Source organism: Perognathus longimembris, chromosome 14, assembly GCF_023159225.1.
Source record: "Perognathus longimembris pacificus isolate PPM17 chromosome 14, ASM2315922v1, whole genome shotgun sequence".
NCBI classification, from domain to species: Eukaryota; Metazoa; Chordata; class Mammalia; order Rodentia; family Heteromyidae; genus Perognathus; species Perognathus longimembris.
Window position 1 is genome coordinate 1,293,857 of NC_063174.1, and position 68,148 is coordinate 1,362,004.

Below are 68,148 nucleotides of genomic sequence, written 5' to 3' on the forward strand. Positions count from 1 at the left end.
CCCAGGACCGCGGGGGGGGGGGGGGATCGCCCGCCGCCATCTTGGCGCACACGCGGTCTGAGGCGGGAGGCGGGGGCTGGTTAGAGCCGTCTTCGCCGCCTTTCGGGTTCGGGACCCGGAGAAGGCCGGCGGGGCGAGCCGCCCCGCGGCCCCAGGGCTGGAGAAGGGGCGGGCCGCCCGGCTAGGACGCCTCTCCAAGCCGCGAGCCAGTGCCCCACCGAAGCCGCCTTGCACCGAAGCGTCTGTGAGGCTCTGACCTCCAGTTAATGACCGAGCGGCCTGAAGCGGAGCTGTGGCTCAAGTGGAGCGCGAGCCCCAGGATCGGCCCGAGAGAACAAGAGTGAGGGACAGTCGGTAAGATGCGGAGAACCGACTCATGGGGCGGGCCTGCCTGTGAGCGCGGGGCCGGGGCCTCGGCCTGCGCGCTGCCTGCAGACTCGCGTGGTGGGCGGAGGGGATGGTGCCGCGCCTCGCCGGCAGGGCAGACGGCCTTCGCGCGCGCTCGTCTCGTCTAGGGGTGATGTGGCAGCAACTCTGACTTCAGAACAAGCTCCAAATTCCAGTCACAGTTGCCTTACCTAGGGCCGAACTCGTTAACCACTGCATCGAGTATCTCCCACACGCGGTGAGCTGGCGGGAAAATCGGCTATCAGAACTTCCCTCCTGACGGCATGCCCTTTGCCTTCATCGTTTAGGGCAAGACCTAACAGTGGTCAAAAAGGAGGGAGGGTTAGCAATTTAGTAATTGCTAGTAAAAACAACTTCATGGTAGGAACTGGGATGCCTGTAATTATGTCTTTATTTTTCTTTTAATGGGTTCTTAATAGTACTTGCACGGCACTAGATATTGGCAAAGCCTTTGGTAAATATTAGTTGGTTAAGGTTTGTCAATAAAAGGTAGGCCTGTTTGTTTATTTGTCATTCTACCTCTGAGCCAGGCCTCTAGCCCTTTCTTGCTCTGGTTTCCTTTGAGATCGTCCTGCGTTCTGCCGAAGCATAAGTGTGGCTCATAGTATTTTGGGCTCCTGTTGTAGCTGGGATGACACGCACGCACCACTCTGTCCAATTTCTTCTGTGCCTGTTGACCTCGAACTGTTTTCTTTTTTTTTTTTTTTTTTTTGGCCAGTCCTGGGCCTTGGACTCAGGGCCTGAGCACTGTCCCTGGCTTCTTCCCGCTCAAGGCTAGCACTCCGCCACTTGAGCCACAGCGCCACTTCTGGCCGTTTTCTGTATATGTGGTGCTGGGGAATCGAACCTAGGGCCTCGTGTATCCGAGGCAGGCACTCTTGCCACTAGGCTATATCCCCAGCCCTTGAACTGTTTTCTTGATCTCGGCTTTCCAAATGGCTGACATTACAGCAGTAGGCCCTCGGTGCTTGGCAAAAGGTAAGCCATTTCTACAGGCCATGGTAAAATAATGTTACATCACTTGAGGAAACAAAGTTTCTTCCACCTGTAAAAATGACAGAGAGAGCTTTAAGATCCTTGGGGGGAAATGTTGAGCCCTGGGAAGCACGTCTTCCGGTTAGGAGACTGAGCCGCCACGGCTTCCGTGCAGGATAGATGCAGAGAGAGCAGCGCTCAGACCCCACAACGGCGAACTGACTTCACTCACAGCTGCTCATCGACCGGTAGATCAGAGTCGGCCTGTGTGCCGGAAGAGCCTCACCTGAAACACGGAGACAGTAGCCACCTTCCAAGCATATATGAAACTGGAGAGGGTATTTCCAAAGCGAAACTTCAGTTCTAACCTGCTCTTCTCCAAAAACACCATCTTCCTCAGGTGAGTGCCACCGGCTCCACCTGTAACAATAGCTCAGGGGGCTGAGATCTGAAGATCACAACTGTAACGCTAGCTGCTCAGGGGCCTGAGATCTGAGGATCACACCTGTAACGCTAGCTGCTCAGGGGGCTGAGATCTGAGGATCACACCTGTAACGCTAGCTGCTCAGGGGGCTGAGATCTGAGGATCACACCTGTAACACTAGCTGGTTAGGAGACTGAGGTCTGAGGATCACACCTGTAACACTAGCTTAGGGGGCTGAGGTCTGAGGATCACAACTGTAACACTAGCTGCTCAGGGGCCTGAGATCTGAGGATCACACCTGTAACACTAGCTTAGGGGACTGAGGTCTGAGGATCACACCTGTAACACTAGCTGGTTAGGAGACTGAGGTCTGAGGATCACACCTGTAACACTAGCTTAGGGGGATGATATCTGAGGATCACACCTGTAACACTAGCTTAGGGGGCTGAGGTCTGAATCACACCTGTTACACTAGCTAAGGGGATGAGATCTGAGGATCACACCTGTAACACTAACTGCTTAGGGGACTGAGGTCTGAGGATCAAACCTGTAATGCTAGCTTAGGGGACTGAGGTCTGAGGATCACACCTGTAACACTAGCTGCTTAGAAGACTGAGGTCTGAGGATCACACCTGTAACACTATCTGCTCAGGGGCTGAGGTCTGAGGATCACACCTGTAACACTAGCTTAGGGGGCTGAGGTCTGAGGATCACACCTGTAACACTAGCTTAGGGGGCTGAGGTCTGAGGATCACACCTGTAACACTAGCTGCTTAGGGGACTGAGGTCTGAGGATCACACCTGTAACACTAGCTTAGGGGGCTGAGGTCTGAGGATCACACCTGTAATACTAGCTGCTAAGGGGACTGAGGTCTGAGGATCACACCTGTAACACTAGCTTAGGGGGCTGAGGTCTGAGGATCACACCTGTAACACTAGCTGCTCAGGGGACTGAGGTCTGAGGATCACACCTGTAACACTAGCTTAGGGGGCTGAGGTCTGAGGATCACACCTGTAACACTAGCTTAGGGGGATGAGATCTGAGGATCACACCTGTAACACTAGCTGCTTAGAAGACTGTGGTCTGAGGATCACACCTGTAACACTAGCTGCTTAGGGGACTGAGGTCTGAGGATCACACCTGTAACACTAGCTTAAGGGGCTGAGGTCTGAGGATCACAACTGTAACACTAGCTGCTCAGGGGCCTGAGATCTGAGGATCACACCTGTAACACTAGCTGCTTAGAAGACTGAGGTCTGAGGATCACACCTGTAACACTAGCTGCTCAGGGGCCTGAGATCTGAGGATCACACCTGTAACACTAGCTTAGGGGGCTGAGGTCTGAGGATCACACCTGTAACCCTAGCTGCTTAGAAGACTGAGGTCTGAGGATCACACCTGTAACACTAGCTGCTCAGGGGACTGAGGTCTAAGGATCACACCTGTAACACTAGCTTAGGGGGCTGAGGTCTGAGGATCACACCTGTAACACTAGCTTAGGGGGCTGAGGTCTGAGGATCACAACTGTAACACTAGCAGCTCAGGGCCCAGAGATCTGAGGATCACACCTGTAACACTAGCTGCTCAGGGTCCTGAGATCTGAGGATCAAAACTGTAACACTAGGTGCTTAGAAGACTGAGGTCTGAGGATCACACCTGTAACACTAGCTTAGGGGGCTGAGGTCTGAGGATCACACCTGTAACACTAGCTTAGGGGGCTGAGGTCTGAGGATCACACCTGTAACACTAGCTTAGGGGGCTGAGGTCTGAGGATCACACCGGTAACACTAGCTTAGGGGGATGAGATCTGAGGATCACACCTGTAACACTAGCTGCTTAGAAGACTGAGATCTGAGGATCACACCTGTAACACTAGCTGCTCAGGGGGCTGAGGTCTGAGGATCACACCTGTAACACTAGCTGCTCAGGGGTCTGGGGTCTGAGGTTCACACCTGTAACACTAGCTGCTCAGGGGACTGAGGTCTGAGGATCACACCTGTAACACCAGCTGCTTAGGGGACTGAGGTCTGAGGATCACACCTGTAACAGTAGCTTCTTAGAAGACTGAGGTCTGAGGATCACACCTGTAACACTGTCTGTTCAGGGGGCTGAGGTCTGAGGATCACACCTGTAACACTAGCTTAGGGGGCTGAGGTCTGAGGATCACACCTGTAACACTAGCTTAGGGGGATGAGATCTGAGGATCACACCTGTAACACTAGCTTAGGGGGATGAGATCTGAGGATCACACCTGTAACACTAGCTGCTCAGGGGGCTGAGGTCTGAGGATCACACCTGTAACACTAGCTGCTCAGGGGCCTGAGATCTGAGGATCACACCTGTAACACTAGCTGCTTAGAAGACTGAGGTCTGAGGATCACACCTGTAACACTAGCTGCTTAGGGGACTGAGGTCTGAGGATCACACCTGTAACACTAGCTTAGGGGGCTGAGATCTGAGGATCACACCTGTAACACTAGCTTAGGGGGCTGAGGTCTGAGGATCACACCTGTAACACTAGCTGCTCAGGGGACTGAGGTCTGAGGATCACACCTGTAACACTAGCTGCTCAGGGGACTGAGGTCTGAGGATCACACCTGTAACACTAGCTTAGGGGGCTGAGGTCTGAGGATCACACCTGTAACACTAGCTTAGGGGGCTGAGGTCTGAGGATCACACCTGTAACACTAGCTTAGGGGGCTGAGGTCTGAGGATCACACCTGTAACACTAGCAGCTCAGGGCCCAGAGATCTGAGGATCACACCTGTAACACTAGCTGCTCAGGGGCCTGAGATCTGAGGATCAAAACTGTAACACTAGGTGCTTAGAAGACTGAGGTCTGAGGATCACACCTGTAACACTAGCTTAGGGGGCTGAGGTCTGAGGATCACACCTGTAACACTAGCTTAGGGGGCTGAGGTCTGAGGATCACACCTGTAACACTAGCTTAGGGGGCTGAGGTCTGAGGATCACACCGGTAACACTAGCTTAGGGGGATGAGATCTGAGGATCACACCTGTAACAGTAGCTTCTTAGAAGACTGAGGTCTGAGGATCACACCTGTAACACTGTCTGTTCAGGGGGCTGAGGTCTGAGGATCACACCTGTAACACTAGCTTAGGGGGCTGAGGTCTGAAGATCACACCTGTAACACTAGCTTAGGGGGCTGAGGTCTGAGGATCACACCTGTAACACTAGCTGCTCAGGGGGCTGAGGTCTGAGGATCACACCTGTAACACTAGCTTAGGGGGCTGAGGTCTGAGGATCACACCTGTAACACTAGCTGCTCAGGGGCCTGAGATCTGAGGATCACACCTGTAACACTAGTTGCTTAGAAGACTGAGGTCTGAGGATCACACCTGTAACACTAGCTGCTCAGGGGCCTGAGATCTGAGGATCACACCTGTAACACTAGCTGCTTAGAAGACTGAGGTCTGAGGATCACACCTGTAACACTAGCTGCTTAGGGGACTGAGGTCTGAGGATCACACCTGTAACACTAGCTTAGGGGGCTGAGATCTGAGGATCACACCTGTAACACTAGCTGCTCAGGGGCCTGAGATCTGAGGATCACAACTGTAACACTAGCTGCTCAGGGGCCTGAGATCTGAGGATCACACCTGTAACACTAGCTGCTCAGGGGGCTGAGGTCTGAGGATCACACCTGTAACACTAGCTGCTTAGGGGACTGAGGTCTGAGGATCACAACTGTAACACTAGCTTAGGGGGCTGAGGTCTGAGGATCACACCTGTAACACTAGCTGCTCAGGGGACTGAGGTCTGAGGATCACACCTGTAACACTAGCTGCTCAGGGGTCTGGGGTCTGAGGTTCACACCTGTAACACTAGCTGCTTAGGGGACTGAGGTCTGAGGATCACACTTGTAACACTAGCTTAGGGGGCTGAGGTCTGAGGATCACAACTAACACTAGCTGCTCAGGGGCCTGAGATCTGAGGATCACACCTGTAACACTAGCTGCTTAGAAGACTGAGGTCTGAGGATCACACCTGTAACACTAGCTGCTTAGGGGACTGAGGTCTGTGGATCACACCTGTAACACTAGCTTAGGGGGATGAGATCTGAGGATCACACCTGTAACACTAGCTTAGGGGGCTGAGGTCTGAGGATCACACCTGTAACACTAGCTTAGGGGGCTGAGGTCTGAGGATCACACCTGTAACACTAGCAGCTCAGGGGCCATAGATCTGAGGATCACACCTGTAACACTAGCTGCTCAGGGGGCTGAGATGTGAGGATCACACCTGTAACACTAGCTTAGGGGGATGAGATCTGAGGATCACACCTGTAACACTAGCTGCTTAGAAGACTGAGGTCTGAGGATCACACCTGTAACACTAGCTGCTTAGGGGACTGAGGTCTGAGGATCACACCTGTAACACTAGCTGCTCAGGGGGCTGAGGTCTGAGGATCACACCTGTAACACTAGCTTAGGGGGCTGAGGTCTGAGGATCACACCTGTAACACTAGCAGCTCAGGGGCCAGAGATCTGAGGATCACACCTGTAACACTAGGTGCTTAGAAGACTGAGGTCTGAGGATCACACCTGTAACACTAGCTGCTTAGGGGACTGAGGTCTGAGGATCACACCTGTAACACTAGCTGCTCGGGGCTAACGTGTGAGGAGCACAACTGTAACACTAGCTGCTCAGGGGCCTGAGATCTGAGGATCACACCTGTAACACTAGCTGCTTAGAAGACTGAGGTCTGAGGATCACACCTGTAACACTAGCTGCTCAGGGAGCTGATGTCTGAGGATCACACCTGTAACACTAGCTTAGGGGGCTGAGGTCTGAGGATCACAACTGTAACACTAGCTGCTCAGGGGCCTGAGATCTGAGGATCACACCTGTAATACTAGCTGCTCAGGGGGCTGAGGTCTGAGGATCACACCTGTAACACTAGCTGCTCAGGGGGCTGAGGTCTGAGGATCACACCTGTAACACTAGCTGCTCAGGGGGCTGAGGTCTGAGGATCACACCTGTAACACTAGCTGCTCAGGGGGCTGAGGTCTGAGGATCACACCTGTAACACTAGCTGCTCAGGGGGCTGAGGTCTGAGGATCACACCTGTAACACTAGCTGCTTAGGGGACTGAGGTCTGAGGATCACTCCTGTAACACTAGCTTAGGGGGCTGAGGTCTGAGGTTCACACCTGTAACACTAGCTGCTCAGGGGACTGAGGTTTGAGGATCACACCTGTAACACTAGCTGCTCAGGGGTATGGGGTCTGAGGTTCACACCTGTAACACTAGCTGCTCAGGGTGAGTTCTGAGGATCACAGTTTGAAACCATCTCAGGCAGCAAAGCTTATGAGACTCTGATCTCCAGTTCACCAGGAAATAAAAGCTGGAAGCGGAGCCTTGCGTGAAAAACTAAGGAAGGGCATGAAGCTGAGTTCAGATACCAGTCCAGCATAAAAAAAAAAAAATAAAAATAGAATACTGCCTTCAGGTAGGGTTTAGAGCTTTTCTACATTGCAGACTGAGAAACTAACGTCTACAGGGCTAAATGACTCATAATTTATATATATAATTTTTTTTTGTCGGTCATGAGGCTTGAACTCTGGGCCTAGGCACTGCCCCTGGGCTCTTCAGCTCAAGGCTAGTGCTCTAGCACTTGAGCCACAGCGCCACTTCTGGTTCTCTGGTGATTAACTGGAGATTAGCGTCTCACGGACTTCCTTGCCCAGGCTGGCTTTGAACCGTGATCCTCAGATCTCAGCCTCCTCAGTAGCTGGGATTACAGGCATGAGCCACCAGTGCCCGCTCTTAAATTATATTCTGAGCTGATTTTGGCTTTATTTCCAAGAAGGATGTCTTTACTTCTGTATGACCAACCAGCGTAAACACTGCCGTCTCCCCACCTGGACACACCCCTGTTTGTGTCTGCTTTCTTTTTCTCTGTAGCATTATACCTCTGGCCTACTGACCATGACCTTAGGGTATCTTCTTGGCTGGCATCTCAGGAGCAGAACAGCAGCACAGTGACTAGAGCAAGCCTTGGGCATGGTACACCTTGCCTTTTCCGGGGGCTAAGAAGAGATTTGGTCGAGGAAGGCTCTAGAAGTCTGCTCAGCTGGCTTCAGGTTTGGGTCAGGAAGAAGCCTGTAGTAAACAGCACTTACAGTGGAGCTCTGGGAAATGAGACTCCTGGGGAGACCAAGAAGGTTCTGGAGATTTAGATTCCCTACAGTGGATTTTTTTTTATCGTCAGTCCACTTCCTAATAAGGTTTATGCCAAATATAACTGGCTACTGGAAGAGGGGTTTTATTTGTTTATTTATTTATTTAGTTAGTTAGTTATGTATTTTGCCAGTCCTGGGCCTTGGACTCAGGGCCTGAGCACCATCCCTGGCTTCTTCCCGCTCAAGGCTAGCACTCTGCCACCTGAGCCACAGCGCCCCTTCTGGCCATTTTCCATATATGTGGTGCTGGGGAATTGAACCGAGAGCTTCAAGTGTAGGAGGCAAGCACTCTTGCCACTAGGCCATATTCCCAGCCCCTATTTGTTTATTTTTGGCTAACTGGGATTAGAACTCAGGACCTTTAAGGTGGGCCTGCCTGGCATGTGTAAGGTCCTGGGTCTAGTTCCTAGCACTGCAGAAAACAATAATTAAAAAGTCTTTACAGCTTATCAAGAAGGAAGGGATGGATTCACGCTCACTGGCGTCAGCAGCCTTTGCTCATTCCCTCTGGGGCAGCTGCTTCGCGGGGGAAGGCACTGGGGCTTGGAGGAGCTTGGCCCTCGCTGGCCAGTTGTCTTCTAGGCCCTGGGACGCAGACCCCTCCTCGCCTGCTGGTGTTGCCTGCAGGAGACCCGCCGCCCCTCTGCGCTCTTGGAGCATGGCCGCTTGTCCGGGCCACATGCCCGACCAAGCTTCTGCACGCAGGCAGTCAGTCGCTGTCCTCAGTCCCGGCATTCCTGTGCGGTGCTTCGTGTTGGGACCAGCTTGACCCAGTGGTCCCCGCATGCGGTGGACCTCATCGTTTGCCAACGTGACCTGGAAGCGCTTCTCCCTAGGATTCTGTTATGTGGACTCTCCCCTTTGTCCTCGCATCTTTGTTCCTTCTTGGGCTCTTGGCTCGGGTGCCTTCTGCCCACCCTGTGGAGCTGGGCAACTGTTCTACTTCATGAGCCACGAAGCCTGGCCAAGTCTGTGGTCTTCCTTCTTTCTCACTGAGTGATACCATGCATTCCTATAGTTTCAGCACATCAATTTCCTGTCTCTGTCATTAGTCCAGCATTCTTGTTTAAGCTTCTCTTATGTTCATGTGCTTGATGGGTACTTCCACGTGAATAATTCAAACACAGTTTAGCTGAACATTTATAAAGCCAACTCCATCATTCTCCTGTCGGAACTGCTTTTACTCACTTTTCCCAGCAAGTAGCTCCATTGTCTCTCCCATCCCCAGACATGAGCCTGAGCAGCACTCTGGCTTTCTGTTTGGTTTTTTGTTTTGTTTTTTCCCATAGGGTAAGGAAGCTGATAATGTATTATGTAGCGTACTACCACTGTTTGTGTTTACTAACTAATCACTAAGCCACATTCCCAGCCCCTACTTCTAGCTTTTTGGTGGTTAATTGGAGAAGAGAGCTTCACAAACTTTTCTGTCTGGGCCGGCTTCCAACCATGATCCTCAGATCTCGGCCAGGATTACAGGTGTGAACTGTCAGCACCCAGATCTTTTCTGCTCTTGATTCAGTTGTAGGAGACTCAAGTCCCAGTACTGTCCTGGACTTAGGGAGACTTGGAGCTGGTCTTGGATTTGTCTCGCTAGATTCAGAGTCAGTGAGTAAGCAGTGGAGTTGGAGAGTGGACTCTAAAGCCAGGCACCATGGTCTATGCCTATAACCCAGCACTCGGGCAGCTGAGGCTGAGACTCCCTGGCTTGTCTGGATTAGGTAGTAGGACCTGGGCTCAGAAGAAGTGAGCTCTGGACCCTATTTAGAACCCCAGCCGTTTCTTCCACTCTGAGCTAGTCCTTGTCTCCATTTCCCCATCGGTACAATGAGTGCGGTAACAGCCCATTTCACAGAACTGTAAAGCATGATGAGTTAGCTGGCCATGTGATCTGAAGGGAGTGCTGAGTGAAGCTGGGCTTGCTACTGATGGCTGTTGGTGAAGGAAAGTGAAGCGGGCCTTTGGGGACTTTCAGGCGGCAGACAGGCCCTTAGCCTAATGGGAACTTGGAACTCCTTTTCAAGCCCTGTGTCTGAGGTCTGCCCTAGCTCCTTTATATCGGAGGGGTTCATTAATCCCTGGGAGGGAATTACGCTTTCTTCTGCCATGTATGTGGAGAGTGTAGAAACCAAAGAAAAAAGACTCAGCAGGGCGCACCCACCCCTGTTGGCACAGCGCCCCCTAAGTGCCTCTGCGCCTCTGGCTTGTTTCCTCCCAGGCCTTTATCCTAGGCAGCCCCTGAGCCCCTCCATGGAGGCCGGAGGTCCTGGGCGACAGCTTTGGCTCCTTTTCATTCTGGGGTTAGGAGCCGCTGCGAAGGCCTCCACTAGCCCGGTGCCGGGCATCTCCGGGAGGCTTAGAGGTCAGGAAGTGGTGGTCACACCGCACATGCGCAGGTCTGTAGAGTTCCAAGGGACTTCCTCTTCTAGAAATTCTTATGTAGATCTCCTTGGCAAATCAGAATTGAGGGGAGGGGGCTGGGAATGTGGCCTAGTGGCAAGAGTGCTTGCCTCATGTACATGAGGCCCTGGGTTCGATTCCCCAGCACCACATATATAGAAAAGGCCAGAAGTGGCGCTGTGGCTCAAGTGGCAGAGTGCTAGCCTTGAGCAAAAAGAAGCCAGGGACAGTGCTCAGGCCCTGAGTCCAAGGCCCAGGACTGGCAAAAAAAAAAAAAAAAATCAGAATTGGGGTTCAAAGCTACTCACTCTTTAAAATAGCGAGTTATGTTACAAAGAGACATACCCCTCAATAAGTTGTGGTGGGAATGTAGGTGTGAAGTAGGCCAGGCTCATAGTGTAGGATCCAGAAAACAAAAATAATGTTTTCCAGCCTTTAAAACGAGCCTACGCGCTGGGCGTTGATGGCTCACGGCGGTGGCTGGCTCTTCAGGAGGCTGAGATATGAGGCTTGTGGGCAGGAAAGTCTGCGAGACTCTTATCTCCAGTTAACTACCAACAAGCCAGAGCGGAGCTGTGGCTCACGTGGTAGAGCCCAGACTTAAGTGAAAAGGCCGAGGGCCAGTGACCAGGTCCTGAGTTCAAGCCCTGGTACCAGCACAAAAAAATAAATAAAATATGTGCCCGCATCTTGGCATCACCGTTTTCAGCTCCGAAGGGCTGACGCTGGGGCAGGAGGTGAGTCATATGAGGGGTGTTCAGAAGCTGGGGGAGACGGCTTGAGGACCTCCAGCAACGCTAGTGAGCCGTGTGTCCTCGTCTGTTCACCACGGGAGCACGTCCTGCGAGGTGCCACCTCCCAGGCTCTGCTAGAGAGGACTCCAGATGCCCAAATCAGGAAGACATTTCAGCTCCAGAACCTGCGGGCTGCCAGCAGCACAGGTACCAGGAGCCTCCTGGAAGGGCAGAGCTGCCTTAGAGGTGAAGCTCTGAGCCAGGGCAACAGAAACACAAACACAGGGGCTGTTGTGTAAAAACAAACACTCGTGTCTACTGCTACCCCCAGTCCCACCGGGACACAGAAAGAAGCTTCGGGAGCAGCTCCACGTGGCAAGCGCCTGGGGCGGGGGGGGGGGGGGGGAAGCAAGGGCAAAGGATGGAAGAGGGGGACTGCGTGGGTCGCCTTAAGAACCATGTGTAACTGACAAACGCCATGCTGGCTTTCACAACAGAAAACGGAGAAGTGGCACTAGACTAGGGTCAGGAGAGCTCCCTCCCAGTGGCAGGCCTGTCACTCGGCGACTGTGACTCTCAATACATTGCCCTTCACTTATCTTCCTTCTTGTTCTCTTCCTCCCTCCCTTCTCTTCTCTTCCCCTTTCCTCCTGCCTTCCCTCCCTCCTCTCTCCCTCCCTTCCTCCCTCCCTCTCCCCCCTCCTTTCTTTTCTTGTATGTGTGTTTGTTTTTGAGGGAAGTCTCACTGTGTATTCCACACTAGCCTTGAACTCGTGTGTAGGCTAGCTATCACCCCTAGCCGCCAGATGACCACCAGCTCCCAGTTGCCTCTGTCTTACAAAGCCGGGGCGTCTCTCCGGCTCTGAAAGTGTGCAGGTGTGTGGTCTGGAGAGTGGTGTGTCCCCCCTTCCCGCAGCGCAGGTGGAGGTGGGCGCGTCTCCGTCGCCGCGTTGTGTCTAGCTGGGCTGTTCGAGTCCTGGCCTCAGTGGCGGCTCAGCTCTTCCCCTAGCACCACTCCTTTCCAAGGTAGCCACTCCATCTGTGGGAAGAGAATGAAATCATACGGGCTTGGGGTGGAGCTCCGTGGTGGAGTGCTGACTCAGCACACACAAAACCCTAGATTTGATCCCTAGAATGGAACCCCAAATGACACTTCCTTGAAAGAAAAGAAAGAAAAGATTCTGACTGAATCAGATAGTTTGAGAATCAGTGGGTTAACGCTGCCAATAGTTTCTTTTTCTTACAGAATGTCCAGAGGTGTGTGTTTGTTTCTTCTTTCTTTTTTTTGTCGGTTGTAGGGCTTGAACTCTGGGCCTGGGTGCTGTCCCTGGGCTGTCCACGTCAAGGCTGGTGCTCTACCACTTGAGCCACAGCACCACTTCCAGTTTCCTGGCGGTTAATTGGAGATGAGAGTCTCATGGACTTTTCCTGCCTGGGCTGGCTTTGAACCTTGAACCTCAGATCTCAGCCTCTGAGTAGCTAGGATTACAGGCGTGAGGTTCTTTCTTGGGCTGATACTGAACTTAGGGCTTCTTGTTCTCACTTTGCTTTATCATTCAAGGCTGGTGCTGTACCACTTGAGTCACACGTCTCCTTTTAGCTTTTTGTCCATTCTTTGGAGGTAAGAATCTCATGGAATGGGCTGGGAATATGGCCTAGGGGCACGAGTGCTTGCCTCGTATACATGAAGCCCTGGGTACCACATATACCCCAGTACCACATATATAGAAAATGGCCAGCAGTGGCGCTGTGGCTCAAGTGGTAGCCTTGAGCAAAGTGCTAGCCTTGAGCAAAAAGAAGCCAGGGACAGTGCTCAGGCCCTGAGTCCAAAGCCTAGGACTGGCAAAAAAAAAAGAATCTCATGGAATTTTCTACCTGTGCTTCACACTGTGATCTTCAGATCTGCGTCTCCTGAGTAGTTAGGGTTATAGATGTGAGCCTCCAACTCAGAACCCCCTCCCCATTGCTCTGCTTTCCAAGCTGGTTAAGGCGATCCTTTTCTTTTTTGGGTTTGTTTTTGTTTTGCCAGTCCTGGGGCTTGAAAAGTCAGGGCCCGAGCACTGTCCCTGGCTTCTTTTTGCTCAAGGCTAGCACTCTGCCAACTTGAGCCACAGCACCACCACTTCTGGCTTTGTCTATATATACGTGGTGCTGAGGACTTGAACCCAGGGCTTCCTGTATACGATGCAAGTACTCTTGCCACTAGGCCATGTTCCCAGCCCGATCCTCTTCTTTTTTGAGATCCTCTCATCAGATTGATTCTATACTGCACCCCAGAGAAGTTTCATTGACTGGCATCTCTTCCTTTGGAAGCAACAATCACAACTCAAAGTCGGATAGCCCTTTCTTGTCTCCAAATTCTTGACCTTCTGGGTGGGTAGGAGTGTTTCCCTTTCCTGCTCTGAAGCCCCAAAGGCTGGCAAGTTTTGTGACAGCCTTGGTGAGATAGCCTGGTAGCGTGCTCCGCTAATAGCTGCTGAATTCCCTGGTACTTGACACTCCCCTTGAGGGGGAGAGGGGGAGAGAAAGTCAAGTAAGCTTAGCTGTTGTGGGCTGGCTCCTCTTTGATGACCTGGGCTGAAGGTCAATGAAGACAGTTGACACATAGGTGCTGTTGACTCTGGTTTGAGATTGTTTTTCTGTAAGAGAAAAAAAACCCACCAAAGCTGTCCAGTCCCCTAGCCTGGGCGCTGCAAGCCAGGCTGGTCTGGGGCACGGTGAGCTTTCCTATGAGAAATGAGCTCTGTGTTCTTGGGCGGGAAAGGCGAGGTTGTACTTGCATGGACCGTTTTCCTCGCCACCCCGGCCACGGGCCTGTCCGCCCCGCCGCTCTGCCGCTCCACCGTAACCCAGCCTCTCTCTGTTCTTTCCCGCTTCCCATCGCCTCTGCCCCCAGCCTGGCAGCCTGCCCTGTAGGAATGTTAATTAGGATTCAGAATTTAATTAATTCAGTGGCTAATTACTGATTGGGGACTGGGGGGGGGGGGCCGGGGTTCGGGGAATTGGGGGCTGGCGGTGGCAGGGAGAGGTAGCCGGGCTGCGGAAGGCATCGCAGATGTCTGTGCAGAGCCTGGCACGGCGCCCACCGCCATGGATGCAAACACACCCGCACGCACGCACGCACGCACACGCACACACACAGAACCGGAAAGGGGGATGGAGGAAGAGAATCAAAAGCAGGGAGAAGGGCACAGGGGCCCCGGGAACCAGGACTGGGGCTGGGGGTGGGGAAGGCTCTAGATCTATTTGAATCTGCTCCGGAAGTGGAAGAGCAGGGGGGGAAGCAACCACCATAGGCGCTGAGAGGAGAGAGCTCTCCTGATACCCCAGCCCACCCGGCCCACCCGGCCCCCCTCCTCCCTGGCATGGAGTCCCGGGCACAGCTGGGCACAGGTCCCCTTCCTCTGCCTGCCAGGGATGCTGGCACCAGGGACTTGGGGTCGCAGGACCGGGACTCGCAGAGGGAACACTTTGGAAGTTGCTTTTGAGGTGTGTGCGTGTGCGTGCGTGTGTGTGTGTGCGTGCGCGCGCGTGTGTGGCTTGCGCCCGCCTTGGCATGGGGCGAAGGCGGGGAGAGGAGGTGGCCGAGCCCGGAGGAGCGCCGAGGGCTTGGTGATGGTATGGTGTGGTGAGTTGTGGGAAGGGAGAGGGGGCTGGCAGAGGCAGGGGTGGGGGGGCGCCCTGTGTTCTTCTTTTCACTTTGCTGTGGATGGAGGAGGGGGGGAGAGGAAGGGGGAAGAGACGCGAGGCAGATGGCAGAGTGGAGAGGCGGCAGCCAGCGCGGCGCTGCCCAGCCTCCCCCGCCTGCCAGCCTTCCCAATGCCACCCTTCCCCCACCCGCCTCCCCCTCCCCCCAGCTTGGCACTGATCTCGGGGAGGGGGAGGAGGGAGGCTGGGCAAAGAGCATCTGTTCCCTCCATTCTCCCAGCTCCATCGGCTGCCAACCTAGGGCCGCCGTCTGCCTCCATCGCCCCTTCGCCCGCCCGCCCGCCCAGCCCGTTCCAAATGGGCGCCGGACCAGGTGCCGAGTCCGGCTGCCTCCCGGGTACCCGTCGCTGTGCATCGCTGCGTGTGTGTACGTGTGTGTGTGTGTGTGTGCCTCCGCCTGGCATTCACGGGGCCCTGTGTGTGCATGGGCACGCATGTACATGGTGCCTACGCGTGTGCTGCGCGTGCCTCTCGGGCACGGGCGGGGGGCTGGCGTGAGGGCTGCCCGTCGCGGGAGGGGGAGGCGTGGGGCCTGGGAGGTGGCGGGGGGGGGCACGAGTGGCTTCCTGCTGCCTGACGGCGGGCATTGGCACCACAGCTGCCACCAATGCCCACGGGGCCAGGAGCCGCGCGTGGAGGCAGCGCTGGCATGAGCCGAGTGTGTGTGGGGAGGGGCCATGGGGACCCCGGGGGGAGGGGGAGAGGCCCTCCAGCCCAGCGTCCGGCCTGCGGGGTCAGGCGGCGCGTGGATGGGCACGTGCCAGGAGGGAGGACGGGGGACGGGCTGGCGCGGCCCTTGCTCAGGGGGACGCGGGGTGGAGGGGTGCGGCCTGCCCGGAGCCCGGGGCCGGCTCTGCATCGTGCAGGGCGGGAGAGGCTGGCTGCGCCGCTGCCCGTGCGACGGACGGAGAGGGACGGGAGGAGGTGGGTGAGCCGACTCGGTTGGGGAAGAGCAGGCTTCTTTGCTGCCGTCCTCGCCGCGGAGGGCGGGCAGCAGATGGAGGCCGTGGGGGACACAAAGGAAGCCGCGGCCACGGCGAGGACGCCGGGAGCCCGGCTGCGGGGCTGGGCCCCGCCTGGCCGGCAGCCAGTTCCGCTCGGAAGATGGCCGCGGCCGTGCTCGGGCGTGTGCGCCCGCCGTTGCCATCGGGGAGGGGGGGTCCCTGCCGAGTCACGGCCTCCTCTCCACTCTAACAAGTGCGGCTGGGATTCTCCCCCGCCCCGGGCCTCCCCTCTCGTCTTCCCTCACCACCTGGGTCCTCTCTCTTGGCACCCACCCGCGGGAGCCCCACGCCTGGCACGCGCGTGTGCGGCAGCCCTGGTCCTGGCGGGCAGCAGAGCCCGCAATGCCACCCGGCGGCGGCGGGGGGAGAGAGGGAGCGTCCTCAACCGCCGGCCAGTCCCCCCCCCCCACCAAGGTAGACAAAGGGAAGCCTGAGCATCAGGGACCCCCCGTGGCCCGCCCAAGGTCATGGCCACCAGCAGCTGGGCAGCACGGGCAGAGAGCCATTCCGGGAGGCTGGCGAGAGTCCAGCGAGGGCCATGGCCACTGCCACACGCTGAGGCTGAGGTGGTGCCCAGGAGACTGGAAAGGGCGCAGCGGAAAGGGAGGCCCGGCCTTGCCTGGCCGGCGCAGGGCCGAGCTTCTGGGTTTCCTGCGGTTGGCTGAAATGTGACGCTTTCCCCTTAGGTGACCAAGGTCAGGAGCCGCCCTGGAAGGACAGAGAAGCATTTCACTCCAGTGGGGTCAGACGCTGTGTTAGGGACTTTTCGCGGGCACTCCGAAGGGAGCTGGGCACGTTTTTCCCTGTCTGAAATCTGGACGGGAGATGGGGTCGGCAGCACTGCTTGGGGGGAAGGCCGGGTGGAGGAGCTCAACCCCTCAGGAGATACGGCCTTCCCCGTTCCTAGGAAGCCGGAGGTTGTAAGTCCACCACCTGGAAGAGCACGTGAAAGGTTCCGCTCTGGGTGGTAGCGAAGGGGAGGCCGGACGCCTAGAAGAAAGGAACCCACACTGGGAAGCTGCGACTTCAACATCTCTGGAAGTGGATGGCAGCCTCAGAAGAAAACAAAAGAGGAAGCCGGAGGCATAAGGCCAGAGGGTGAGTCCACAGCGCTCCTAAACCTTTTCTCCTGCTGAAATCTTCACCGAAGCAGAAGATATCAGCAGGTTTCTAGTAGGCTGGAGACGAGGAGGGACGGGCTAGGGGTGGTGAGGGGAAGATGTCAGAGTAATGAAGAAGAGAGATCTGAAGTGAAGGAAAAGAGTAAAGTTGGCATTGCTCAGTGGTTCGCCTGCCTGGCATGTGTGGGCCCGTTTCCAGTCTCCAGTACTGAAGACAAAAGGATCAGGTGAAATCTGAGGTGCCACTGGGCCTCTGTGTGGAGCCCTGGGGATAGCAGGGTTGATCTTGGTGCTGAGGAGCTGTAGGAGGTCACAAATGTTTGGAACTGAGCTCATTAGGCCAGTCTTTTTTGTTTGTTTTTCTGCTGGTCCTGGAGCTTAAACAGCCCGGGCTCTGGGCCTGAGCTCTTCAGCTCGAGGCTGGCGCTCTACCACTTCGAGCCATAGCACCACTTCCAGTTTTCTGGTGGCTAATTGGAGATAAGAATCTCATGGACTTTGCTGCCCAGACCAGCTTCGAACATCACCTTCAGGTCTCAACCTCCTGAGTAGCTAGGATTACGGGCGTGAGCCACCCAGTGCCTGGCTAGGCTAGTATTTCTTAACCTCTACAGAACTTAGATCTCTTCTGTAGGAGTATCTGATTCAGTTAATGTTCGTACAATCTAAGATTGTGCTTTTTGTGTGTGCCAGTACTGTGTCTTGAACTCAGGGCCTGAGCATTGCTCCTTAGCGGGCAGTCTACCACTTGAGCCACACTCCAGCTTTTTGGTGGTTAATTGAAGATAAGTCTCACAGACTTTCATGTTCAGGCTGGCTTAGAGCCATGATTCTTAGATCTCAGCCTCCTGTGTAGCTATGATTACAAGCATGAGCCACCTGTGTCTGGCTAAGATTGTACAACTTACTTTATTTTATTAATTGGGGCTTGAAATCAGGGCTCAGGCCCTGTCCTTGAGCTTTTGTGCACAAGGCTAGTGCTCTAGCACTTTGAGCCACAGTACCACTTCTGGTTTTCTGGTAGTTAACTGTAGATAAGTCTCACAGACTTTCCTGTCCAGGTGGGCTGGCTTTGAACTGTGCTCCTCAGATCTCAGCCTCCTGAGTAGCTGGGATTACAGGTATGAGCCATCGGTGCTCCACTAGATTGTGTTTCATTGTTTTGGGGTGGGTTTTATGTGTGTGTGTGTGTGTGTGTGTGTGTGTGTGTGTGTGTGTGTGTGTGTGTGTGTCAGTCCTGGGGCTTGAACTCAGGGCCTGAGCACTGTCCCTGAGCTTCTTTTGCTCAAGGCTAGCACTCTATCACTTGAGCCACAGCGCCACCTGTTTTTTTTCTGTTTATGTGGTGCTGACTAGAATGGAACACAAGGCTTCATGCTTCTAGGTGAGCACTGTACCACTAAGCCACATTCCCAGCCCCGTTTGTGCACATAAAGTGCTCAACTATCACTCAGGCCTCCATGATGGAGTTAGACGAATTTTGAGAAACGCTGCTTAAGAGATGGTATCTTTCCTGTAGGACAATTGATATAGTCTAGAATTCCCTTTGATTTGTATCTTTCTTCTTCCTTAACCATAGTTATGTCTTTGTGCTGTTGTATTCTATGTATATATATGTTATGGGGTGTATTTATACTGAGAGTGGGAGTAGTGGGCAGGAAGGGAAGTGATGTGAGATGCAGATAGACATGTGTAACTTGTTAGAATGCTTTGAAAGCACTTTCTATATCTTTTTCTTCGTCCCTAGATTCTGATAGATATATATCCATTTGTTTCTGACAGCTTACTATTGAGAACCAGGCGGCTAGGCGCATTGCCAGGAGATTATTCTCTGGTTCCGCGAGATCTGAAGGGCTTTTGTAACGCAGTAGAGAATAAGTCCTAGTCATGAGTCTTCCTGGAGGGCTCCATCCTAGGCTATGACGCAGACAGGGATGAGCAGAGTGCAGGGCCGAGCCTGTGGCCAACACTGAGGAAAGGGCAGATGTTGCTTCTGCTTGAGGGTTTGGAGGGGATATTCAAGATGAGCCCATTGTAGGTGTGGACGCGGCTGGGTCTGTTTTGGGTAAGGGCAGTAGAGGAGGAGCTGTGCTGAGTGCTAGCCGATGACTTGTGTCTGAGTGGCAGGGTAAGAGGAAGGTTCTATCACCTTTCCCAGCTCCTTGGATAGGCTCAACTTCTTTCTGCTTCATTCTGCTTCACATTAAGCTCCCAGTCAGATATCTCTGTGTGGCTGAGGAATTGTAGGAAATGCCAGGCTCAGACTGCCGGTATGGGGCTAGGGGATAATGGCCACATTTCTGATCACTTTGTATGGAAGATTGGCCAGGCTCTCTGCGTGGTCACACAATTGAGTCAGCCAGCTCTGTCACTCAGCATTATGTTCTTATAGGATGTAGTCTCTTCCAACAGGAGCCTTCCCTTAGGATTATTATTATTTTGCCAGTCCTGGGCCTTGGACTCAGGGCCTGAGCACTGTCCCTGCCTTCTTTGTGCTCAAGGCTAGCACTCTGCCACTTGAGCCACAGCGCCACTTCTGGCTTTTTCTGTGTATGTGGTGCTGAGGGCTTCATGCATGTTAGGCAAGCACTCGACCACTAAGCCACATTCCCAGCCTGCCCTTCTTTTTATAACAAACATTTCCTAGTATTGGAGGATTTCTTCCTAATCTAGTCTTCTAGAAATCACACCCTTCTGCTCACAAGCTTCTGAGTAGTTTCTAAGAGAAAAATACCCCAGCACCAAGCTTTTCCTGTCACATTTGGACCCAGCCCCATTTACCCAGTTTCAGAGGGATGTGTGAGTTTTGCCCAAAGTTTCTTCCTGATTTATTCTCTCCTTGGAGTCCTTGGTGAAGGCCCCTTCCCATGAGTAGCAACGGATGCTTGTGACATTTTCTCTTTATCAGTCTACAAGCCTCCCCTACCTACTTACATGTGAGGAAAATCAGTAGGTATTTTCCAGGAGTTGCTACTTCCATGGCCCTTGGGGGTGTGGCCTCGTTCCTATGTGCACGTCCAGGGCCACTCTCCTTGCTGACTGAAGGTGGTTATGCTGTTAGTGCAGTTATATACACAGAGCCTTGGGGTTCAGGGTTGCTATCTTTTACCGTGGTAAATGACTGGATAGGTAAATGTCTTAGAGAGATAAAGGTGGCGATTTGGGGAATCAGTGACCTGGTCTATAAGCCCCCAAAGCGTGTAAGGAACAAATACAGGAGTTATGCAGGTAGGTGTTATTCTATCTAGAACAATTGGCCTTTTCTGGTTCTTCGGCACGGGCTGGAAGCACACTGCAGGACTGGAGGGTGAGGAACGAGCAGGTTTCTTTCTGTGGTCCGGTCGCCAACACTGCATTTCCTTCCTGCAGGGTGTGAAGTTGCTCCTCATCGAGGACTAGGCACCTTCCGTCACCATCACGGAGTCTGGTTAGCAGCTGATGGTGAAATCCTTTGCGCCTCCTGCCCCCGGGCCTGCCCGCAGTCAAGGCGGGGCCCTCTTTTGTGTGCTTCCCTTTGAAAGCTTAGGACTGTGCCCTGTACTGTGGAAGCCTCACTCGAGAGCCGGTTGCTCAGGCTTTGCAGCTGGGGGGTGTGGCGGGCTTGCCGCCATGCTGTGCCACGTGCGTGACTTCAGTGTGTTACTCCGCAGGCTTCTGGTGAGCTGCAGGTCACCCTCGCGCTCGGCACGGGGCTGTGCTGACTTGCCCGCTGGCCTGCTCTCCGAAGCGGGAGGGCGGGGCTGGAAGGGCGGCTTGCAGGCTGGCGCCTTCTCGCAGGAGCCCTCGGATTTGGTCCCTACGTTTCAGGCTCCAAGTAAGTGCAGGTGTCCATCGTTAACGGCTGTCTACGGTGTATACACACACACACACACACACACGCACACGCACACGCATGCATGGTGCCGCCCAGGGCCAGGTGTTTGAGTGTGAGAGGTGCTAGCGAGCTAGAGGAGGAATGTTTTCTGGTGACAGCATTCCTAGTTCAGGCCTACGCCGCCTGTGCTGGCCTGCACATCCATAAATACGTAGCGCGTGTCCTCCAGTCGCCCCACATCCAATGCTTGTCAACACTCCATTAGAGTGCGTCTTCCTTCTTATTTTTGTTTGCTTTGTTTTCAGTCTTATACACAAGTTACAATCTCAGAAAGCACAGAGTGAAAAAGCTTCTTTCCTCATACACATGCTAAGAAAATAGTTTTATACATAGAATTCCAACGAGAGAGGACAGGGAAAGAGGGACGTGAGAGACGCCGAGAGGCAGGAATTACGGGGTGGCAGCAGGTGCCGGCGACTGGGTCCGTTCCTCTCCTTTCGCCTACATTGGTGGTTGGCATTTTTTGGTATTGACAGAATCAAAATAAATGGACAGACAGTGAGGTTCAGGAGCAGGGGGCGGGGCTGGGGTGAGTTCTCCCCGCCCCTTTCTGCACACGGTATTGGTGTCAACATGTTCAGGGCAGAGCGCTGGAAGCCTGCGACCCGCGGCCTTGTGTGTGGGTGCTGAGTGCGAGGGGGAGTGGAGGCCGGCGGAGGGGAGAAGCGTCTGGGGCAGGGGAGGGGCTGCGGGGAATCTGCACAGGCTTTTCTTGGCTAAATAAAACACCTACTACTCTGTGCGACTTTCGCTGGATGCTGGGGTTGCTGAGATCACCCCTGGGCGGCTCTGAGGGCTTGCCCCTGCTCCTGGCCCCTCCGGGGCAGAACTGACTCTTGGCGCCACCTCCAGCGGCTGCTGCTGGAGGGGGAAGGCTGGGCTCGGCCCCTGGGAGAGCAGGGAGGGGAACAAGGGATCAACCCCACCATGGCAGAGAAGGTTCAGGAAGCGTCTAGAGAGAGGGGAATATGTGTGGAAAAAGGGAGGGGAGATGGTGGTAGGCAAAAGGGACAGAGACCCTGATGTCAGACCCCTGCTCTGTTCACCCATCTTTTCCTGGGGCTGCTCAGGTGCTTCAGGCATGGCCTTCCGACAGCTGGCAAGAACGGTGTGTGTGTGTGTGACCCATGTGGACACTCGGTGGGTGGACAGGCACGTGTCCGTGTCTCTCCCTACAGTGCAGGCAGAGGGGAAGGTGGGCGGCTTCTGGTCCTGAGCTTCTCCAGCAGGAAAGTCACGGTCTCCCCGAGCTGAGGTCTAAGCGGCCCTTCAAGGCGGGCGCGGGCGCGGGCGACACCCAACAAGACCCTTGTTCCGCGGGGTTGCATGTCTCCCCCTCGGGTTCCAAGCTTGTGGTTCATTCCTCCGGTCTCCGCGCTTTTGTGCATGCGTTTTTGGTTGTGTTTCGGTTGGGGGCTTTGGATTTGCCATCGGTGGGCAGGGCCGGGCTGAGAGGATCTGTGGTTAAAGCCTTGGCGAGGGAGGGAGTGACTGCAGGTCCCGGAGGGGGGAGGCGGGCGGTGGGAGGGGGGGAATGGGGGGCCCTTGGCGGCCGCTTTGGCGGAGTCCAGGCCGTGGGGTGGGGGGGGCACTTCTTCCTCTGCCAACCTCCGGTTTGGTTCGAGTTCTATGGGCCCTGACGTTAGGGACCACGTGGGTTTTTGGAAAGGGTTTGCGAGCGAGGGCGCCCTAGGAAAGTGGGGGGAGGCGTCGGGCCCCGCGCCCCTCCCCGCTCTGGTCTCGTCCTCCTTCGCCCTGCGTGCTCCGCGGTTCTTTCTTTTTGGCGTGTTCTCCGTCAGCGGGGCAGCACCGGACAGTTGCGTGGACGGTCGTGGGGGGGGGGGGGTAGGTGTGTATGCACGCGCCAGGTAAGGAGCACACCCACGCGCGCGAGGACTGGAGGGCAGGTGGTGTTGGGCTCGGGGAGGCCGGGCTCTGCTGGAGGGCGCGCCCCGTCCGGTCTCGTCCCCCCCTCCCCCCCGCGGCCCGCCCCGTCTGTTTATAAAGCTAGGAGTGTAGAGGTAGTCGTCGTCGTCTGGGGGCTGGGGTCCGTGTGAGGTAATCTTGCTTCCTCTTTGGCAATGGCGGCGCCGGGGCCGGAGCCCGAGGGGCCCCCCGCGCCCAGGCCCGCCTTGCGCCGGTGCGCCGAGGAGCGCAGGTGGGCGGCCAGGGCCTCACGCCCGCTCAGCAGCACCTCGCACGCCAGGCAGTGGTAGGTGCGGACGGGCACCCGCAGCGGGGCGGGCGGGGCAGGCGCCGCGCCCCCGGGGCCCCGCGCCGCGAAGCAGAAGGCGCGCTGGTGGGCGACGGCCGGGGACTCGCCGTCGAACGCCATCTTGCACTGGCGGCACAGGTAGCGGTGGGCCACGTCCACGGTGGAGATGCCGGCGCTGCCCGCCAGCAGCTCCTCGGCCTCCCCGGCCTCGGCCTCCCCCGGGGCGGGCGCGTCAGGCGGCTCTGGGGGCGCCGCGGCGGGGGGCTCCGGCGGCTGCGGTGTGGGCGGCAGCAGGGCGTTGGGGAGCAGCCCGATCAGGGTCTGCGGGATCACGGGGTTCATGGGGAAGAGCCCCTTCTTCATGCCGTAGAGCTGCTGGAAGTAGGCGCCCTGTAGCGGGGGCCCGAAGAGGGCGGGGGGCGCCGTGCCGCCCGCGGGGGGCAGCGGGAAGGGCAGGAACGGGCCCCCCAGCAGGGCCGGCACGGTGGCCTTCAGCGCCTTGAGGGTCTGCAGGGCGTCACCGGGGGGCGCGGCGCCCGGCTTCCCCGCGGGCTCAGTGGCCGGGCCCGGCTCGGGGGCGCCCGTGGCGGGGCTGTCGGCTGGGTCGGGCGCGGGTCTCTGGGTTTGCAGCGGGAGCCCGGGGCCTGCAGCCTGGACCACGGTGGCGGCGGGCAGCACGGAGGTGGTGAGGCCCAGGAGGCCCGGGGAGGCCGCGGGGCCTGCGGGAGGAGCGGGACGTGAGGGGCAGGCCGGGCCACCGTCACCCCCCTATTCCTCCCCCCCCCCCCCCCCGCGCCCTCGCGTGCCCCGCTCACCTGAGCCGAAGGACGCCAGGCCCCCGAGCTGCTGCGGCTGGGCCAGGGCGGGTCCTGACAGGAGGACCGGGGCCAAGCGCGGCCGGGCGGGAGCGGCGGCGGGGGGCGCGGGCGGCGGGGGGCGCGTCGGGGCCCGGGGCCGGGCCGAAGCCCTTGCCCTCGCTCCGGAGCTGGGCGCGCACCGCCGCCTTGAGCTTGGCCAGGTGCTGGCGGGAGAAGAGGTGGCCGCGGCAGGAGACGTAGAAGTCGAACTTGACGTCGCAGTAGGGGCAGTCGGCGCGCGGGGCGGCCGCGGGGCCCTCGCCGCCCCCCGCCCCGGGCCCGGCCGCCGCCCCCTGCAGCCGGGCCTTCTTCTCCTTGGCGCGCGCGTTCTGGAACCACACCTGGATGACCCTCTTGGGCAGCCCGATCTCGTCGCCCAGCACCTCGCACTCCTGCATGGTGGGCGTGCGGTAGGCCTCGTAGCAGGCCTTCATGATCTTCAGCTGCAGGCTGCTCATCTGCGTGCGGTAGCGGCGCTGCCCCAGGGCCTCGGCCGCCGCCCCCGGGCCCCCGCCGCCCCCGGGCCCCGGCGACTCGGGCTCCGCCAGGCTGGAGGCCGACGAGTCGCTCAGGTCCCCGGCCGCGGGGCTGCCCGCCTCGCTCTCGGGGGCGGCTCTGGGGGGCTCCTCGGGGCCCTCGTCCTCCGCGGGCGGCTCCGGGGCCGGCGGGCCGGGCTCCTTCCCCGGTGGCAGGAAAGGAAGGGGCCCGGCGGCTGGGGGGCAGGGGAAGGTGGGCGGCTCCCGTCGGGGGGCCTCCCTCCCGGTCCCGGTCCCGTCGTCTATTTTGGCGAGGATGAGGCTGAACTTGGGCAGGGGCGCGGGCGCGGGCGCGGGCGCCGGCTGGGCGGCCTTGGTGGGCGGGCCGGCCCCGGCCCCGGGCCCCGGGGCGCCGCGGAACTGGCCCTTCCTCTCGCGCGCCCTGGTGTTCTGGAACCAGACCTGCACCACGCGCTTCTTGAGCCCCACCTCCTCGGAGATGCAGTCGAGCATGCGGCGCGTGGGGTTCGAGTCCCGCAGGTACCAGCGATACAGCACCTCCAGCTGCTCGGGCAGGATGGTGGTGCGCAGCCGCTTGTCGCGGGGCGCCTCGCCCTCGCTGCCCGCGGGCGACAGGCTGCCGTCCTCGTGCTTCCGCTTGAGCGCGGGCCCCGGCGCGGGCGGGCTCCGCTCCCCCCCGGCCGGCAGCGGCAGCTCGAGGGGCGCCGGGGGGACCTGGCCCGGGCCGGCCGGGGGCGAGGGCGGCGCCTGGCCTGCGGGCCCGAGGCCTCCAGGCCGGGCCGCCCCCGCCGGGCTCCGCTGCTCCGCGTCCGGGGGCTCCGGGCCCGGCTCCTCGGCCGCCGCCTCCTCTTCGGCCTCGGCCTCGTCGTCGTCGTCGCCGTCCTCGGCCCTCTCGGCCTCGTCGTCCTCGTCGTCGTCAGGGTCGTCGTCAGGGTCGTCGTCGGGCGGCCGGTCCTCGTCCTCGTAGCACTTCCGCAGGTGCCGCACCAGCTCGAAGGCGCAGGGGAAGCGCAGGCGGCAGCGCCGGCAGCCCGCGCCCCCGCCCGCCCCGGGCCCCGGCGCGCCCTCGCCCGCGCTCTTGCGCGCCTTCTGGCGGGCGTTCTGGAACCACACCACCACCACGCGGCTGGCCAGGCCCAGCAGGCCCGCGAGCCGCTCCACCTCGCCGTCCTTGGGGTAGGCGCTGGTCTCGAAGAAGGACTGCAGCGCCTGCGTCTGGAACGCGCTGAACTTGGTTCTGGAGAAGCGGCGGCCGGCGGGCGGGGGCGCGGGCGGGACTCCCCGGGGGCCGTCGCCCTCCTCGGCGCCGGCGCGGCCCGGCTCGGCGGGCTCCGGGGGCGGGGGCGGCGGGGGCGGGCCGGGCGCGGGCGCCGCGGGCTCGGCGGGCGGGAAGAGGCTGTCGTAGCTCTTGCGGAACTGCGCGGCGTAGCGGCTGAGCGCCTCGAAGGGCAGGAAGCGGCGGTGCACGTGCTCCTCGTGCGTCTTGAGGATGAGCATGTTGGAGAAGAGCTTCCCGCAGGCGGCGCAGGCCAGCCGCTCGCGGGCCGCGGCGGCCTCGGGGGGCGGGGGCGCGGGCGCCGGGCGCGCCGCCTGCTTGCCCTCGTTGTACTGGATCACGAGCTCGAAGCCGAAGTTCTCGAGCAGCGCCTTGGCGGCCGTGCGCGCCGCCTCGTGCGGCGACCACTCGGGGGGCGGCGAGGCGGCGCGCGCCCCGCTCCCCTCCTCGGGCCCGGGCTCGGCGCGGGGCCCGGGCGCGGCGGCCGGGAGGGGCGCGGGCGCGGGCGCGGCCAGGGCCAGCTTGGGCCCCACCTTGAGGTCGTGGAGGTAGAAGGGCAGGAGCAGCTGCTGCTGCTGGAGCTTCAGCAGGGGCTCGGGCACCACGGGGAAGGGCGGCAGCACGGGCGGCGCGAAGAGCGGGGCGGGCGGCGCGGGCGGGGGCAGGAACGACAGGCCCGGCAGGAAGCCCGCGGGGCCCGCCTCGCCCTCGGCCTCGCCGTCCTTGGGGGGCTCCTCGGCCCGGGCGTCGCCCTTGGCGCCGCGGGAGCGGGTCTGGTGCAGCACGGAGCGCATGTGGATCTCCAGCGTGGAGCTCTGGTTGTAGGACACCCGGCACACGGCGCACTTGAAGGGCTTGTCGGCGGCCGCGGCGGCGGCGGCGGGCCCGGGCTCGCCCCGGGAGGGGCCCGCGGGGTCCACGGCCGCCTTCTTCATCTTGTGCAGGTGGGAGACGGAGTTGTAGTGGACCAGGAGGATGTTCTTCTGGGTGAAGGACTCCTTGCACACGGTGCACTTATAGGGCCGGGCGGGGTCCAGGAACTTGTCCAGGGCGAAGTTGGTGGTCTTCCGATAGGCCGGAGGCTGGCGAGGGTCGGCCGGGGCCGGCTCCGCGGCGCGGGGCTCCCCTCCCTCTCCCTCCTCCGCGGGGGCCGGCGGGGGAGCCACTTCTTCCGCGGGGGCCCCGGGCAGCGGGCCTGGAGACGGGGCTGGCGAAGCCGGCTGGTCAGGGCCGTCACAGGGTGCCGGCGGCGGGGGCTCGGGAATGGGGTCCGGGCTGGCTTCTGGGGTGAGGCTGGGGCCTTCTACAGGAGAGTGGGGGGGGGGGGGAGAGCGGTGAGCCGGGGCGCATGGAGAGCCACAGCCAGCCGCCGGCCCCTCTCCCGGCACCCTGGGGGCGGGCTGGGCTGCCTTCCCTACCTGCTGCCGCCTGGTCTGTGCTGGGCGTGGACTCGGGCGCGGGCGCGGGAGCCTCGGCCACCCCCTCCAGAGGGCCTAGCGTGGGCCCGGGCAGCACTTTGGTGGTCAAGGTCATCTCGACAGTGGTGGCCTGGAATTGAGAGGTCCTCCTGGCTCTCCGCCACCCTTCTGCGGCTCCTCACCTAGCTGTTCTGTCCCTGCACCTGTGCCGAGCTCCCTTCTGGCAAACGGCTGCTTTTCCATCCCATGGGGGTCCTCCTTCCCAGGATGCAAAGCAATCGTACCCCAAGGCCCCGGGTCCTGGCAGGCCCAGGCCTGCTGCTAAAACCGCTTTTCTCAAGGTTACAGGACGTCGGCGTCACCCATGTGCAGAGGCAGCCAAGCTGGCTCTCCCGACTCCGTAAATTCCCGCTTGGAGTCTCTTCCCTGGCCGGTGCGTTGTTGCTTGACCCCCTTCCTCCCCCCCCTCCCCCCCCACCCCCCCACCGCGGGCCCGGCAAGCCGGACTCACCACCAGGAGCAGCTTGTCCACACACTCGGGCACCACGTTGTGCAGGTGGCTGAGGTGGAAGTGCAGGGCCGGCCGGCCCACCAGCTGCTCCTGGCACAGCGGGCACCTGAGCCTGGGCCGCACGGCATGCTGGGAGAGCGCGTGGGCCCGCACCTGCTCGGGCTCTGGGCTCAGGAAGCTGCAGTGAGGACAGCAGTACACCTGGGAAGCACGGGTGGGTGGAGGAGGCGGTGTCAGGGCTGGAGGGACCCTGCCCCCCAGCCCCAGATGGAGGGGGGGCAGGCACATCCTCCACCCCGCCAGCCCTCAGAGAGCACCCTGCTCGGGGACAGGGCCCTGCCCCAGGCTGCTGCCACGCGGGCCTCTGCCTCTCCCTCCATCCTGGCCTCTACCGTTCTTGTTTTGTCAAGTGTGGTGCTGTGTCTTCCTCTCTTCCGCCCTGTGCCACGCCAGCTTTTGTTTTTGTATCCATGCCCATCCTGCCTGTCTCCGGTGAGGTGTCTCCATCCTCAGGGTGCCTTGGGGACCCAGAGGTCCCTCTCCAGTGTCCCGGATCCTGTCTCTGTGTGCAGGGCGCGGAAGGTGGCCGAGCTGCTTCCATCTTCCCTTGTTCCTCACTTCCTAACTCAGATAAGCCCCAGGGCCCTGGCAGGGGCCCTCACAGCACCCCTGGGGGGCGGGCACCAGGCCGCTGTCACCTGACTGCCTGGACGTCAGGCTGCCTTCTGCTCCTCTGGCGTATTTCCCCTCTGTCACCTGGGGAGGAATAGTGACTCTGAGGGCAGGCCGGGATCGTCACGGAGGAGGGAGAGCCGCGAGCTCACCTAGCTCTTACAATAGACATCTGTTATGGCCAGGCTGGAGGGAGCAGGAGTTAGGGAAAGAAGGGCGCGCGGGGCCTTGCTGCACCCCACTGGGTAGTTTGCAGAGCTGTCAGGCCCAGGATGGCCTCTCAGGACTGGAGACGGCTCCTCACAGGCAGGGCTCACAGGCCACAGAGCTGAACGCCCGGGAACGCCCGGGCCTCCCAGGCTTGTGGGGCTCCCTGTCAGCTTAGTCGTTTGCTTGGTGCCTCTACTGTCAAGGAGCTGCCAGGACAGCTCTGCCCAGACTTAGGGCTTCCTGACATCTGTCTCACGTCTACTTGTCTTTCTCCCCGCTCCCCTTTCCATTTCTTCCTTCTTTCCTCCTTTCCTAATTCCATCTACCTCCAGTCTTCCTACTCTCAGTACAGATTCTCTCTTCACCTTTCCTCCTATCCCTTCCTATCATCTTTTTTTTTTGGCCAGTCCTGGGCCTTGGACTCAGGGCCTGAGCACTGTCCCTGGCTTCTTTTTGCTCAAGGCCAGCACTCTACCACCTGAGCCACAGCGCCCCTTCTGGCCATTTTCCATATATGTGGTGCTGGGGATTCGAACCCAGAGCTTCATGTGTAGGAGGCAAGCGCTCTTGCCACTAGGCCACATTCCCAGCCCCCTATCATCTTCTTCTCCTGGGAAGCTCGACTCTGTATGAACATACAGCTGGTTCCGAGCAGGATTTCTCAGGTGTGGTATTCTGCGTGAAATAAGCCCCAAGCAAGAGCCCTCCCCCCCCCCCACCAAAAAAAAAAAAAAAAAGAAATCTCGGGAAAGCCGGGCCCTTGCCTTTCTCCATCCCCTTTACCCCAGTTCTGACCGTGGTCTGGTTGGCACAGTCTCTGGAAGGGCCAGACTTGTTCTCTGCCTCTTCGGATGCTGAGGATAGGAGCAGAAGAGATTAATAGACCCAGACAGCCCTCTCTTTCTCTTCCAAAGACACCCCCACGGTATGGCAAGCCTTACGAGGGTTGGTAGCAGAGTGCTTGCTTGGGGTGGGAGGTGGGCTCCAGGGAGCAGAATAGGTGAGAAACTGTGACCAAGGGGGGCCCGGCGGGCCGTTCCCGGGAGCTGCACGGCCAGGTCTGGGGCCTCAGGCCAGGCACACGCGCCCCGACCTCCACTGCCGGCTTCCCTTCCTCTCAGTGGGCCTTCGCTTTGATCCCTTTTGCTCCTTTGGAGCAGGAGGAGACTCTGCCGTGGGCTTGGGTCTCTGCAGAGCCCTGTGAACGTCCCAGAGTACGCGAGGACTGTGAGCAGGTCCGAGGAGCAACTCACCCGGCGGTTCCGTCTTGTTCTGCACATCCTTCTCAGGGGCGGGCAGCTCAGCCGAGGGGTGCACAGGAGCCTTTCCTGTGTAGGACAGGGAGAGAAAGTCTTAGGTGCCGTGTCAGGTAAGGGGGGACGAAAGGCAGGCAGGCAGTGAGGAAGAAAATGGTGAATGAATAGGCAGACAAGGATAAAAGCCACAGCAGAGAACATACAGAGGAGGAGGAGAAACAGTTACAGTGTAAGAACACAGGAAGGAGGAGGAGAAACAGCTACAGTGTAAGAACACAGGAAGGAGGAGGAGAAACAGCTACAGTGTAAGAACACAGGAAGGAGGAGGAGAAACAGTTACAGTGGAAGAACCAGGAGAAGCTAAGAGGTCATCCATCACCCGCCCCGCCCTTTGTGGGGACCCATTCAGCGGGATGAAATGGACACTGAGCCACCCTTTCCCTGGCGTGACCCACCCTGCCCAGGAGCAGGAGGGCACTGCGGAGAGAAGCTGAGACGGAACGGGGGTGGCGCTGGGGTGGGCAGGGGGTGGCAGTTCTAGCTGGGAGAGGAGATTACCACTCAAGGAAGAATTGACAGACGTGTAGGAATTTATTTTCGGTGGCAGCCTAATTAAAGTGTTAAAGTTCCTTAACTCCATTCAGCCCTGCGCCAGGATCGTTAGCTATTGATCTGGGCCCCTCCGGCACTTAACTCCAGCCAGCATATTGGCAATTCAATTAGCACCAGTCAATGCCGCCTGCTCCTGGTTGTTGCTGCCTGTGCCCTTACCCTCGCCCACACTGGCCTCTCGAAGGCCCGGACACCCATGCCCCCCTCTGATAGCCCTTCCGGGCTCTTCTTCCGCACCCCCAGGATCAATGGCCTCTGCTAGTGCAAGCTCAGACGCCTGAGGGCGGACGAGCTGGGGAGCCCAGCCGCGCCTCTCTCCCTGCCGCTTGTCTTTGGACCGTTCCCACGGCTTCCATCTTCTTCCAAGAAGTGTGGCCCAGCATGAATCAGATTATACCCTTTCCTTTTCGCCTTCTCCTTTCTTCCTGACCAGTTCCAGAATGCCACCCCCTAGACTCAGGGGAATCTAGGGCGTGAGTCACTACGATGATTCCTCCTTGCCTGCCTTCCTGTTTTCTGTTCCTTGCCCGGGGAAGTCCTTTCCCTCCTCCTCTGCTCTCTTCCAGCGGCTTCTTTTCCTTCGTGATGGGCAGCCCTCCTATTCCTGAAGCCTCCATGGCTCCTTTCTACTTGCTGTTGCTGGCTCACAGACCCATCTCCCTCCCCTATCCCTGCGCTGCCCTCCTGCCCAGCCCTTCTCCTCACCGGGGGTCCGGAGCTGCCCGGGGCTGAAGCTCAGGATGCTCTGGAGAGCCGAGAGTCCCTCCTCGGCGCCGGGGCCGCTGTGCAGCAGCTGTAGACGCCTCTGGGCCTGGGCGTCACGGTGGGCAGGCGCGCGCAGGTGCTGCAGCACGGCCCAGCGGGAGGGCGTCTCCCAGGCACACAGCCGGCAGCGGAAGAGCCCCAGCTCGGCCCCGGCTTCCGGTCCCTCCATCTCCAGCAGAAACTAGAACCACAGGAAGACGCAGCTCCAGATCCCGGGGACTGCTGTCCTCCACCAGGGAGCCTGCCTGGTGCTCGCTCCCTTCCTTCCCACTACAGCCACTGCTCCTTCTCCCAGTTCCTCCTCCTCCCCCCCCCCCATCCTGGACGTGCCCCTCGTGGGGCATGGAATCTGCTCCTGTCTGCTTCAACTCCTGGGTGCAGCGAGGAATGGAGCGGAGGGGGACGCCGGAAGCGTGAGTGCCGTCTGCCTTTTCTTATCACAGTCCTTTCCGCTTTCATCTCTCGCTCCCGGTTTCCCCTTTCCTTTAGGTCTGTCAGCCTGGGTTTTCCGTCCCTGCCCTGCGTTCCCTGCCGCCGCCTCCATTGCCGCCTCCATTCCCCTCGCCCCGCGCCTGGGCCTCACCTTGTAGACCTGGCTGTTCTCCTCGTGGGCCGCCCCCCGGGCGTGCAGCTGCATCTTCTCCTTGCTGTTGGACTCAAAGTCGCAGATGTTGCAGCGCAGGTGCAAGGGGGAGACAGAGCCATACGGGGCCCCGTCCCCGGGGGGCAGCGGGGCGGCGCCCACGGCCGCGCCCCCCTCCCGCAGGTGGGCGGCCAGCTGGTACTTCTGGGCGTGCTTGTCGGTCTTGAGGTGGAGCTGGAAGTTGGCCTTGAGCTGGGTGCCGTAGCAGCACAGCTTGCAGCGGTGCGTGTCGCCCGCCACCTCCTTCCACTCGGCCTCGGGGAGGCTGCGGCCCAGGCTGCAGTGGTAGAGCAGCAGCTCCAGGCTGTCGGTGCTGAAGGCCTGGCACACCAGGCAGCGGAACACCTTCAGGGCCGGGCTGTCGTCTGGGGGGGGCGTGGCGGCCAGGCCGTCGGGCGAGGGGCCCAGGAGCTGCCCGGGGGGCAGGGGGCCCTCGGGGGAGAGGCCGCCCGCGGCTGGGGGGCAGAGGGAACAGTGAGGAGGGCGGAGGTTTGGGGGTGGGGGTGGGCAGTGCCCCGAGGGCGAGCCGCGTTCAGGACGCTTACCGGGTGTGGGGAACTTCCGGGCAGGTGCTCCAAGATGGTGGAAGCCGTTGAGCAGCAGCTGGGCCTCCAGGGGCTGGTCGGGCCTCAGCCCGGGGCCAGGCAGGGGAGTCTGGGGCTGCCCTAGCGTCTGGGGGCCAAAGTACTGGAAGAGTTCGGGAGGGTTGGCGGGGGCGGCCGCCGGCGGGGGGGCAGGGCCCGGCCCCACCAGCCCCGGCGGCAGCCCGAGCGGCAGGCCCTGGTGCAGCAGCAGGACGTTCTGCATGTGCTTCTCAGAGGTCATGTGGATGCGCAGGTTGCGGGAGATGTTGGTCTCGTAGCTGCACACCTTGCACTGCCACGAGGATTTGGTCTTGGGCTCCTTGTCCCCGGCGGGGGGCGGGAGGGGCGCCTCGGGGGGCTCCCCTGCCCACCCGGCCCCGCCTGGAGGCCCTGCAGGTTGGCCAGGTGCTTGTCGGACTGCATGTGGATGCTGAGGTTCCCTTTGGTGGTGGTGGAGTAGTTGCAGACCTCGCAGCGGTAGGGCTTGTAGCCGCAGTTGTAGCTCTCCCCGCGGGCGAGGCGGGGGTGGGCCCCCCCCGTGCTGCAGTAGCTGCAGTGGCTGTTGCTCTCGGGGTGCTTCTCCCGCATGTGCACGTCCAGGGTCTGCTGGTACTTGTAGTGCCAGTTGCACTTGGGACACTTGAGGGTCTTGCAGGAGTTGCGCGAGTGGAGCAGGGACATGTGGCTGGACAGGCTGAGGCTCTGGAAGGCGGCGGGGGCCGGGCCGTAGTCGTCGGGGAGGCGGTAGGGCTGGGGTGGGTCGTGGGGGTCTTCCAGGGAGCCCACTGGAGCAGGGAGAATGCCCCCCTTCTTGGAGGTGGGTGAGCTTTGGTTGAGTGGGGGGTAGAGCCCTCGATCCTCCTCTTGCCCCTCGGGGAACCAGTCTGGCCCTGCCTCGCCTGCTGCTGGGGGTGATTCTTTGGCTTGGGTTGGGCTGGGGTCCCAGGTGGCCGGGGTTGTGGGTGGGGAGGGCGGGCTGGCCATGCCGTCCTCGGGGGGCAGGGCGAGCGCCTGGGCTTCCGCCTCAGGAGGACCGTCGTCAGTCCGGGGTATGTGCGCCTCCGTGTTCTCCGGGCTGCTCTCGTCGAGGGCTTTGGGTTCCAGAAAGCTGAGGAGGGCCGCGCAGCCCTCGGGCAGCTCCTGGAGCACGGCCGGGCTGCCCGGCAGGCCCTGGCGCTGGGCAGGGGTCAGCTTCACCCCATGCGACTGTGTGTGACCCGCGAAGGCCTCGGGCCCGCTGAAGCCCAGGCGGCACAGAAGGCAGAGCCAGAAGAGCGCCCTGTGCTCCCCGCCTCTGCCCCCCGCGGGGCCATCTTTGGGATCTCCGGGGGGGTTGGGAGCCAGCCAGTAGCTCCAGAAGGCTCCGTCCCTTCCCTCACAGGCAGCCGGAGATGGCGCTGAGGTATCAGGGGTCAGAATTTGGTCAGAAGAGCTAAAGCCTTGGATGGGGTCAAAGCCATGTTGGACGTGAAGGGCCGTGAGGTGGGGGGGTGGGGAGCGGGCGAGGAGAGGCGGGCCGGGCTCGTCCCGGATGCCCGCCTCACCCCCGGGGAAGCCCTTTGGTACCAGGAGCTCCGTGGCGCCCGGCGGGCACGGCGCGGCCACTAGGTAGGCTCCACCACTGGCGGTGTAGAGCAGGTGGTTGCTCAGGTCCACGGGAGGGCGCCCTTCCTCCCGCCCCCGCCCCCCCTCCTCCGGCTCCTCATCCTTTTCTGCCCCCAGGCCCTTTGGTGCGAAGTGACCACAGCCAGGCTCTTCTTGGGGCTCCCCAATCTCCTTTGGTGGGCTGAGACCACGGCCTGGCTCCAGGGGCTCCCCCCCTGGCTCCAAGGGCCTCATGCTCTCAGAGGTGGAGGGGGCGGCCGGGGGCTCTTTGGTGACAGGATCAGGGGGGGCGGAGGAGCAGCCGTCCGCAGGCAGGGGCGGGGCATCGCGCCCAGGGGAGGAGGTGGTGCCCGCAGCAGAACCGGAGTTAAGGGTGGCCATGACGGGCGGAGGCGCGCCGGGAGCTCATGTCAGCGTGACAGCCAGCACCCTGCGGAACACGAGGGGAGATGGGGCCGTGAGCTCGCAGGTGCCGGCGGGCCGAGCGTCTGCCTCCCCCGCCCCACACCCGTGTGTAACGGACTCCACAACTGACACGGCGACTGCAAGCTGCAGTCCTCAGACTTCAGCCTCCCAAGCAGCTAGGAGCCAGTAGATATGGACCACACACATTCAGCTCCATCGTGCACATCTCAACTAGGTCCCCTTTACCCAACTGCTCAGGCTAAAGGCCGGAAACTTTTGCCATACCTCATTTCCACCTACGTAGAAACCTCCAGAACGCATCCAACCCCGCACAGACCATCTTACCCGCTACTTCAACTTGGCCCAAGCCCTTCTCTCTTCCTCGCACTAAGGCAGTTTGAGTTGAGTTCACCCAGCAGCCAGAATGACCTCTAATTCTCCACGAAGAAAAACACCCAATGCTCTAAAAAGTGCACCAGATAACAGAAGGAAACTTTTTGCCACCACCCAGCCTTAGCAATCACGAATTCGTGACCAATTGTGTTTCATTTGTATCCTCCTTTTCCCCCACCTCCCATGAACTGCAGTTCCTAGTTATTCTTCCCTCCTCCTAGAAGCTTAACTTCTGAGGACAGAAACTTGGCTGCTTTATCTGTTTCTCCATGACTGGTATGGAGAATGACGCCTGCCACAGTCAATAAAGATCTTTTGAATGAACTCAGGGGAAGACCCTCAGAGATTTTAAGACCTAAAGAGATAAATTCCCCAAGTCCAGGTCTTCTTGCCAACATGAGATCCCAAGTGCTTCCCTGCATACGGGCACTGCGCTGCTCTGACGCCTAGCAGAGCCACTTCTCGTCAAGTCACGTGGAATAGCTGCAGTTTCCTGGGCCAGGGAGAAAACACTGGCTCCTGAGTTGCCTCTTCCACTCCACATTAAAAAAAAGAAAAAAGTCCTATTAATAGTGTGACTAATCTTGCTCATGCCTGTCATCCTAGCTACTCAGGAAGCTGTGATCTGAGGGTTGTGGTTTGAAGCCAGCCTGGACTAGAAGATTTGTGAGACTCTTATATCCAATTAACCAGCAAAGAGCGGGAGGTGGAAGTGTGGCTCAAGACGTAGAGCACCAGGCTTGAACAAAAATGTTAAGGCACAGCACCCATGCCCTGAGTTCAACTCCAGTACTGGTACATCCATTTTTTTCTAATATCTCTTAGGGTGTGAATTCCAGAGTCCTTGTACTAGGCTAAATACTTGTCACTTATCTCTTTTACTATCACAGCAACCTTATTTTATAGACAGGCAACTATGAAACAGGTTAAGTGAGCGACTGATGATTACCAGGCTCCAAATATGAAACATGACCAAGGACAGGCCCTACGCAATACAAGCAGAATGAATTTCCAGACAACGCACCATCAGAAACCCTGGGTTCTGCCGGGCTCTGGTGGCTCACCCCTGTCATCCTAGCTGCTCAGGAGGCTAAGATCTGAGGATCACAGTTCAAAGCCAGCCCAGGCAGAAAGTCCCTGAGACTCTTACCTCCAATGAACTACCAAGAAACTGGAAGTGGAAGTGCTGTGGCTGAAAGTGGTGGAGCCCTCGTATTGAACGAGAGCTAAGGGACAGCACCCAGGCCGTGGGTTCAAGGCCCACATGACTGACCAAAATTTCTCCCCCAAGAAATCCTGGGTTGTTGCATCTTGGAGCTGAGGCGACCAAGGCTCTCGTACGGTCCCCAACCTTTTTGCCGAGAGCTTGCTCTCAGACCCCCCAAGTTCCCAGGCCTCCACTCCCTAGCAGCCATCTCCACCCTCTTCCACCGTCTATCAGCAGCTCTCTAAGAACTAGACTAGCAGAACTCGGTCCCCCCATGCTTCAGAGGGAGACCGCCTGTTTCCTGGGCCACCTTCCCACATTCAGAATGTGGGCTGCAGCCTTAGTCTGGCCCTTGTTCCCATTTCCCTCCTCTGGGGGTCTGGCCAGGCACCAAGAGCTCTGAGAGGGGCAGGAGTAGCACGTCACTGAATGCAAATCAGTACCTAGGAAAGGGGCGGAGGGAGGCGGGAGGTGGTGTTGGGAGAACCAGAGGGAAAGTGAAGGAACTGCGTGGAGGGGCCAGTGGTTGTCTCTGGGTAAGTGGAAAGGGCGAGTCTGCAGTTGGAGAGAGGTAGTCCTCTTTCAGATCCTTGATTGGACAGAGAGGAACATGTGCATGTCCTCCTCCATTGTGACTTAGTAACTTCCATCTTGGGTCCTCGGCTCTTTTCTGGAAAGCAGGAGACCAGGCCAGGCCTGGCCACACTTGTTAACCCCATCCCATTCCCTCTAGCCTCTGGCTGCCTCCGCAGATGCTGCCTCCCTACCCAGGCCTGGTGGGAACGGCAGCAGTCAGCCCCCTCGCCCCGCTACCTACCCTCCTCAACTGTGCTGGCTGGGACTGGCTGTCTGTGGCTTTCAACAAGTGTGCTCCGGTTTCTCTGCCACTTGTTTCCCTCTGACTACTCCACTGGGTGGGCAGAACTAAGAGCTGAGCATGGGAGGTGCTCTTTCCTACCTGGCCAGAGCCATGGCGTCAGGAACAGCCCTGAACCCTGTGACAGCTCCTTTCCTTTCTAGCTCTTGACTTCCAACTACTCTACCTCACAGTTTACGGAGAGCCGGGGAAGATGTAAACCCCAAGCCCCAAAGCAAATCCCAGATTCCCCCTCTAGCGTCTTAACGCCCAAGACTGGAAAAGAACAGATGATTCTTAACTCAAAAGCCAAAGGAGCGAATTTTCTTGGGCTTGGCCACGTGGCTACTGTCTATGTTCTTAGTACATTGTCTATTGTCTGTATGTCTACCTGACCTAGGGAAGGGAAAGAAAAACAGGGTGTAAGCTATCACAAGAAATGTACACACTGCCCTACTATGTAACTGTACCCTTTTTGCACAACACCTTGTCAAAAAATTTTTGTTTAATAAATTTTTTTTAAAGCCAAAGGAGGGCTGGGAGCGTGGCTTAGGGGTGGAGAGCCCGCCTAGCACGCAGGAAGCCCTGGGCTCCACTCCTCAGCACCACAGACAAGGACTCTGGGGCTCACGTGGCAGAGTGCCGGCCTTGAGCGAAAGGAAGCCAGGGGCAGTGCTCAGGCCCTGAGCTCAAGCCCCAGGACTGGCCAGAAGGCCCAAGGAGACACCCTTTGGGCTAGCGTGTGGGGGAGACCAGACAGGCCTAGGGTGGGCTGGCAGCTGTTTAAAATTGCAAATCTCTTCCTCACCTCCTAACCAACCCCTCCTCCTCTGCTAGAAACAAATTTCAATTGCAAATTTATCTCTGCCTCAGTGCACTGCGCCCCCCCCTCCCCGCCCCCCAACACACACTGGTTCCCCGCCCCCACCTCAGTGCTTCTCCCTCCCATTTATTACCAACCTTTAGCGGCAGGAACATATATTTTTTCTCTCCTTCCATTACCCTCCTCCATCTTTTCTTCCTTCCCTCTGCATTTCCATGTCCCTTTCTTTACCCTTCCTACCATGAATTGGAGATAACACTGTCAGAGACCTCAAAGTTCTCTCCCACCACAAGCCACCCCCAGGCCAAGTCTCTGGTTCACCCTCAGATCCTCCACCCTTCTTCCCGGCAGCTCCTGGCTTTCCTTAGGGCATCTTCTCTCCCTTGGTTCGAGTCTCGTGTGTGTGTGTGTGTGTGTGTGTGTGTGTGTGTGTGTGTCCTGTCACGAGCCCTGACACGCCAGGACGCGTGCATCTGTGTGACACACCAGTGCCAGCAGTGTGTGTGTGTGTGTGTGTGTATCCTGTCACGAGCCCTGACACACCAGTGCCAGCAGTGCACGGAGGACGTGCGCATCGTGTGTGTGTGTGTGTGTGTGTGTGTGTGTGTCCTGTCACGGGCCCTGACACGCAGTGCCAGCAGTGCACGAGGACACGCACCGGCGGCCGGGTGGGGTTGGGGCAGGCTGGGCCTCGGTGGAGGGGAAGGCCCGGCCGCGGAGCAGGGGAAGGCCCGGCAGTGGAGCAGGCGGCCGGGTGGGTTTGGGGCAGGCTGGGCCTCGGTGGAGGGGAAGGCCGGGCCGCGGAGCAGGCGGCGGTGGCGGCGTGATTAGAGGGGAGATTGATGTGAAGGGGCGCCACAGCCGGCAGAGAGAGTCAATAAAACCAGAGGATCACATTAGAGGCGACAGAGAGAGCTTTAAATTACAAGGCTGCTGCCACTGAGGGGGAGGGGAGGAGGGAGCCCAGGCGCTGGGGGTGGGGGGGGGGAGCTGAAGGTGTAGCCCTCCCCAAGATGGATAGGCCAGTTCCAAAATGGCCCTGGCTCTGAGAAAAAGCAGTGGTTTGGGAGTTGCCTTCCTTCCACATTTGGATCTCTTGGTTGTTCCCCAGGATAAATTAGGAGAGAAGTACTGGCCCACCAAAGAAAAAACACAAAAACAGTTGTCATGACTGAATTTCAACAGGGAAGCAGATCTACGACTTAGACATGGGGGACATCAGAAAGCCAGGAGGCAGCAGGACTTGCACTGGGACCCAGGCAGACCTGAACGGAGAGAAACGGCAGAACCAGGTGGAAAGCCTAAAGATGGGGAAGGGAGTGGCATTTAATTGGAGAATTGCAGAGCCAAGGAGGTAGGACAGAAGGAGGACCAAGATGAAGTATGAGGCCAGGCACCGGGGCGCCCCCTACAATCCCGCCTGCTCGGGAAGCTGAGATCCTAGGACTGAGCCTCCTGCCTCCCCTCGGCTCCCCCCCCTCCCCCCTCAGTGGCAGCAGCCTTCAAGTTTAAAACTCTTGCAGAACTGGGGCTGGGCACCCTGGACGCCCCTCCCCCCCTCCCCCCCCCCCCCAGCAGCCCCAGGCTGAGCAGGAGAGGAGGAGAAACGCCAGTGCCCCCCAGCGGCCATGGAGGGAATGCCACCACGGACAGGACAGCCCAGCCCAGAGGGAGGACGTACTTGGCTTTGTGCTGCCCTGGTGCCCTCCAGAAAAGTCAAAGCACAGCCTGCTGACTGCAGGGAGAAGGCTGCGGACAGCTTATCAGAAGGCAGCTTCACGTTCACCTACAAACTGCATGCAAGGATTTCCAAATGTTTACCTTTTGCTTTTCTAAGTTTCCAATCAGCTTTCCCTTCCTCAGAGCCAATTCAGGATCTTTTCTTTCTTGTTTCCATTCTTTTCTTGTGCTGGTACTGGGGCTTTGAACTCGGGGCTTTAAGCTCTTCACTTAGATTTGTTTACTCAAGGCTGGCATTCTACACTTGAGCCACACCTCCAGTTCCAGCTTTCTACTGGCTAACTGGAGATGAATCTCTCAGATTTGTCTGCCTAGGTTAACTTCAAGCTACAACCCTCAGGTCTCAGCCTCCAAGCAGCCAAGATTACAGGCTTGAGTCAGGAGCTGGCTCTTCCTTTTGCCTTAACACTCTGAAATTCTTGCCTAAGGTATTGCTCTCTCTATACTTCTTTTGCTCTTTTTCTCTGTGTCTCAACCTGTTGCTTTCAGGAGATCTCCATGGAGAGAAAGGAAAGAGAACCAGATGAAGTCTGTGTGCCCCTACTTAAAGGTTATTAATGAATGGTACAAAGAACAACCAAACTCTTTCTTTAGTGGAGCTTTTTTTCCCCTCTTTGTAGTACTGAAAATCAAACGGAGGGCCTTCTGCACACTTAGCATGTCTACTTCGCTGACTCCAGCCCCAGTCTGGAGCTTTATTACTCCAGGCAGTGGAGGGCCTTGGATCCATGCCGACCCTGGTTTCCTCCTGACTTCATCACTCACTATAGACCAACCTTTAAGCTGCATACGGCCTCAGTCTCATCATCTGTGAAAATAGGAACAAGGACACCATTTCCCAGTTGTAAAGATCAAAATAGGGAACATCAAAAATGCTGGCATCAGGGGGCTGGGAAGGTGGCTTAGTGGTAGATGCTCACCTCGCATGCATGAAGCCCTGGGTTCCACTCCTCAGCACCACAGACACAGACTCGGGGGCTCAAGTGGTGGAGCGCTAGCCTTGAGCAAAAAGAAGCCAGAGACAGTGCCCAGGCCCTGAGTTCAAGTCCCAGGACTGGCAAAAAAGAAAAAGAAAAATCCTGGCATCCGGTTGAGTTCTTTCTCTGCCCTGGCTCTCCTGGAACAGCCAGGTGTCTGCACAGAGGCCAGCTCTCCCTGCTTGGCCCTTTGTTGTCAGACTTTTTCTAAGCATTGCCCTTCCCAACTGAGGTAGATGGGATTTAAATCTAGTTTTTCCAGCAGCAGAGCTCACTTTATACTTGGTCTTCTTGACTACTTGGCCCAAGGATACCCATTATCCCAGCGTACCGTGGAAGCTTTGCCCCTAGGCCCATATTTGTATTGGGTGTCACAGCAGCTAATGCCTGAATTAAAATCATTATGGAAGCTGGCCAAAGAGGCCTCACCTGTAATACTAGCTACTCAGGGATCTACGACCTCAGGGCCTTGGGTTCAAACCCAGCCCAAACACCCAGGTCCAAGAGACTCTGATCTCCAATTAACTAGTAAAAAGCCAGAAGTGGAGGGGTGGTTCAAATGGTAGAGTGCTGAGTCCCATCGTTTAAACCCTAGTATACACACAGACACACAAAAGCCAAGGGCTGGGAATGTGGCCTAGTGGTAGAGTGCTTGCCTCGCATACATGAAGCCCTGGGTTCAATTCTTCGGCACCACATAAATAGAAAAGCTTGAGCTTAGCCCAAGTTCAAGCCCCAGGACTGGCAAAAGTAAAAATAAAAAAGCCAGGTGCAGGTGGCTTACACCTGTAATCCTAGTTACTTAGGAGGCTAAGATCTAAGGATCACCATTTGAAGCCAGCCTAGGCCAGACTTTATCACCAATTAATACCAAAGAAGCCAGAAGTGAAGCTGTGGCTCACGTAGTAGACTGGTAGCTTTAGACAAAAAAGTTCAGGGACAGCACCGAGGCTCTGAGTTCAAGCACCAGGACTGGCACAAAAAGCAACAACAAAAAACCATTATGGCCTCTTCTTCCACTTAAAATGATCATTTTGTTCTTTCTCTGTCTCCTTTTTCCATCCTTCCTTCCTTCCTTCCTTCCTTCCGAATCAGGGTCTTGCTATACAGCCCAGGCTAATCTCAAACTCATGACTCTTTTGCCTTAGCCTTCCTGCTCAGATTCGTGCACCACCACACATGGCTTCCAAATCTCACATTTTATGTTTAAAAAGGAGGAAAAATACTCTATCTCCATTTTAATTGTACCTAACTGTCCTCTATCATTTCCTTCCCACAGTATGGCCCACAGTACTTTGTGCCGACTTTATTCAAGGTAAATTTCGTTTGAGAGAGAGAAAATGGCAGGAAATGAAGTAACCAGGAGAAGAAATGTCACAGAAGGTAAGGAAAGAGACAATGGAGGCGAGGAAAAGGAGGGAGGGGGCTGGATCTTGATCTGCAGATGTAAATACTGGGCTCTGGCCCAGGGTTGGGCTGGTGGAGATTGTCCCCCATGAGGAGACTCTGTGCCTCGCAGGAGGTGCAAGGTGACTATGAGAGAATCCGGTGGAATATGAGGAGAAACGAGACTGTGGAAGAAGATGGGTGGGGAGGGAGGAGCCAGGGGTAGGAGCTGTGCCGAGACTTGTTGAGGGTTACAGGTGCCTGCTGCTAGGGAGGGCGGGTGTTCTGGGGAGGAGGAGCCTGCCTACCACCTCCCTCGGGACTGAGCGACGACTGCGTGTCCTATGACCACAGCAGGGAGGCGCTCTGCTTTGACAGCGAGTAACTGGAGGTTCAGCTGGCAGCCACATGAAGCTAGCTGGGAACTGTTCTTTTGTATGAACACTTGTTAGGGGGAGCGCTGGGGGGTTGTGCCCTTCAATTCAGACTCGGGATCTGCCTAATCCTGGCATAGTGGACCTCCCTGGAAGACTTTGATCTCCCTGAGTGAAGACTTGGCAGGCAACTCTTCTATAATTTGGAAGGGTGTCATTGTAAGAGATCGTTTAAGTCTTTCTAGTTCTTTGATTTAACGTGAACCGGTGTTATATGATTAATTCTATTTAAATACTATTACAGATACTACAGGTTCAACATCCCTATCCTGAAAATCCCAAGTGCGGGCTGAGGGTGTGGAACAGTGGTCGAGTGCTTGCCTGGCATGCACAAGGCCATGGGTTCGACTCCCTGCACTGGAAAAAAAGAAAATTTCAAAATTGGAAACATTTTGAGCACCAATATGATGCCAATATCATACCAAGGTTCATGTAAGGAGTCATAAACAAAATTCAGGTGCATTACATATACTTTCCTTTAGGGTTACATGTATAAGGCATATCTGAAACACAAGTATAATTTCAGGTTTAGTCCTGCATCTCCTCTCAAAGATACATTATGAATATACAAATATTCCAATGTCCAAAATACATGTCTTCCTAGGCTTTGGGATAAGTAATAATCTGTAGCTGCAACAGTGACAGCCAACATCTTTCACTGTTTATCATGTGACAGGCATTGTGTGGAATGCTCCGCAAGCAGCAGTCGCTAATCCATACAATCTGGTGGCATACACACACAGCCCCTCTTTCCCATTTTGTAAGTATGGAAGCAAGATGATACGGGCTAAGTGGATTTTAAGGCCTCCCATTTAGAAAGTAGAGGCAAGATTGGAACTCCTGTAACTGACCACAAGGCCTCTGCTCTTGGGTTAGTTTGTACGCTTCTGAACTCTGGCATGTATTTTGAATGAGGTCTTTGAATAAGGATGTTCCTCTGCCTTTGTGTGTTGCCTGGAACCATATACTCTTGTGTTCCTCTTTGCACACGGAGGTACTACACGGCTATCTCCCAGTTCATTTTTTAGTGGAAGACAGGCCAGTTGGGCTGGGAATATGGCCTCGTGGTAGAATGCTTGCCTAGCATGCCTGAAGCCCTGGGTTTGATTCTCAGCACCACATATGCAGAAAAAGCCAGAAGTGGCGCTGTGGATTAAGTGGTAGAGTGCTGGCCTTGAGCAAAAGGAAGCCAGGGACGGTGCTCAGGCCCTGAGTTCAAGTCTCAGGATTGGCAAAAAAAAAAAAAAAAGATAGGCCATTTGTTCTGTTCAACTCTAGGAGTGCCACTCATGCGGAAGTCTGTGAAGGCTTACTGGCTATTCTGTTTGCTGGAAGAACGATGGGGAGAAGATCTTGTAGGTTGCTTGGATGATGGTAATAATGCAAGTGACCATTTGCGGTATCTGGTAAATTGAAAGTCTAGCCTAAGGATGTAGCCTCGCCTCACATGCACAAGGCTGCCAATTTGATTCCCAGGACCTTAAAAAACTGAAAGCAAGCCTTTCACCAGTGGGTCACGCCTGTAATCCTAGCTGTTCAGGATCTGAGGATTAAGGTTTGAAGACAGACTAGGTAGGATAGTCTGTGAGACTCTTTATCTTCGTTACGCCCCAAAAAGTCAAAAGGAGAGCTGTGGCTCAAGTAGTAGAGTACCTGGAGTGAATAAACAAGAGCCAGCACCCGGAGCCTCCGTTCAAGCCCCAGTACCTACATACACACATGAACAAACTAAAGGTCTGTATGTGTGTTCATATTAGCACGTGAATTTCACAGTAAAGGCCGTCTGGTGTTATTTAAAACCATTCCCAGCCTTGGAGCTGGCACCAACAGAAAGCAAAACCCCACGGCCTTTAGTGTCCAGAATCTAACGGACCAGGAATTCGATTCTGACTACTCCTTCCCACATAAATCGCCTCAAGTGAGTTGCTTAAAGCCTCCATTCCTCCTGGAGCACCTCATGGAGTTGTGTCCACTCATAGGACCATTATCAACGCTGGTATTTTGGTTGTGCACAATAAATATAAGTGATGATAATCCATCCCCTTGCCTTATTTCCCGAGTTGGGGGCTCTGTGTCTCCTTTGCTCTTTGATTGTGCGTAGGGGGAGGCGGGCTGCTTGGGTGGAGCCCTCTTGGGGGCTAGAGAGGCTTGCTCCACCTCTCACCCCTGCCAGCCAGGCTCCCCTTAGGCCCTGAGGTTTCGCTAGCTATGCGTTACTATATGCCTGTGTGTGTTGGTGGCTGGCACGGGCATGTTTGGGGTGGTGGTAATTACGGGGATGGCCTGGCCCTAATGAGTGTGATCTTGTTATACTCTCCCTGCCTATAATGGAGCTAACCTCATTTCACAGCCATTAGAGATGGAGGTGGAGCCCCGCCCACGGCCCCACCAGCTGCAGCCTCCCAGCCCTGGCCGGGTGCTTCCCCTCCGGCTGCCGCTGCTCCACTCCTCAGCTCCTTCTCCCTTCTCCTCGCTCACTCCATCTCCCGCCTGCTTCCCATTGTTCTCTTCCCCTCTACTCCACTCCTGTCCTCACTTCATTCACGTCTCCCTTCCCTGTCTCCCTTCCTGGGTTCCTTGCCGTGAGCTTGATATCCTCCCCACCCTCTCCCCCACCCACGGACCGCATTTCCATTCTCCAGCCTCCTTTACCTGCGCGCCCCCCCCCTGCGGCCCTGCCCTTCACCTCCCCCGTGCTGCCCTGTCTGGCCAAAGGACAAATCCCAAGGGGAAACCAGCAAAGACAAACAAGGCACAGTGACTTCATTACCATCGTTAATTTGCCACTTCAGTTCCTCCCACAAGGGTCAAAGCCAGCGAGGAGCAGCATTTCAGCTGGACCTTCTCGCTGCCACACACACACCACCGTCCCCCCCCCCCCCAGCTTTCTCCGATTCCTTCCTGGTCTCCACGACCAGCAGCCCCCATCCCTTCCATCTCTCAGGGCTCTCCTGGTCCAGTCTGTGCGGAATGGTCCTTCCCTGTGCTTCACTCTAACACCCGGGGCGCCTCTTCCCCTCAGGAACTGCCAGGACAGCTATGGAAACCACACAGCTTGAAGACGACGGAGGTGAGCAAAAGGCATCTGTGGCCCAAGCATCCATCTTAACACCACGAGATGGAGCCAGGCGGCAGGAGGCAGGAGGCTGGTCTAGGGAGGGCACGGAAAACCTACGTTTATACTCAAGGCCCAAGAAAATGGACTGAAGGACCGCAGCGAGAACCTTGGGCTTTTGCAAGTTAAAGCAAGGAACGCAACTTTTGAGACTGGAAATGACATTTACCCTATCACTGCCTCCAGGGAAACACAATCCAACACTCGCTCGCACCCTCTGCCCTCTGGCATCAGAAGCCAAATGACTAGCAATTGACTCTTAACCTCCCTCCCGAGTGCGCCCCAGAGGGAGAGGCTGAGGACAGGAGCTGCACTGAAGGAGGCCGGGGGGAATGTCTACAGCGGAAGAAGAAATGCCTGGCCCACACCCAGCCTGCCCCACGGAGTTGTCACTGGAACGAGCCACACAGGCCGACCCCACAGACCTTACACATGCGCGCGCACACGCGCGCACACGCTCTCTTCTTCCCGTGGAGGGCTCCTGCATACCTGGAGCAGCGAAGTCCTCGTTACCTAGGTCCCATGCACATACCATTCCGGAGGGTGGCCCTGCTGGGAACTGCAAGGTCCAAACTTGAGCTAGGACGTCAGGCCCTATTCCCGCTCAAACACCAAGGAGAGTTCCTATTCTCGCACTTGACTCTGGGGAGAGGGGGGACTGTTAAGGGGTACTGTGCTCTCTCGGGAGGAATTGGAACACAACGTCTCCCAGGTGTGTGTGGTATAGCTTGGTGATAAAAGATCCACCTGCTGGACGTCAGCTCCACCTGGGCCACCCTCCCTAGTCTGGGACACAAGGAGGATGGATGGCAGGTTGTTCCCTGGGGCTTCCCCTGGAGAAGCAAGGGGTTCTGGGAAAGTAGGTGGTGGGATGTCTGCGCTTAGTGCGAGGAGTCTGAGAAGAAAGATGGAAAAATCAATGAAATTAGTTTCTAACAGTGAGGTAAAAGACCGCCGTGTCGACAGCCTGTCGCCTGCTGCAAAATATGAGCTGCTCAAGTCCGTGGCCTTGGCTGACAACACATACAGCCCCCGCCCACCAGGCCCTTCTGCGGCTCCGGCCTTGCTTCTTACAGCCCATCTTCCTTCCTCTCCCCTGGGCTTCTAGATTTCTCCCCATCGGATCTTCGACTCTTTTTTTGCAATAACAGAGCAGGCTATCAATCCTGATTATAGACTTCTCTCTGACCACTGTGGTGAGCTCTGTATATCTTGCTTTTCCCTTTTCGAGATGCTTCTAGATTCAGCAATGGCCAGTCACATGCCAAGGCCCTTCTTTCTATCAAGGTCTGGGCAGCAGTAACTCCTGCCTCCTGTCCTTGGTCCCTCAGACCAGTGCTGACTTCCTTACAACCACCCAGTCTCACTGGGGAGGGGGGTGGGGTGCTTAAGGATGCTCCTGGCCCTGACTTCCATTGTGGGTACCTTTGTGGAGGGGTGGGGGGGATGACTGATTGCACTGTAATTTTGTGATTGGAGAATGTGGTGGGGATATTTCAATTCCAATTTGCCTACTGTCTTTGGAAACAACTCAGCCTTTTCTGGAAACCACCTCTTCTCTGTCCTCATCCGCATCTTCCTTTTGGGCTCCGGAGACAGTTCCCTCATATTTCCTCCCACTATCTCTCTACATTTCCAAGCTCAGCTGGAGACCTGGCCCTGGCTGTCTCCATGTGTGTCTCTGCCTCAGAGCTCACTGCAGCCGGCTTACCTTCCTTCCGGCCCTTCCCTCTAATCTCAGGTTTCCCAACAGGCCCATTTTATGAAGACGTAGGTCTTGGAGGTAGAGTCCAAAGGAGGACAACATACTTAGTATTAAGCCTGATCCATGTGACATACACTTTGCTAGGTGAAACTAGACCGATGCAACCCCTGCTCAACTGTAACCCGTGTCTAACCCCGTGTCTCCCACTGGACAGCTTAGTCTCCTAACCAAAGGGACCATTTTCCCCCACTTCATCTACAACCAAATTCCACTGTGCTCTAACACTGCTCTGATCCCTCTCTGTTTTTCCAGCTTTGCTTCCATTCCCAAACCTAAGGCTAGGTCCTCTGACATTTGCAACAATTCTCCCTGCTTACAAAGCCCTTCTTTTCAGCTGCTCTGTAACTGCCATTTTCAATTTTCATTCTTCTTTGACTGCTTGTCAGTCTTCCCATCAGGACTTAAATGCCTACTGTCTCCCAAGGTCTCTTTTCTGGTTGCTGTCGGGTCCTAGCAAACCTTAGGCATTCACAGACAAGAGGAGTTGGAGACAGCTGCTGTTTGGAGCTAAGAACAGCCCCAGGAAAGTTAGTTTAAGATGCCCCAGAAATCCTGCAGACTTGACCCCACCAGGGTCCCAACCTAGCAAGTAATGCAGTTCCCCAGCAAAGCAGCAGGTTGTTCCTGTACGGTTCTCAAGGTAACACCAGCTGCCTCTGACATCATGGAGGGAGGAACCCTGTCAAGTTGCCAAGGCAACACCAGCAATTTATGACATCAGAAGCTTGAAGTCTGGCTCTCAGGGGGCTAGGAAGAGCCAAGTTCCTGCCGGCTGAAGAAAATGGGAATTCTCTCTTCTTTTTCTTTGCTTGTGTTCTCCTAGCTTAAGACTGAAATGCAAAGGCCTTTGGTGAAGTAGCAAATGAGGCCAATGAAATGAATGCTTATAAGGTTTTCTCTCCATGATACATATCCACACTACCCAGTGGTATTTCTGCTATGCCTTTCTTTTTCCTTTCCTCAAATCGCCTGCCCCCTGCAGAGGTCTCTTTGCATGGTCTCTGCTGGGTCCTCTCACACCAGAGGTATCTGTGTCCTTTGATAATCTCAGCCTCTCTTCCCTAGCAAGCTCGGCAGCTCTGATCTGCTCCGGCTCTTCTGCCTTCGCCTTCCACTTACCTTCTTTGTGCCATATTCTTTCCCACCACATCTTTTCCCTCAATTCCTCCTTTCTCCCATTTACTGCTGCATTTCATATTGCTTTTTTTTGTAAGCAGCTCCTTAGGAATATCCTGTTATTTATTTTCCTTTTTCCATCTATAGTTGCTTTTTTCACTTATTTTTAAATTTCTTAATTGAGTGCAACTACATATATTTTACAGTACACAATTTAACCTTCACAATGATGAAAATCATCATTCTAATCTACAAAGCTTATGAACTTTAACAATACAACCATCTATAGTTATTAACTCATACCTATTTCATTCAGTTTTTCATGAATCACCACTCATTTCTTCCCCTTCCCCCATCCTGCACAGATTTCCTTCCCTTCCTTTACATGTCTCTCACATCATACATTTCTCCACCCAACATGTTTATTGCATCCGATCTCCTCTTTCCCTTCTAGAATTCTGTTCACCTCGGAAATCTTCCATTACCTGCCCACCTCTACCTCCTCCTCCTGTCCTTTCACAGTTCTGATCTGCAAACACAATGCTGGCCTTAAGACCAAGATAAACTGTCCAGATCACTGTCCACTTCCACCATTCCTCGAGCTGAATGAACCTGGACCCTGATGTAAGGTAGGGTCTTTCAAAATAATAAAAACTATCTCATGTTGAATCTAAATATGACCATAGCAGGAGCCCAGGAGACAGATGAACTACTGAGTGAAGGCAAAGACCCACCACGGGTATCTAGAATGAACTGAAGGGTGAGAGGATGCGGGGCAGACAGGCAGGGTGGAGCCTAGAGTCCTAGAACACATGCCCTTACAAAATCAAAGTTGACAGCTAGCTGACACGGTGGCAGTGGGCGATGAAGGGTTACGTGCCCCTGGGAGCCCACGGAATTGATTTCTTGGCCTTTCAAATGGGCCTTCGTGCGCCCATCTCCCACCTCTCCCGGCCCCGTGCTCGGGTGTCTGCTGCTGCTGGGATTCCAATGTTGGGTAAGCGGGGGGAGGGATAAGAAAAACTTAGGGTGACCAAAGAGAAAGGGTAGGAACAGGGCAGACTGGGGGAACAAAGACGAAGCTGAGCAAGGGAGATGGCAGAGCGCAGGGTAGGAAAATGGGCTGAAATGAAGCGGGCATGAAAACACGCCCGGCGCGGCGCGGCGCGGTGGGGGAAGGGCGGGAGGCTGTGGGCCGGAGGAGGCCGGGCCCCCCAGGCCCCCCGAGGGCCCGGCTGGGGAGGCGCCCGGGGCTCGGGGACCGGACCGACCCCAGGAAGTGCGGGGCCTTCGGGAGGGGCCGCCCGCCCCCCACCCCCGCCCCTCCCGGCCTCCGCGGCCACCGTGCGGGCCCCGGGTGGGAGTCACGGCGGCGGCCGCGGCACGCAGCCGGAGTCGGCGAGGAAGGACAAAGCCGGGAGGTGGGGACACGCGGGCGGGCGGGCGGACGGACGGACGGGCGGACGGGGCGAGCCGAGCGGGCGGACGGGGCGAGCCGGGCGGGCGGACGGGGCGAGCCGGGCGGGCGGACGGGGCGAGCCGAGCGGGCGGGCGGGCGGGCCTCACCCACGCGCACCTTTCCAGTTAGGAGACCTGCCCTCAACTTCCGGCAAGAGCCGGGGCGGGGGCGGCCGCAGCCCCCCGCCGCCCGCCGGCCGCCCCCGCCCCGCGGCCCCGGAGGGGAGGGGAGGCTCGGCGGCCCGTCCGCGCTCGGCCCCTCCGTCTGCGGGGCTGGCCCTGCGGGTCCCGTCCCGGCCTCTCCGCCCCCCTTCTCCGCGGGCTGTCCGTCTGTCCGTCCGCCCCCCCCGTCTGCGAGCTGTCCGTCTGACCCCCCCATACTGTCCGCCCGTCCCCCCTCCCGCATGCTGTCCTGCTGTCCCCCTCCTCCGTCCGTCCGTCCCCCTCCGCGGGCTGTCCGCCTGTCCACCTATCCGCCCGTCCCCCCCTCCGCGGGCTGTCCTTCTGTCCGTCCGCCCCCCTCCGCGGGCTGTCCTTCTGTCCGTCCGCCCCCCTCCGCGGGCTGTCCGTCCGCGCCCCCTCCCCGGCGCCCCCCCGCCCCCCCCCGGCCGCAGCCCCGCGCGCCTCCGCCGCCCTGGGTCCCGAGCTTCCGGAGCGCGAGCCGAGCCGCGGGGCGCCGGCCGCATCGGAAATCGATGCACTTACACCTCGGCGGGAAGCAGGCTCGGGAGTCGAACCGCGGCCGCCGCGCCGCGCCGCGCCGGCGGGAGGGGGGAGGGAGGGGGGAGGGAGGGAGGGGGCGGCTCCCGCCGGGGACTCCTCCGACGGGCGGCCCGGCGCCCTCCCCCGCCTCCGCCTCCGCCTCCGCCTCCCTCCGCGCTCGCTCCGGGCGTCGGGACGAGGCCGGGGGAGGCCGGCCGGGCCCGCGGAGGGCGCCGTCAGTGCCGCGCGGCTGCGGCGCGCGCGTCTCCCCGGCTCCGCGAGGGGGCTCCCATGGATCGGCCGGGGCGCTCGCCCGCTCCCCGCCGCCGCCTCCGCCTCCTCCGCGCCCTCCGCCTCCCGGCCCTCACTCCTCCGCCTCATTCACTGGCTGGAGCCGAGGCGTCCCACACAATGGAATAATCAATACCCAGGCGCCCGGGGCCGCCCCACTGAGCAGGTGCAGCGCCCGGCCGCCGCGGTGCGTGCTGGGAGTTGTAGTCCCCGCTCCCCGCGGCGCGCCGGCCCGGCCCCGAGCCCCGACCCCGACCCCGGCCCGGCCCGCCGCCTCCGGCCCGCGCCGACCGCGCCGCGCACGCGTTTCCAGTCAGCTCTGGAGCCCGGGGCTGCTAGGAGCCGTCCACTCCCTTCTGCCTCGCTCCCCCCCCCCCCCCCCCCCCGTCTTCCTGCCCCCCTGCCGGGGACTGGAACCTGCCCTTGGCAATTCCTCCTGGTGCCACTTTCGCCTCAGGGCGCATCCTGCCGCGGCTGGCTTCGAACCCGGACCCTCAGGTCTCAGCCTCCCCGCTAGCTAGCAGGACAGGCGTGAGCGGGTGCGCCAGCTCCTGGCCAGGGCTCCTCTGTACTCCGACGGCAGCACTGGAAACCATTTGTTGACCGCACAGATACAGTTCTAAGTACTTGTGCGTATGTTACCATGTTTAATCCTATTAGTTACAGCCCACAGTGTAATAAACCAAGGCACAACTTACCAGGCCAAGAGCCAAAGACCAGTAAGATAGTACCAGGCTAGACCACCCTAGCCACTACATCCTATGTGCGTCTGTCTGTCGGTCCGTCCCTCCTGAGACCTGGACTCCGGGAGCCAGTAGTGCTTTTCCATTTGAGCCGCAGCTCCCTGCTCAGCCTTTTTGGGGTGGCTCGTGGGAGATAGAAGAAGTCTCATGGGCTTTCCTGTTTCAATTGGCTTCAAACTGCAATCCTCAGCCCTCAGCCTCCTGAGGAGCCTTCAGTCCTCCTTCTTTTCAGCAACGAAAACGGAACTTGGGGGTTGGAAGAAAAACCACTGTTTTGAATTTCTACTTATCTGGCACCAGTTTGTTACTAAGTTCGAACACATAACTGTAAGGCAATCCACATTTTACCACCGGAAAAATCAGCGAGGGGGGCATGGAGTTGTCGGCCCAATGCCAAGCCTCTAGCAAGCGAAGCTGAGGGCCCCCCTCCCCCCCAGGTCTGTCTGGCTGTGGAGTCTACTCTTTTCATTCCATTCAACTGCTGCCTTGGCCCCACAGAATTGGAACATATGTAATAGGGAAAAATAGTAAGTTTTCCTGGGTTGACAAAACTGGAGAGCAAAGGATGGATGGAACGCAGGGTAGTGGGAGGACCCAAGTGTTCACGTCTATTGGCTTCCTGCTCCAGGGTGCTTTGCATGGGGCATTGGCAGGAAACATCTAATATCTACGCCATCCCAAATTCAAGATGCCATGTCTATAAATCAGTGACCTCCCCGCTGATCAAGTGCATCCACAAACAGGCTGGGGTGAGAACTGGAGGGGCAGCGGCTCAAGTGGTTGAACAGGGTTGGGAACCTGGCACTTCTCACCCATCATGGAGACAATACCTCACCCAGAGGAGAAGACCACGGTAAGGCCTACGGGCAACTATAGACCTTACATGTGGTAAGGATCAAGTGTTTTTTCTATTTGGATCATTTCCATTTCTCCAATAAATATTGAGTAGTTCTCCTCCTACAAACACTGCTCAGAGACTGCTGGAAACTGACAAAGCCTTCAGTCCAGCATTCATCCAAGCCATTTTCCAACCTCCCATTTTATCTGTAGTCGCGTGTAGTTACATATTGACTAGGGTCTCTTCAGTTTCTGGGGCTTCACTCAAGACTGTTCCTGTCTCCATCCAGGTCTCCAGCTGTTGAAATTCCACTCTCTTTACTGCCCTGTCAAAATACCCCTGACGGTAAAGTTTACCATCCCGACATGGTCTGAATAGTTTACTCGCACGGATTAGATTCTCTCGGATACTCTGGGAGAGCGACTCAGGCCTTACTGCCAGCCCTGGCCGCGGGCCTGCGCCTAACAAGCCGCCGCAGATGACAGCCGGGCGCCTCCGGCCTGCAACACCAGCCACTGGAGGCTGAGACCTGAGGATCGCAGATTAACGCCAGCCCAGGCGGAGAAGTCCGGGAGGCTCCCCTCTCCAGTAACCCCCCTGCCCCCCCGCCCCCAAAAAAAGCCGGAAGTGAAGCTCTGGCCCAATGCTAGCCTTGAGCAAAAGAAGGTCAGGGACAGCGCCCAGGCCCAGAGCTCAAGCTCCGGGGCCGGCGTGTGCACGCGCGCGCGCACACACGCACACGCACACACACGCACTGTCTGAGTGGCTTGTGTTCCAGGCCCACTGCTCAGGCAGAGGCCTCAGCTCCGTGTTAAAGGAATTTCCCCACTACTCCGCATCCCCAGCGTAGCTTTGGGCAGAGTCCCGCTGGCACTAATTGCAGCTTTCTGGTCACCATGGCGACGGGGGGGGGGGGAAGGAGAGGCGAGTGCTCCCTCAGAACTACATCTCCCATCATGCCACGCATCGGGCCGTCGGCTGCCGCGTTCCGTCCCGGGCCCGAGACCCCAGCTGACCCCGGGACTCCGGGTGGTATCGAGGCTGAGCAGCAGAGCTCAGGGAGTGTCTTCGCTCCCCAGCCCGCCGCGGGGTTCCTGTCGGGCCGGGCCGACCCGGGGCACCGGCGCCACGGGCCTAACATGGCCGCTGGTGCTGGCCCCGGCCGGGAGCCGAGCGCCCGGCTGGGTTCCGGGGCCGGGCGCGGGGCTCCCGGCATGCCCCGCGGGGGCGGCGCGGGCCCCGCCCCCCGCCGCGGCCCCGCCCCCGCCCCCCGCCGCGGCCCCGCCCCCGCCCCCCGCCGCGGCCCCGCCCCCGCCCCCCGCCGCGGCCCCGCCCCCCGCCGCGGCCCCGCCCCCCCCGAGCGTCCCGGTGCGGGCCGCGCTCAGTCCGCCGGCCCAGCGGCCGAGGGGCTCCGCGCGCCCGCCCGCCCGCCCCCCCCGCCCGCCCTCCGGGGCGCCGCCGGGATGGCCCGCGGCGTGATCGAGGTGGAGCGGAAGTTCGTGCCGGGGCCGGGCACCGAGGCGCGCCTGCGGGAGCTGGGGGGCACCCTGGCCCACCGGCGGACCTTCCGGGACACCTACTACGACACGGCGGAGCTGCGCCTGATGCGCGCGGACCGCTGGCTGCGGCGGCGCGAGGGCCGCGGCTGGGAGCTCAAGTGCCCCGGCGGCGCGGGCCTGCCGGGCCCGCACACCGAGTACCTGGAGCTCACGTCCGAGCCCGCCATCGTGGCCCGGCTCCGGGAGCTGCTGGGGCCCGGCGCGCCGGACGCCGGGCGCGTGGCCGCGGCGCTGGGCCCGCTGGGGCTGCGGGAGGTCGCCAGCTTCGTGACGGAGCGCAGCGCCTGGGAGCTGGCGCCCGCGGGCGCCGAGGCCGGCCCGCCGCTCAGGGTCGACCTGGACACGGCCGACTTCGGCTACGCCGTGGGCGAGGTCGAGGCCCTGGTGCCGGAGGCGGCCCAGGTCCCCGGCGCCCTGGACCGGATCCTCGGCCTCTGCGGCCTGCTCGGTGAGGGCGGCGGGGGGCGGGGGGCGGCCCTTCCCGCCCGCACGGCCTCGCCCCGGCCCGCCCCGGCCGGGGACCCCGCGATCCCTGTCTGCCTGTGGTGGGGCCTGAGCCCAAGGCGCCCCACTTGACTTCTTCTCTCTTTCTTTGCACCCATGACGCTCTCACTTGGCTTCTTCTTGCTCAAGGCTGGCGGCCGTCACCGGAGCGCCACCCCCCGCCCAGCTTTCCGCTGCTGCTGGCTAGAGACAGTCCCGGGTGCTTTGCTGCCCGGGCTGGCTTTGACCTTCCATCACCCTCAGGAGCCACGGGCACCCAGTTCTGGGGTTACTTCTGGAGCAGGAACGGGATTAGCAGTTTTCTAAGAGGGCCTCGTTTTGCTTACAGTTCTGTCAAATCCAGTTTCCTCTTTTCATAGTCGCTGCTTAATCTGGACTTAAGTCTTCATCCTAGTTATTCTCTCATTTAGCTCTCACGCTTCCATGCAGGTCTCCTTCAGTTCCACTCTTTTCTCAGCTTTGACCTTTCCTTCCCCCAAACTTCTATTCTTAGAGCCCCATTTACTTAAAAATATATTTTTTAAAATAAAGAATCTTGCTATGTAGTTGTTCAGGCCTTGAACTCAAGTTCCTCCTGCCTCAGCTTTCTGAATGCTGGTATTACAGGTGTGCACCACCACACCTAGCTCTCCTCTGGGCGAAAGGCAAGAAACTGCGTTTATGTGGGGCAGCCTTGGCAGATTTGTTGTGCTGTTTGCATGTTTAGTTCCCTTGTGGACCGCGGATCCGCACAGGGTGAGGTTTTGCACCTCACAGGGCCTGACACTTGTTGGCTACTGTTTGAACTTTTTCAGTAACCATACAGAGTTTCAGAGGGTGAGAATTCTCACTCCACAGCAGCTTGTTTTCATGTAGACTTTGCTTTCTTTGTGTAGATCACTGCACTGCTTTATTCCTGTGCTAATGAGCTTTGGCTTGCCTAGATGGGCTTTAATCTTGATTGCAAGATGGGTGATAAATGAGACATCCTCTGTCTTCAGGGTGCCTAGGTATATCACTCACAATTTCTCCTTTGCTGGAGAAGAGAGTGGCTTCCCAGATACTCCTGCTCAGCAGCTCTTTGTGAGGTCTCACCTCCAAAGTCTCCTGAGGCATTGAACAGGCTATAAAAGCTGGCTGGGTGCTTGGCATCCGTAGCTTATGCCTGTAACCCTAGCTATTCAGGAGGCTGAGATCTGAGGTTTGAAGTCAGCCCAGGCAGGAAAGTCCATGAGACGCTCATTTCCACCTGAACAGCAAAAAGTCAGAAGGGGAGCTGTGACTCAAGTGGTAGAGTGCCAGCCTTAAGCAAAGAAAAGCTCAGGGACAGTATTGGCACACAAAAACAGCTGGTTGGATGGCATTTAGAGTATCAGGGCTGCCTTCCAAACAGCATTGGAATCCTGGCCGGGTGGGCGGGCAGACAGCCCAGTAAGAGCACATGCCGTGACCCCTCCATTGGCGTCTTTCTTCGGTGTTCTGTTGTCTGCAGGTGTACCAACCCAGGAGAGAGCCCCCGCCAAGCTCATCGTGTACCTACAGCGCTTCCGGCCTGACGATTACCAGCGCCTGCTAGAACCCACGGTTCCAGAGAGGCCACCGGGCACGACGCACTCCGACAGCAGCCTGAACGAGGGCGTCGCTTCCTAGAGGGCAAGGGGAATCGTGGGCCTGCACGGCCCACGCCGGGGCCCACTGTGCCCTCTCCTTCCCGCAGGGCCTCCGCTCCACCGCGCGGGCAGCTCCTGCACCGGCTCCTCCGCTGCCCTTCCTGAGGCTCCCCCCCCCCCCCCCCCCCCCCCCGCCACCGCCGCTCCCTCATCCGTCAGATGCAATCTGCGGGCCGCCCCTCTCCCCGGGCTGCTAAGCAGCCTCCATTGATTTCCGCTCGTGTTTATAGGATTTCCACTTAGCCGTGATCAGTAGTTAAGCACAGGAAAATCCCTTGCCACCCCCCTCCCGTGGTCGATGCCATCGATTCTGCCAGCGGCTCTGAAACCGCCTTCCAGCTGAGGGGCGGCAGCAGGGATTCCCCTGTCTTGGACGCGGGGAATAACAGCAAGGTGGGCGGATTGCTTGGAAATCCCTGTTAGGAATCCGGGAATTCTTTTGGACAGGCTCTCGGCCCAGTCCTCATCCAGAGAGAAGTGCTTCCCGTGGCCCGGTAAGGGCAGATGTGTTCTCTGACCCTGAGAGGAGCCGGGGAAAAACTCGAAACATTCTTGAGGCAAGTTCCCCAGGTTCCAGAAGGATTCGTCCTTCCTGCTCGCACCGAGAGCCTCTGCCCTTGCTGGGATCCGCATACGTTTTCCACCGCAAATACACTGAAATCGTGGCTTTCTGCTTCCCGGGGCTTTATTTGGCTTTCCCTGGGTGGGGGGAGGGTGTGCCCCCCCCCCCCCGGCGGTGGTAAGGCAGGGACGGAGCGCCACCTGCTGGTCACGAGCGGGTAGGGTCTCGCTGGGGGATGGGAGTAGATGCCACTGGCTCGTCCCGCCGGCAGGCTGTTCGCCTCAAAGATCTCCTGCACCCGCCCAGGTGGTGGTAGGTGAGGCGCAGCTTTAGCCGCAGAGGGGCCTGGGGAGGGGAGGGCGGAGACCAGGGTCAGCCCCCCTCCACCCCCCCATCCTGGAGTCCCGGCCTCAGGGCTGGACACTCACCTCGCTAGGGTTGAGGGTCTGGAAGAGCCGCAGCCGCCAGCTCTGCTCCCGGGGCGGGGGCCGGGGGGGCACCCCCTCCTCTGACCGCCCAGGGCCCCTCCACTCCGGTCCCCCCTCCTCCGGTTCCCCCACGCACGTCCTCTGCTTTTTCCTTGGTGCTCCTAGGCCACCTTGGAACCCCGATTTTTACACGCCTTGGGCACAGCTGCCCGGCAGGTGAGGTGGGTCACGTCACCCCCCGAGGAGTTGGTGACGGTGACTAGGAGCAGTGCAGGGGTCTCGGGGGGTCGGAGGAAGGACATGGTGCACTGTACGCCCTCGAAGACCTTGCGGTCGGGACGGGCGCTAGAGCGAGGACAGAGGCAGGGGAGTGCACGGCCGCGCCCCGAAATGCCTGCGGGCTAGTGACAAAGTGGGCAGAAGCTTAGGCGGGCGCTGCCCGTCTAGGGGTGCAGAGGGGCGCAGGACACATGGGAGCTTATCTGAGCGTGAGGGGTGCTGGGAGTGAAAGAAGACCCAAAGCAGCTCGCCGTTCCGCCGAAGCCCGAAGCCTGACCGACGGCAGCTGCCGGTGGCGCCTGCCTGTTCTCCAGCCACAGGGGGGGCTGAGATCTGAGATCGCGGTTCAAAGCCAGCCTCGGCAGGGAAGGCCATGAGACTCGTATCTCCCATGAACCACCAGGAAGCTGGAAGGGGCGCTGTGGCTCAAGTGGTAGAGCGCCAGCCTTGAGCACAGACGTTCAGGGACGGGGCTGGGGATATGGCCCTAGTGGCAGGGTGCTCGCCCGGTATACACGAAGCCCTGGGTTCGATTCCTCAGCGCCACATATGTAGAGAACGCCCGGAATGGGCGAGTAGCTCCGGGCCCCCATCAGCGGGGTCAGGCCGGCCACCGCGCCATCCCGCACGTGGGCCCCTGCCTGCGGGGTCGGGGGTCAGGGGTCGGGGGTGGCCCCTCGGTGGCGGGCCGGCTCGCCCCCCCCCCCGCCCCGTCTCACCCTGGTCAGCACGTGCGTGGTGGCGTCGATGTGCCAGCGCCTGGTGGGAGCAGCTCTAGGGGACGCCACGCGGGACCCGACGCCGTCCCCCCCACCCCCCGCCTCGGGCCCCGCCCCCCCTCTGCGGCCAGCAGGGTGCCCGAGGCCCCATCGCCCGCGGGGGGCGGGGGGGGGGGTCGGGACTCCAGGGGGCGCCGACTCAGCTGCCGAGCGCCGTCGGGGAGGCCTGGCCCGCCGGGTGCCCTCGGCGTCTCCCCGCGGTCTCCGCACACACTCCGCACCGTGGGCCGGGGCCGCCGCACCGCGCCGAGAACCGGGCCTCGGGGGCCGGCAGGTCACGACCCCCGCCAGCGTCCCGGCCGCCCCCCCAGACCCCCGCCAGCGTCCCGGCCACCGACCCCCCAGACCCCCGCCAGCGTCCCGGCCACCGACCCCCCCAGACCCCCGCCGGCGTCCCGGCCGCCCCCCCAGACCCCCGCCAGCGTCACGGCACCGCCCCCAAAGGCGGCGGGTCCGGAGGGGCGGCAGGCCGGCACCCCGGGCTCAGCCATCCAGCTGACCGGCACCTAACGCTCCGGTCACTGCTGAGCAGGAAGCGGCCAAGACTGTGAGGCCGGGAGGTGGGGCGGTAGGAGAGGCGCCCCCCCCCCCCACCCCACCAGGAGACCACACGGCTCCAGAGCACAGGGCACGGGGCAGCCATTGGGCGGCCTGTGAGCCTGACTGGGGGCCGGGGTGGGGCACAGGGAGGATCCCCGTGGGTCTGTGTGTCTGTCTGTCTGGGGGGCACAGGGAGGGTCCCCGTGGGTCTGTGTGTCTGTCTGGGGGGGTGGGGGGGCACAGGGAGGATCCCCGTGGGTCTGTGTGTCTGTGTGTCTGTCTGGGGGGCACGGGGAGGGTCCCCATGGTTCTGTGTGTCTGTCTGTCTGGGGGGGCACGGGGAGGGTCACCGTGGGTCTGTGTGTCTGTCTGTCTGGGGGGCACGGGGAGGATCCCCGTGGGTCTGTGTGTCTGTCTGTCTGGGGGGGTGGGGGGAATCCCCACAGGCTGGGGCAGAGCGGCTGTGGGTGCTGGTGAGCACCGTGTCCAGCAGGGCGGCGCTGTCCGTGTTGGTGCCACCTGAGCCAGGGCGGCAGCCGCGATTGCGGGGCTCTGTGCCCCCCGCGGGGCTCTGCCCGGCCCCTCCGCCCCATCTCCTCTCCCCGTCATCTAGCGGAATTCCCTGAACACGGGCCACGCACCAGGGCTGGGCTGAGCAGAGCGCCCTTGCAGGGCCCGCACAGGGGGCCTCGGCTTCCCGGGGTCCCCTGGCTGGGGGGGGGGGGGTGGCGACCCTGCGGCTGCTGCGTGGGGAGTGGGGGAGTGGCGTGCGAGGCCCGGGGCCAGCAAGTCATTCTCGGCCTCACTGCTCTCCTCGTGGTTCGGCCCAGGACCCGAAGCAGAGGAAGGATCTGGAGCTGAGGGGTGGGTGGCGGTTCTAGGGAGGGGGGGGCTCCCGCCCTGCACTCACCTGCACAGGTGCCTGAGCCTTGAGAGGGGAGCAGCAATACCAGCCGGGGTCAGGAGACTCTGTACCGTTCCCTTCCCTTCTTTCCTTTCTTCAAGCAATTAATGAATTAATGTGATTGTCAGTCCTGGACGCTGGGACTCGGGGGGCCTGGGCGCTGTCCCCCAGCTCTTCTGCTCAGGGCTGGCGCTCTACCACTTGCTTGGAGCCGTAGGTTCACTTCCCCGTTTTCTGGTTTGGTTAACTGGAGATAAGAGTTTGGCGGACTTTCTTCCCCGGGGCTGGCTTTGAACTGTGATCCTCAGATCTCGGCCTCCTGAGTAGCTAGGGTGACAGTCGTGAGCCACCAGCACCCAGCTTTCCCTCCCTTATTTTTTGGCGTTCCCCTAACCCCACGCCCCCCCCCCCGCCCCCCCCGGCCCTGGGATAACCATGGCGTTTGGGGGAGGGGGGATGATTACGGCGTGTCTGTCTGTGTGTGTGTGGTGTGCACGCGCGGTGTGCTGGTCCTGGAACTTGGACTCAGGCTTGGCTAGTGCTGCCCCCCCCCCCCCCAGCCGCAGCTCCACTTCCGACTTTGGGGGAGGAGGACACTGGCGATAGGAGCCTCACAGCCGTCCCCGCCTGGGCTGGCTTCAGACCGCGAGCCCCCGCTCTCGGGTAGCTAGGGCTGCGCGGGCCTCCAGCACCCGCCTTGAAGCCACCGCCCTGCGCCCCTGCTCCCCAAGGCGCTGGCCGAGTGCAGGCGTTCCGTGGGGGCCCACGGAGTTCCTGCACCAGGGCTGCGGGGGAGAAGCGCTCGGCCCACCCGCAGGAAGGGCTCGCGGAGTCTGCGGGATCGGAACCCGCTGGGGGAGCACCTGCAGGGGGGGCGCGGCCTTGCCGGGGCGCTCCTCCTCGTCCTCCTCGACAGGACCCCCCCCATCCTCTCCCACTACCAGGTTTGCGGCCCACGGCCTGCCCCTCGGCCTGCCCCTCCAGCAGCCCGCCTTTCGCAAGTGCCCGAGGGCGTCGGGGCTCCGGCGGCAGAGCTCCGCGATCAGGTGACGGCACCCAGCAGGATCCCGGGGTGGGGGGGGGGGCAGGAATGGCGGGAGGGGGGCTGGGGCTGTCAGCTGCCCGCGGGTTGGCGTGTGTGCCGCCATGCCCCGGGAGCCGGTGCCCCTGCCTGGCCTCTGCCTTCCCGAGGGTGGCGCTCCGGGAGCGGCTCGGCACAGCGTGGCAGGAAGATGCCGGGGAAGCTCCGGGACCCTCCGGCCCCCGCGCGCTGCAGTCAGAGCGGCCTGCGGAGGGTCGGGGGCCCGAGACGGGGCGCGGGGGCCCCCCCCGGCCGGACTCAGCGCCGCTGCGGGGCTGGGGGGTGGCCGGCGAGCCCCCCCCCCCCCGTCTCCCCGGTTCCAAGCGCCCCGGGACGCCCTCGCTTCCTGATGCTGTTGGCGGCGAGCCTCGCGCCTCGCGCCCAGTGGGAGCGAGCCCGGCCCCCAGGCGGCCCGCGCTCCCGTCGGTGACGCTGGGGGACGCGATCAGCTTCAGGCACTCTAGCTACAGGGAGGGGGGCGGACCAGACGGACGGGGGTGGAGCCAGAGCCCCCCCCCTTCCACCCTCCCCCTCACACCCGGTGAGCGTGGGGCACCAGATCCCCCCCCTTCCCTTCGACCCGAGGAGCTGAGGAGATCCCGGCACGCGCGGGGTGGATGGGCGAAGCCCGGGCCCATGAGCGGGCTCCCGGAGGAGAGAGGGCTGGGGCCGCCGGGGGTGGCGCCGGGCTGTGACCGGCCTTCCGGGCTCGGGGCGGGCGATGGCCGCGCCGGGCACCGGCGGACGGCGGGGGAGCCCGGCCCCGCGCGCCGGCGTCCGGCGGGACACGCGGAGGTGGGCGGGGCCGCCCAGCACGTGGCCGCAGAGCCGCTCGGCGCCGGCGGGGGCTCCGCGCAGGGCCCCCGGGGCGGGAGCGCTCCTTCCGCACCGCCTCCCGCCCCCGGGGCCGGCGTCCCGGCCCCCGCGGATCTCCTCGATGGAGTCCCGAAGCCTCGCGAAGGCCCCGCCGTCCGGGGCCGAGCCGGGCGCGGGCGGGGCCTCAGCCGGGGGACACCACCCTGGGCGGAGCCGGGGCGGGGGCGGGGCCGGGGGCGGGGGCCGGAGCCGGGCGCGGGCGGGGCCTCAGCCGGGGGGACACCACCCTGGGCGGAGCCGGGGGCCGGGGGCGGGGCCGGGGCGGGGCCGGAGCCGGGCGCGGGCGGGGCCTCAGCCGGGGGACACCACCCCGGGCGGAGCCGGGGCCGGGGGCGGGGGCCGGAGCCGGGCGCGGGCGGGGCCTCAGCCGGGGGACACCACCCCTGGGCGGAGCCGGGGCCGGGGCGGGGGCCGGAGCCGGGGGCGGGGCCGGGCGCGGGCGGGGCCTCAGCCGGGGGGACACCACCCTGGGCGGAGCCGGGGCCGGGGGCGGGGCCGGAGCGGGGGCGGGCGGGGGCCTCAGCCGGGGGACACCACCCTGGGCGGAGCCGGGGCCGGGGGCGGGGGCCGGAGCCGGGGCGCGGGCGGGGCCTCAGCCGGGGGCGGGGCCGGGGCCTGGCCCGGGGGCGGGGCCTCAGCCGGGGGCGGGGCCGGAGCCGGGGGGCGGGGCCGGAGCCTGGCCCACGCCCAGGCGCAGCACGCGCGAAGACCCACCCGCCCCCTCCAGACAGAGCCCACCGTACCGCCCCACCTACACCTCACCTCCCCCCCCCACCCAGACCTCCACCCCCACCCAGACCTCACCTTCCCCCCACCGAGACCTGACCTCCCCCCTCAAAAAAGGCCTCCCCCCCACGTGCAAAGGCGCGCCCTCACTGCATGGACCCTGACTCAGTGCGCACCCCTCTCCACCCTGCCCGCCCTCCTCCCCAGCACGGCACCCCCCTCCTCAACCCGCCCTCCCCCCAGGACAGTCTCCCCACCCGGCCAGGACGCCTCACCTGGCCGGATCTCCGGTGGCTCCTCCACCGCACACTTCCTGGTTGGGCCCCGGCCAGGCCCTCCCTGATCGCCACCTGCCCCGGGGGACTTGCCCAGCCAGGCGCCCTGCCGCCTGGAGCCCCAGTTGGCACCTCGGGGAGCAGGCCTGGCCCTGCAGCCTGGAGCCCCAGCTCACGCCTCGGGGAGCAGGCCTGGACCTGAAACCCTGCAGCCTGGAGCCCCAGCTCACGCCCTGGGGAGCAGGCCTGGCCCTGCAGCCTGGAGCCCCAGCTCACGCCTCGGGGAGCAGGCCCGGCCCTGCAGCCTGGAGCCCCAGCTCGCACCCTGGGGAGCAGGCCTGGCCCTGAAACCCTGCAGCCTGGAGCTCCAGCTCACGCCCTGGGGAGCAGGCCCGGCCCTGCAGCCTGGAGCCCCAGCTCACACCTTGGGGAGCAGGCCCGGCCCTGCAGCCTGGAGCCCAGCTCCTGCCCCGGGGAGCAGGCCCGGCCCTGAAAACCCTGCAGCCTGGAGCCCCAGTTGGCACCTTGGGGAGCAGGCCCGGCCCTGAAACCCTGCAGCCTGGAGCCCCAGCTCACGCCCTGGGGAGCAGGGCCCGGCCCTGCAGCCTGGAGCCCCCAGCTCACACCTTGGGGAGCAAGCCCGGCCCTGCAGCCCTGCAGCCTGGAGCCCCAGCTCACGCCCTGGGGAGCAGGGCCCGGCCCTGCAGCCTGGAGCCCCAGCTCCTGCCCCGGGAGCAGGCCCGGCCCTGAAACCCTGCAGCCTGGAGCCCCAGTTGGCACCTTGGGGAGCAGGCCCGGCCCTGAAACCCTGCAGCCCTGGAACCCCAGCTCACGCCCTGGGGAGCAGGCCGGCCCTGCAGCCTGGAGCCCAGCTCGCGCCCTGGGGAGCAGGCCTGGCCCTGCAGCCTGGAGCCCCAGCTCACGACTCAGGGAGCAGGCCCGGCCCTGCAGCCTGGAGCCCCAGCTCACACCTTGGGGAGCAGGCCTGGCCCTGAAACCCTGCAGCCTGGAGCCCCAGCTCACGACTCAGGGAGCAGGCCCGGCCCTGCAGCCTGGAGCCCCAGCTCACACCTTGGGGAGCAGGCCTGGCCCTGCAGCCTGGAGCCCCAGCTCACGACTCAGGGAGCAGGCCCAGCCTGCAGCCTGGAGCCCCAGCTCGCGCCCTGGGGAGCAGGCCCCGGCCCTGCAGCCTGGAGCCCCAGCTCCTGCCCCTGGGAGCAGGCCGGCCCTGCAGCCTGGAACCCCAGCTCACGCCTCGGGGAGCAGGCCCGGCCCTGCAGCCTGGAGCCCCAGCTCCTGCCCCTGGGAGCAGGCCCGGCCCTGCAGCCTGGAACCCCAGCTCACGCCTAGGGGAGCAGGCCCGGCCCTGCAGCCTGGAGCCCCAGCTCACGCCCCGGGGAGCAGGCCCGGCCCTGCAGCCTGGAGCCCCAGCTCACGCCCTGGGGAGCAGGCCCGGCCCTGCAGCCTGGAGCCCCAGCTCACACCCTGGGAAGCAGGCCCGGCCTGCAGCCTGGAGCCCAGCTCACGCCCCGGGGAGCAGGCCCGGCGCGCAGCCTCGGGGGGGAGGGGACCCCGATGCGTCCCCTGCACGACCCCGAGCCTGGTGCCCATCACACTGCACAGGAGCGAGACACCTCCCCACCTTTTGTGAACTTTTTTATTATATATTTTTTTGTTAAATTTCTTTGCATTTTTTTTCCTGCAAGACTCGGTGTTGGCGGCACTGTTGTATAACGTCAATCCCCAATCCCAGGAAATAGAAACCAGAAGGAAAGGTTGAGCGGGAGGGAGGGAGGGAGGCAGGCCGAGGAGTGAACAGAGTTTGACTAGAAAAAAAAGGAGGGGGGGTGTGGTGGGCGTTCCTGGCTGGGCCGCTCCTCAGGGAGGGGGTGGCAGGCAGCTGGCCTCGGCCTCATGCAGGGGAGGGGGACCGGTCCCCTTCCCCGGGGCTTCCTGTCCCCAGGGGAGAAGCTGGGGCCACACAGCAGCCGCGTGCTGCCCTCTCCTCTTGGACTCCCACCGTGGCCCTGCCTGGGGCTGAGACAGCGGCTTCCTTGGCTCCCACCAGACCCTCGCGGTGATGGGGGACCGCGCGGAGACTCGTGGGCCCCTCCTGTCATTCCTGGGTCCATCCTTCAGGGAGCGCCTCCCCCCCCCACCCCTCCGCCACTGCCGGAGCTGGGGGCCGGGCGGCACCCCTGCAGCGGACGTGTCTCCCCGCCGGCCTCCCTCTGGAATCGAATCAAAGGCCACGAGTGGGTCCTGGCCGCGGAGGCAGGGGAGGGCAGCCGCAGAAGCTGGCGGGGGTGGGGTGGGGGGGAGGGCCTGGCCGTGTGGATCGCGCCCCTCCTTCGCACAGTGCTCCAGGCCTGCCCCGATCCTCGGCGGCCCTCCCGGGGGTGGGAGGGGGACTGGGCCAGGGAGGACACACCCCGGCAAGTCTAGGGAGTTTTCCATGCTCCACTTCCCTTCTCTCCCCCGGAAGCATGGAGGTAGGCAGGAGCCTAGCCGGGCCCCGCGAGGTGAGACAAAAACCCTCCAAGGTAAGAGTCAAGATGGCTCCTGCCCCAGCTTTCCATCGGGGCCAGGAAGCTGCAGGGGCGCAGCGAGTACCTAGTCCTTCATTCCGTGACCCCTTCTCCAGTTCCTTCCTCCTCTCCGCTCAGGAGGCTCCGCAGGACACCATGCCCCACCCTCGGCGGCGGAGGTTCGGGTGAACTAAGAAAAGCTGGGGAGGGCGGGGGGGGGGGAGTGGGGGGGCAATGGTCTGACTTAGATTTGTATGCCTCAGAGAAGAAGGCGACTCTGAGAGAGAAAAGCCCTTCATATGTAAACAATCTAGAGAGAGAAGGGACTGGGTGGAGAGGGAGGAGGAAGACAGATCCGGAATAAAGGAGATACTCCAAAAGAAGAAAGGGGGAAGGGGAGACAGGAAGAAAGGGGCTCAGAAAAGAAAGGGCCGGGGCGAAGGAAAGAGGACGGGAGAACACACAACCAGGACTAGGGAAGGAGAAGAAGGCAGGTTGGAGGGGCGGAGAGGCCCGGAAGTCGCCTCAGGTGAGGAGCTGGGAGAACAGGAACGCCAGGCTGAGGTCCAGGAGGGCCACGGCTCCTACCACCAGGGGGGTTGGCAGCGCCCTAGAGAGAGGCGGGGGGGGGGGGGGGAGCGGTGTCAGGGCCCGGCTCCGGCCAAGGGGCCCCGGTGCCTCCGGGCGGGTGAGGCCAGGGGCCGGGCCGGGCCCCGCCTCCCCCCACCAGCGCCGCATCCGCTGGGCCAGGCAGAAGGTGCCTGGCCTTACAGCAGACATTGGCAGCAGCTGCCCCTGCTGCAGCGAGGCAGAGGGATGCAGGGCGAGGATGCGGTTGCTAGGAGACGGGAGAAGGCTCCAAACCAATGCGCGCAGAGCGCTCCCAGGGAACCCCACCTTTCCAGTTCCCGGCTCTCCCCACCTCTCCCTCCGTTTCTCCTCTTCCCAGAGGAGGGAGAGAGGAGGGGACCATTTTTTTTCCTTTTTTATTTCTGGGCACCAAGACAGAAAGTGCGGAGGTGGGGGCGGGGTGGAGTAGGAAACTGGGAGCTGAAATGATATGGAAAGGGAACAGGGGGGGAAAATGTTCTGGTTCTACCATTAATTATTAGCTTGGAACCAGGGGCAAGTCACTTTGAAGCGCTCCGGGCCTCAGTTTCCCCATCTGTCATGGGAGGGAGCGGGACTTGAAGGTCTCTAGGGTGTTGTCCAGCGTGAACTGTTGTGTGTTTTTTTGAGGTGGGGTATTGCCCAAAGCTGACCAGGTGGAGCACGCTGAGGCGAAATGAAAGCCACCCAGGAGATCGGACAGAGGGCTGGAGGTTGGAGGCCGGGCTTTGAAAAGAGAGCCCCGAGGGGGAGGGGGAGGGGTGTCTCACCGGCTGGGGCAGGCCCTCGGGGTGACACCGAGGGGGAGGGGGAGGGGTGCTTCACCGGCTGGGCAGGCCTGGGGTGGCACCGAGGGGGAGGGGGAGAGGGAGGGGTGTCTCACCGGCTGGGCAGGCCTCGGGGTGGCACCGAGGGGGAGGGGGGAGAGGGAGGGTGTCTCACCGGCTGGGCAGGCCTCGGGGTGGCACCGAGGGGGAGGGGGAGAGGGAGGGGTGCCTCACCGGCTGGGCAGGCCTCGGGGTGGCACCGAGGGGGAGGGGGAGGGGGAGGGGGAGGGGTGCCTCACCGGCTGGGCAGGCCTCGGGGTGGCACCGAGGGGGAGGGGGAGAGGGAGGGGTGCCTCACCGGCTGGGCAGGCCTCGGGGTGGCACCGAGGGGGAGGGGGAGGGGTGTCTCACCGGCTGGGCAGGCCCTGGGGTGGCACCGAGGGGGAGGGGGAGAGGGAGGGGTGTCTCACCGGCTGGGCAGGCCTGGGGTGACACCGAGGGGGAGGGGGAGAGGGAGGGGGTGCCTCACCGGCTGGGCAGGCCTCGGGGTGGCACCGAGGGGGAGGGGGGAGGGGGAGGGGGTGTCTCACCGGCTGGGCAGGCCTCGGGGTGACACCGAGGGGGACGGGGAGAGGGAGGGGTGCCTCACCGGCTGGGCAGGCCTCGGGGTGACACCGAGGGGGAGGGGGGAGAGGGAGGGGTGTCTCACGGCTGGGCAGGCCTCTCGGTGGGCAGCAGGCTCCTCCAAGTCTTCGGCCGGGCACCCGGCATCAGGACCCCTGGAGGACGGGCCCCTCAGGACCGGGGTGGTGACAGGCGTGGACTCCGAGCCCCCCGGGGCCCCTCGGCTTGGGCAGGGGCTCTTCATCTTCCCCTTCCTCCTCCCGGAGGCTTCCGGAACTGTCGCTGCAGCCCCCGAGGAGCGGGAGCCGCCCCGGGGCCCCCAGCCCTTGCACCCCGGCCTCGTCCTCGGCCTCGTAGCCGGCCAGCTCTTCCGCCGGCCCCCCGGGCCCCCCCCCACTCCTCGGGCCACGCCGCGGGCTGGAGAAGGGGCCCCAGTCTCCCCCGGGAGGCAGTGGGCTGCGGCAGGCCGGGGGCCGCCAGGGGCGGGGGGGAGGAGACGGGGCTGCCGGGCGGCTCGGGGGAGCCCTCGGAGGGCGTCAGTCCCGTTCTCATACACCCCGGGGCTGTCCTCCTCCAAGGGCTCGGTGTCGGAGCCTTCCGAGTCGTGCCGGGGTCTGCGCCCTGCCGGCGACGGCCCGGGGTCAGCGGGGCCTCTGCGGCCCGAGACCAGAGCGCCGGAGGCTTCCCCCAGACGGGCGGCCGTCAGGACTGCACCCCCCGGCCCCCCTCACCCGGCTGCTAAGCTCCCAGTGCCACGGCCCGGACGACGGGCCCCGCCACGGCCTCGACGGCCCGGCTTCTCCCCGCCCCTGGGTCCGGGAGCGTCCCCCCTCCCCCACACGGGAACCCCTCCATACCCCGCCCCGAGGGGCCTCCCTCCCCAGGACGCCCCTCACCTGGGGCCTCGAGCATGGGCTGCAGGTCCTGGGCTATCAGCTTGGCCATGCGCGCGGCTCCGCGGCCTTCTCGGCGACGCCGCTGGCGGCCACGGCCTTCAGGAGGGCTTCGGCGGCCCTGTCGGCCCGGGGGAGGCGTGATGAGCGCGCCCCCACTGCGAGCAGGCACGCCCTCCGCCCGCCACCTTCCCCCGCGCTGCGCTCACCTCTGGGGTGCCCGCCAGAGGCCCCCCTCCAGGCATGCCCTCGAGCTTCCCTCTCCGGGCTCGCTCACACCCTTCCTGTCCTGGCGTGCTGTAGTAACACTGCCAGGTGCTGGAGCTGAGAGCCCCGGCCCTGCT

General features: G+C 60.5%; 3 protein-coding genes across 3 annotated transcripts in view; 1 reads left to right on the plus strand and 2 right to left on the minus strand.

Moving 5' to 3' along the window:
* Positions 1–22,850: 22,850 nt before the first annotated feature.
* On the minus strand, positions 22,851–50,479 carry Zfhx2 (zinc finger homeobox 2). The gene is given in 12 exon segments (XM_048362878.1): positions 22,851–23,785; positions 23,882–23,982; positions 23,984–26,996; positions 27,115–27,244; positions 27,626–27,826; positions 29,303–29,361; positions 29,761–29,835; positions 31,081–31,321; positions 31,724–32,238; positions 32,329–32,727; positions 32,730–34,402; positions 50,353–50,479. Coding segments are annotated over 11 exon segments (7,293 nt in total). The 5' UTR covers positions 34,354–34,402; positions 50,353–50,479.
* Positions 50,480–53,586: 3,107 nt separating this feature from the next.
* Thtpa (thiamine triphosphatase) lies at positions 53,587–56,603 on the plus strand. Its single transcript, XM_048362780.1, has 2 exons — positions 53,587–54,228; positions 55,756–56,603. The coding sequence occupies exons 1-2, from the start codon at positions 53,685–53,687 to the stop codon at positions 55,911–55,913; spliced, it is 702 nt and encodes a 233-aa protein (XP_048218737.1). The 5' UTR covers positions 53,587–53,684; the 3' UTR covers positions 55,914–56,603.
* A 7,499-nt stretch (positions 56,604–64,102) lies between these two features.
* The window catches only part of Jph4 (junctophilin 4), an 8,585-nt gene continuing 4,539 nt past the window's right edge, over positions 64,103–68,148 (minus strand). The window contains 8 exon segments of the mRNA XM_048362801.1: positions 64,103–65,521; positions 66,997–67,019; positions 67,021–67,128; positions 67,130–67,399; positions 67,401–67,454; positions 67,456–67,532; positions 67,808–67,864; positions 67,867–67,925. Of these exon segments, the coding sequence (XP_048218758.1) occupies positions 65,437–65,521; positions 66,997–67,019; positions 67,021–67,128; positions 67,130–67,399; positions 67,401–67,454; positions 67,456–67,532; positions 67,808–67,864; positions 67,867–67,925 (733 nt within the window). The 3' untranslated portion in view covers positions 64,103–65,436.

Bases quoted from the DNA above. Each gene is read 5' to 3' on its own strand.
- Thtpa (XM_048362780.1), top strand. From the start codon at position 53,685: ATGGCCCGCGGCGTGATCGAGGTGGAGCGGAAGTTCGTGCCGGGGCCG. The intron at 54,229-55,755 runs GTGAGGGCGGCG...TGTTGTCTGCAG, and splicing joins CGGCCTCTGCGGCCTGCTCG to GTGTACCAACCCAGGAGAGA.